Consider the following 72,089-nt stretch of genomic DNA (forward strand, 5'->3'; position numbering starts at 1 on the left):
AATCTTACTCGGAGGCAACATGCCGTGCCACACATCTGACTGCACTCTGTCGGCAGCCTAAAGAGGCGGTATTTTTCAAGATGAACCTTTACCCCGTTAATGCACCAACCTCCAGCACAGACGCACAGGACACGCAGAAAGCCAGGGTCAGGATGAGTGAAACAACAGCGGGATGAAGTCTGTAAGAAAATGCAAGCCTTTGGACCTATGTCACATGCCAAAGCATATGACAGCCTAGCAGCAAGAAGTAGCTCATTTTCAAATCCTACTACTTGACTTGAACCTCCAAAGACTTCTTTTGTCTCATTCCATTGTTTTGTTTTAGCTACACGCATCGCACCGTGCTTACCAGGTCAGTCCGGTGTAACTCTCTAGGTTAACAGCACATTAATCAATAATTTATACTTTGTCCTGTGAAAGCCACTGCCTAATACTCTCTTTAAAGGGTTGGGGAAAGTGAAGAAGGGGCAGGATTTGTAACTAGACACAGAAGAATCTGAAAAGAAACAGCTTCCTTCCAGCAGCTGTGGCAGATCCCATTCAGGACTACAGCCGGGTTATTTTTGGTTAACGATAATTAGTTTCTCTCTTGACAATGCCTTCAAATAAATGAAAACAAGATTCAGAGTGCGGGAAGAAATGGAGAATTATTACTTACTCCCTAACTCTGCTCCTTCCCCATTTTCTATTTCTTGTCACATGGATCTTAACAACATTTTCACTCCCTAACCTTTGGGATTAATCTACGGAAAGCTCTTTTCTGCCAACTGTATTTTTCAGGTTACGAACACCATAATCACACTCAGGAGGTGAATTGCATTTTAAAGACATATTGCTAAGCATTAAGTGAATAATTCTCAATTTACTTTCACATTGAAAAATCTCTACAAGTTTACAAGGCGGGCAGCTATTCTTGACCTTTCACGACAAGCAGATACACAGGAATTCAGCATCCACTTTTCAGAAGCAGTCTTTAGCTTTCTGTACCCAACCCTCAGCACCAACAACTCCTTTAAAATCAAATCAGCATTTGGCCGTAACACTTCTGGCAATCTGACTACAGGTAATCGTGGTCCCAGGCACATGACTGAGATGAATCAGTTTGCTAAAATGCCACGCGCTGCCACATGTGTTAGGAGTACAGTTTCATCTAACTCCAAAGTGGACCCAACTATCCACTGCCATCAAAATCGTTGGTCTCCTCTCTCTTTATACCCCCAGCGACAAAACTCTACTGATGGCCTCGCATCGAATCGCAGGAGTCAGTTGGATTAGATCTCATTGATCCAATGGAGAAATACACTTGCGATTAGATTTTCTTGGAATCAAAAAAATCTGACTCAGATTGCAATATTGCTATAACCAACATTATGGAAGGGGAAAACATACAAAATATACAACTAGAATATTAAATAAGCACAGGGGGTTGAAAGCAGGACTGCTTCTACAGCAGCTGCCTAGTCTTGTATCAAAATAAAGCATAATACAGAATGATACCATTCACCTGTAGCCCACATAGAGAAAAACATATATGTGCTTCCGTGATCATGGTTCAGATGGACAGACTGTGATTCAGCTACAGCACAGTAACCCATGAACTTGACTCAGACTCTTAGGGCTCTTCAAAGACAGGCAGCCAAAACTCAGCCCACATAAAAGGCTGCTTCTGAAAACACTTTGCTCAATGCAAGAAGTAGGGCATCTGCACAGACGGAATAAAACCGGGGACTTGCTTCCTCATTCTGTCTGCAAGAATCTATCATTTTATTTCTCCATGAGCATTGTAACTTGCATCTTCATCTTTTCCTAGAATTATCATAGAATAGTTTGGGTTGGAAGGGACCTCCAAAGGTCATCTATTCCAACCCCCCTGCCGTGGGCAGGGACATCTTCAACTACATCAGGTTGCTCAGAGCCCCGTCCAACCTGACCTGGAATGTTTCCAGGGATGGGGCATCCACCACCTCTCTGGGCAACCTGGGCCAGTGCCTCACCACCCTCAGCGTAAAAAATTTCTTCCTTATATCTAGTCTCAATCTGCCCCCCTTTAGTTTAAAGCCATTCCCCCTTGTCCTGTCACAACAGGCTCTGCTAAAGAGTTTGCCGCCATCTTTCTTATAAGCCCCCTTTAAGTACTGAGAGGCTGCAATAAGGTCTCCCTGAAGCCTTCTCTTCTCCAGGCTGAACAACCCCAACTCTCTCAGCCTTTCTTCATGGGAGAGGTGTCCACCCCCTGATCATTTTTGTGGCCCTCTTCTGGACCCGCTCCAACAGGTCCGTGTCTGTCTTATGCTGAGGGCTCCAGAGCTGGACGCAGTACTCCAGGTGGGGTCTCCCCAGAGCAGAGTAGAGGGGCAGAATCCCCTCCCTTGACCTGCTGGCCACGCTGCTTTGGATGCAGCCCAGGATACAGTTGGCCTTCTGGGCTGTGAGCGCACATTGCTGGCTCATGTCCAGCTTCTCATCCACCAGTTCCCCCGAGTCCTTCTCGGCAGGGCTGCTCTCCATCCCTTCATCCCCCAGCCTGTATTGATACTGGGGGTTGCCCTGACCCAGGTGCAGGACCTTGCACTTGGCCTTGTTAAACCTCATGGGGTTCACACAGGCCCACTTCTCCAGCTTGTCCAGGTCCCTCTGGATGGCATCACGTCCCTCTGGCATGTGGACCGCACCACTCAGCTTGGTGTCATCTGCAAACTGGCTGAGAGTGCACTCGATCCCACTGTCGATGTCACTGATGAAGATATTAAACAGTACCGGTCCCAATACGGACCCCTGCGGGACGCCACTTGTCACCAATCTCCATCTGGACATTGAGCCGTTGACCACTACCCTCTGGATGCAACCATCTAACCAATTCCTCACCCACCGGACAGTCTACCCATCAAATCCATACCTCTCCAGGTTAGAGAGAAGGACGTTGTGGGGCACTGTGTCAAAGGCCTTACAGAGGTCCAGAGAGGCGACATCTGTAGCCCTTCCCCTGTCCACTGATGTAGTCACTCCACCATAGAAGGCCACTAGGTTGGTCTGGCAGGACTTGCCCTTGGTGAAGCCATGCTGGCTGTCTTGAATCATCTCCCTGTCCTCCATGTGCCTCAGCATAGCTTCCAGGAGGGTCTGTTCCATGATCTTCCCAGGCACAGAGGTGAGACTGACTGGCCTGTAGTTCCCCAGGTCTTCCTTTTTTCCCTTTTTAAAAATGGGGGTTATGTTTCCCCTTTTCCAGTCAGTGGGAACTTCACCGGCCTGCCACCACTTCTCAAATATGATGGATAGTGGCTTAGCAACTTCATCCGCCAGTTCCCTCAGGACCCATGGATGGATCTCATCAGGTCCCACAGACTTGTGCACCTTCAGGCGCCTTAGATGGTCTCGAAAGACCATTTTGACAGGCCAGTAGCTCTACATAAAAGGACATTAAAGAAAAAAAAATAATATAAATACTTCATGATCAAGCTTACTTGTATACATCATCTAGACATCTGGGCTCCCGAATTTCCCCTATTGCTTCCCAGGAGTCCCCCAATTACTTCTTAAGAATTAACCCCCAACCCCATTACTTTCTAAGAGCTTCCTGTGCTGCTTCCTGGCAATCCCCAATCCCCAAACTGCTGCCTAGGACCGCACCTCCCCGCAATTCCTGGCTTTCCAGGAAAACCCCAACGCTACTTTCTAGGATTTCCCTCAGTTCTGTAGGAATCCCCATGCCCCTCCAAATCCCTCTGGGTTTCCAGGAACTCCTTGTGCTGCTTTCTAGGACCACTATGGATCATTCCCCCCCAGTTTCAGGGAGTATCATTTTCTCTCCAGGATTTCTCCCTTTTCTATTTTGTAATTAGTATGATTTGCTTGTATAGCACCAGGAAAAGTACAATAATCCTCTTTGCTATTTTTTCCCCTTATGCTACTTAAGACCTCTTGCAAGACATGGGTCTGTGCTTCAGAAACAGTGTAATGAATGTTCACAAAATCATATAATACCGCAAGGTCATTGTTAATGTGCATTTAAGTCTTTCCAAAATTGACTCTAGTAACTTTTATTGTTGTGAAATAATCAATTTCATAATTTACTTTAAACACATTGTGCTACTGCACTAGAGATAGGCAAGTGTTATATTGGTTCCTTAAGGAAAGATGCTGGAGTCCATTGGCTTATTGATCTTGACATGAAAGACAGTAGAAATCTCAAACACACAAAATTATTTCTTCAAGATTCATGAAGATGTCAACCAGAATGAAAAAACAAACCAAACAAACAAACCAACCCAGAAATGCAACCACCAGGGACAAAGCCCTTAATTCCCTGGTGAAAACAAAAAAGGACTGGAGCTAGTGGTGTGTGTAGAAGTTCACGAGAACAGTTGAGTCAATGATTAGACAATCTCATGAGATTTATCAGCTACAAAACTTTGAGATCCAATTTAAGTCCTGATCTTCTAATGAATGAGAAGTCCCTACCACACACAAAAAGTTACGTCCACTTCTTCCTAGAATGTTTCCTGAAAATCCAGAACTGCTGGAGGCAGACTCCTAAAGCTACTGTTAAAAAGTAGGTAATTAAACATCACTGTTTTTCAAGATTATTTCCACAGTAACTTCATCACTAATACACACATCTGCAAGTCTAGGTGAGAAGTGCAGAACTATGTATTCAACCTAAACTGTTACTCCAAAATACAATAGTTAAAACAGAAAGGAACAGGGTGTTTAACAAACTGTAAAATGTTTTGACTCAAAGTGTTGTACAGCAGATGGAGCTACAAGTATGGTCTATGAATAACCACCTACACATGAGAACACACAGAGATAATAAATATACATCATGCATCCCATCAAGTGATTATGTTAAAACGACTTTTCTTTCTACTGCAAAATGACACACAGAAGTTCACTTTTGTGAACAAAAGTTCACAACAAAGCAGCTCTCCAAGTTTCACATCAACAAAGACTGAAAAGAAATAATGTAATCAGCTTCCAGTGCTCATTCAAATGTCACATAAAAATTCAAGCTCTTCTTTTGACCAATATCTACAATTATGTCATCTGTGTTCCTCTTAAGAGGAGATAAAAGCAGGACAGGGATGCCTGCCATCTTCATCTGAAGTGTGGGGACTGAGAAAGGACATGTGTTATATCACCATACACCAGTGACAAAAGTAAAAATTAGTTTGTTTCAAACAAAATTCCTCCTGGAAGATCACATGTCCACACATTACCACACTTCCCAACAAAACTGTTACACTCCTCTCCTTTATCAGAAATAAGTGCACTGCAAGAGTTTCACAGGTTCCCCTCCACCTCCTCTCCATTCCTCTCTTCCCCAAAACGATCCATCTGGCTGACCAGCTGGACTATGCCAACCAGATTTGGGAGTGTTCCCAACTGCGGAATGGTTTTATTTAGCAGAGGAGAAAGTCGGTTTTCCAAATGAAATCTTTGCAACCTCAGCTCCACAGCAGAGTAGAAACATTAATAAATTTTAGATTAAGCACCTACCTTCTCTTCCTTCCCCTTCACAGAAATAAAGGACTTGCAGGAATGGGTGATACTGACTAGAAACATTTACCAATTCCCCTTTTTTCCCTACTAGCTATGAGGTGATCAAAAAGTAGTATACGAATAGGCCAGCAGAGTTCCTAAGAGTTTTACAATGAAACATGCAAACTCTTTCCCAGTAGCTCACAAGTCCAAGACCATCAAACCTGATGTTCAATCACTTGACTTTTCCATAAGTTGTATGAATTGAAAGCCTCATGCAATTTACACTGGACTGTTGTATACATACTATCTTCTCCCCCTCACAATCATATTTTCTCTCCTTTCCATCTGGCTAAAAATCATGCCAAATTGTGCCTAACACACAAAAAAACCCAGGTATAAGACAGGACTGCCAAAAAAAAAAAAAATCTAAGTATGTTACCTGTTACAATTTTTCAAAATTTAGATACATCACCACAGGAGCATACTATTTTTTAAATCATGCTTTATTAGGAAAAAATCCTTCTTGATTACATAAGTACAGATACTGTGCTCAAAGCATCACCATTTCAGGCACTAACTTGATTTCCAATCATAATCTGTATGCTCAATGCTAAACAATTCCCCACTTTTAATCATCTTAATAAACAACGAACTGCTAAAGGTGTAAATTTGCATGATGAGTTCTGAGAACAACTACCATGTATGACATATTTGAAGTATGATTAAAGTCAAAATTGAGAAGGTGGCATCCATACTTAACATCCTCAAGTAGCAGCGGACAATTCTCTGGCAATACAGGCTATATTATCTCTCATTAACACTGCAAAGCTAAGGCATCGTGAGACCCTTGAGATTCTCATGTTCTTAGAACTGTTGCCTATTTTTGACTAGTCCTTATTGTCAGTGGTAAGGGTCATACCCAAATTTGCAATTTGGCCTTTAGATCTCAGTCGCTGAACCCCCAAAGCTGTTGTTTCCCTTCAATAGAAAGATGTACTTTGTTTCTTAAGGAGGAAATCCTACTTCAGCTTTGCTTCCCAAGCAGCCATGATGGCTTTTATTTACTCAACCAAAGATAAAAGTATAAAAATGTTTTTCAGATGTTAATTTAAGACAGCTGCGGAAAAATGGCTGAATTCTACATTTAAAAGATCTACAGTATCCCTCTACCTGGATGAGTTTCTGCCTCTACCCAAATGAGTTTCTGTTGATAATTCCAAAGACTTTCAGAAGTCCTGTGCAAGTAAAAACCTTCTCTAACTGCACACGCTATTTCACATCAGTTCAAATTAATTTCTTGCTACAGCCTTCAAAAAATAACTACTTAAATAAGCAGCTACATTCAAAAGTTTTCAGTTACTCTACCAAAGTTAATAACATTACAAAACAAACAAACAAAAAGAACACTAGTTTGGGAATCTTTGGATTAAAATAGTTTTGTATCTTTGAAGTTCAAATGAGGGTTCTGAAAGAGAAGTTCTGTATTAATCTAGGCAGATATATGCTAACATAATGTAATTTTTACTTTGACTATACTCACAGGAGAAGGCCATCATCATCTAATAACCTTTCATCTCATTAAAGAACATGAAAAAAATGTCTTCATACACATACGCCGGTTATGAAATAACTGACCTAAAAAACAACTGAACTAAACCAAATGTAAACCAGACTTTCAAGAAGTCAGCCAGATGCTTCTCATGTAATGTATGCACACTCCCACAAGTCACAGGCCGGAACAGCTTCATCACCGATAGTCTCATAATGCTCAAGAATCCATCAGGCACAAGAATTTCCGTGGCAGTGTACATATGGTGAGTGATATAAACATAATAGTACACATAAAATTTATAAAACGTACAAACAGGTTTTTGGTTTCATTAATAACACAGGAGAGATTTGATCAATATGTTGTACTTTAATCCAAAAGCAAAGATACTGAAGGCCCCATTTGTATGGGCAAGACATTCTTGGTCACCTCCTGCTCCCCAGCCTCACATGTATACGTTGAGGGTAGAATTCCAAACATTTAAAGAGCGGTAGCATATCACTTCACATGGTACCTTCCCACCCTCAACCTGGCAAGACAGAATAGCTTAAAATTCCAGCAGGACAATATAGCTCCAAGACCTCTGTGGAGTATTTTTAGAGGCTCAAACAAAATGCATCTTGTCACAATTCAGTTCAGACAGTAGCCCTAAACTAGAATGATTTAGATAGGACAAACTGAAAATGAAGGACTAAGTTTCATAAACAGATTGCTTAAAGAAAAGTCCATGAAAGAGAAACAGGTCTTGCCCAGAACACTGTTTCACAAATGTCCATAAATACAAATAATGTGGAACTGGGATGAGACCAAGAACAGTGTCCGTGTTCAGAAAACGAAAAAGGAAAATGCACGACACCTGCAAATCAGCCACATGGAAAAGGTTAAATACCTCTTTGTCAGACTCTAAAACCTAAGTCATCAATCCCAAAGAGCAAGCTGTTGTGTCACTGCCATTGTTTGGCATCCAGCACTTCTCTGAAGATCAACATTAAACAGTTTTGTAAAAGAAACCATGTCCTAAGTGCCAAACCCAAAACTTACTGAAGTAAAGCAAATCTGCATAGCAAGACTTTCTGAGAACACAGTTCCACCAGGAAAATGCTTTTCTTGGCATGAAAATCCTTTTTAAATAGAACATCAAAAAAGCCTTTATCCTTAGATAAAGATCTTCTATTTTCTCATGTCCCTGTCACGTTAGCTGTTCAGCAACAATCTTCCACAATTCCTGTAGGAGTGGAAAAAATACATACAGGTATTTTCTCAGATCAGTAGGTTGCAATTATGAAAAAGTTCAACATGCCCACTTGAAGACAAGTTTTAAGATGTCCATCTATAGATAGTATCCACCTGTGGACAGATACTATATCCATCTATGTAATCTGCTAGAACAACCACCAAATTATCTCTGAGACAAAGGAATAGGATTGATTTCTTCATTCTTGTAGCATGATTTTTTAAAATAAAAAGTTAGTATCGTTCAAATAATGTTTTAAAATAATTTCATTGGTCTGCATGACCTTCTGCAGTATTCTGACTGATAATCTTGCTCTTTTTCTTAGCCTGTGTTGACAAACACTTTCAATAATGCTAGTAAAAATACAACTGAAAAAATACTCAATGCACTGAGGAATCAAGGTCTCACAAATGCATGTCTTAAACACCCCCCCCTTCTCAATCTGTTGGACAATGAAGATGAAAAACAGACCACTTTATTTCTGTAGAATAAATTAGCATACGCTTTGTCTGCTATACAAAAGATTATTAAGCAGACTATCACATACTCTTCACCATGGCATCTTGAATTGTGGCAATATACTCCATGATAAATAAAAAACTTAGGTGTTTTAAAAATGCATATATTTCAAAGACCAGCAGCCTTCCGCAAAAAGGCTAGGGAATGACTTTACACGTTTAGGTATAATCCAGGTTACATTTATATACTTGTAAAACTTTTTTTTACAAGTTTTTACTTGTTTTTAAGTTTTGCATGCACGTTTTATGCCTGAAGGTATCAGCATTAAGTAAAATAAATCAGTCTCGTGAAGTAACGGTGGCCCCCGTAATCTTACTACGCATAGATACTGCAGAAGACACAGCAATAGTATGTTCACTACAGGAACATCATTTCTTGGTAACAGATTTGCAATCCAGTACAAGATTTGCAAGTTCTCTAAAAAGATCTGTTAGATTGTATTGTTCTAGAAGCTAGCAAGCTATTAGCTACCCTGCATAATATTCGTAAGAGCAGACAATTGGAAAAAAAAAATAGAGAACCATAAGTGCTTGGGAGGTAATTAGATAACTACAAATATTAGATCTGACATGTTTCTGAATAACAGAAGTTTGCAGCTAATTGACTTCTTCATAGATACTAGAACACTATTTCCTGAACCCTGAACTGGGAAAGGAATTACTAAAACTATGAAATGAAAGCTACTCTATAAGCAAATAAATGAGAAGAGATATTGGTCCCATTTTCTAGTCAATCGCAAAAATTGTATTGTATAAAGTAGTGGAGACTGTTTCTTAACCTTTGAGGAAATGAGTGCAATCTAAGCCACTCTACTGCTGGTGATAGAAAAGGGTATGTTATGTCAATCTGGTATAGATTACGTAAGCACAAACAATCATTTTAAACCAACAAAAAGCTAAATGGAAATAAATGAAAAGGTAATGTTTATTCTCTTGTTCTTACCTCATGTTAAGTAAGCAGCTGAAAACTAATTTGAGATGATTAGCCCAACACATTACATTTATTTTAATGAATGCCACTTACCAACTGCTCAATTCGTTCATAAATGAGAAACTGGCAGAAATCAAGCTTAACGGGCTCCACAGTATATTTCATTTTTCTATCTTGGAGGTTCTCCAAATCATGTAGAGTATTTCTAAAATGACTGTAGGCTTCACATGTAACATCCATATGCCTTAAAGTGAAGTTCAGCCTGGCAAGAGAATATTTAATTTAAAATGTCTCTTCTATACTGGCATCTTAAATAGCTATGTAACTTTTCCCTAGGTAATGGAAAATGTGGGTCTTCTCAGTGTAATTAACTAACTTCGATAGCCAAAAAAAAGTAACCCCCCCTGCTATTCCTGAAAAGCGGACAAGGCTTATGTTAGCATCAATACACAATAACTCTTGGATGAATCTTTCCATTGATTTTAAGGCACTTGCCGCAACAGAATCATTGGCTTGGCTTCCTGGACAAACACTTGGCAACAAATCATATGAATAGCTATTGCTTACATATCTCCAGAGATTTAAGCAAAGCCGATTTATATATTAGTTTATGAATGGACTGCAACACATCACTACTTAAAAACATTCAACGATTCTTTGAAAGAAAACACAAGAGAAATTGTTACAGAGGTACTCAAGCTGGGAAACATATATCCTAATTCTAAGCACCTTCACTCCACTCTATGACCTCAAAAATATATAGCAAATGTTGTCAGGCATTATAGAATACATCGGACTAGCCACCTATTTATCCTTATTTGCACAGAGGTTATCTGATGTGAGACAAAGGCAGGACAACAAAAGCCGAACTCTTGTGGAAGTCAAATTCTGAACTGATAAAAATTAAGCACGTATAAAAACAAATGCTTGTCCTGAGCATATACTGCAGCCTGTGATCAACTAATACAATGAAAATCAGAAACCGACCTTCAATCAAATCAGATGTTTCTTCCAAAAAAAGAAAGCACGTAAAGTTTTTAGTGCTTTTTATTTTAAGTTCTTGGTAATACTTACCTCTTTTCTAATGCTAGGTAAACTGTGCAAGAATTTCTCAAGTTGTGTGTGATTCTATACAGCGTTCTGAACAAGGCATCTGTCAGGTCATCATCATAGAACACTACAAAAAAAAAGATTAAGAGCACAAAATATGTATGTTTAAGCATATTATTTACTTAAGTCTCAGGTATGAAACAACAATGGGCCTTAGTTTGATTATTCTAACCAAACAAGTCACTATTTTAACTAAATCCCAAAGTATATTTTTAATGGCAACAACTGACCCTGTAATAGTATCCACTGCTGCTATTTATGTCAGGCTTTGTTTAAGACTTCTCTCGTATCAATGGGAAACACTTCTGTCAGACAACTTACAAAACTTTAACAAGATTTCTCTCAGTCTGGAAATATCTTACTGCAAAGCTAAAACAGACAGGATATCACAATGTATAGGGCCTCATTTCTTACAAAAATACAAAAGAGGCAGTAAACTAATATACCATTTTAATCTCCTTGGAAAGCAGTCTTGCAACACCTTTCAATATCAGAACTAAAACCAATCCTCCTTTATTTATGTATGAAAACAATGGTTTTCCTATATAGATAAGCTAGCCTGCCATTTTTCAGTCTTTCACTTAAGCAAGAAAGAGAGCAGGGAAAAAAAAAAAAGAGATATATCTCCAAAGGCATAGACTCTATGGGCAAGTGCAGCATCTGAAACTGTTTTTCACATTATAGAATATATTAGTCTAACCACCTATTTATCATTATTTGCATAGAGCTTATCTGATGCAAGACAAAGGTAGGACAACAAAACTCTTCTGAAAGTCAAATTCATCACTTACTTGTGCTTATGTTCTTTGAGTAATTTATTTAGTCACAAATAATTACCACATCAAAGGAAAGAAAAAGCTAGTAGTTTTCAACATCTGTTCTCCTGTTGCTAATTCAGAATGTAAATACAATTGTTTAAAAAAAAAAAATACAGGCAGGAACACTTAAGGCAGAGCTCTGACAAATTAGGTAAGGATCTGACCTATTAGATTTTAAAAGCCAACTAGGTATGTTTAAATTATTACTCATAATGGTCAAGTGTTTGATTTAAAAGCTTACTGTTTATATTTTCCTACCATCAGCCGCCATTATCACAGTACAGTGGTCATGCAAATCAGCAATCTCTTCATCAGACCAGCTATAAGGAGCTTCAGGATCTGTAACAAAGAATATGGCTTTGGTGTACATGATTAAGTGTCTTAAATGATTGACAGCTGAAAAAAAGAAACTTCTTAACTCTTGTGGTCATCTGCTACTTCATAAATGGAACACCAGTGGAGCACTCCACTGAAGGTAAATCAAAACCTCCCTCTTCATTCTCTGAAGTTTCCTGCACTCCTTTGCTTTCTCTGTGTTATGTCCAAGTCTCCCAAGGCTGACTGGCAAGAGTAAGTTTTCTTTGACTTCAGAATTTACAATTACTACAATTACTACACTGTAGCGAGATCACAGATTTAACTAGATTAAAATAAATACTCCTTTAAATAAAAAAACCCAAATGCATCTTTGTGTAAGTTTTGATTAAGCTTCCTACTTTATCATGCTTTTTAAAATTTAGACTTTGTTAAAATATAGAAACTTTCTCTGAAAGTCTAAAAAACATAAAGCCTTTTCAACTGGCAGTATCAAATGTTTTCATTAACCAGAATTTTCTGAGGTCCAAGAGAGGCTTTTCAATGTGTAAAGGATGTTTCCACTTGCTTAAATAGTTGTTCTATTTTTAGAAGCATTACATCAAATCCAACTGGTGATATAAAAATCTATATAAAAGTAGGCTTTATATAACCTAGTGCTACAATTTTGTGTTGACCTTGCAATCACTAGAAAGAAAGTTTTAGTGATCTGCTTTACTATCATTAATTGCACGTTAAATGCTACTCAAGTTAGTTGCCTTTATTTTGCTAAAAGCAGCAGAGCACATTCCCTTGGCAAATATTTAAAATATAACACATTCACCACTACCTTTGGAACAAGTATTTATACATCTTCAAATCATCACATACCCTCCCCACCACCTTTTATAGTTTTGTATTCATGCAGTCATAAACCACACAATACCATCACATCAAAATCTGGATTATAGTAACCCAAATCCACGTCATTGTGCCTGGATTCCATTATCACCACATAACAGACATCTTGTTTGCACCTCTGGATTTTGACCTAAGTAAAGGACAGCCACCGCTTGTCTATTCTCAACCTATCAGTAAACCCTTCCTTACTCATTCACGTGGCAATGATGCACTCAAAGACAATCGTGTACTTTCAACTATTTTTCCAGAGGTGTATGTGCTGGAGGACTTACTTCATAAACAACGGAATAAGCTTTTCTTGATGGCTCTGAAGGGAAAACAAAACAACACACCAAACTGTCTCTGAAAGGACTCTTATAACCACCTACCAGTGCAGAATTCATCTTTCAGCCAGTCGAGTTCTTTTACTTTAACTTCCCCTCCTGTGGGTGAAGAAAGATCACATCAGTCACAAATGGCCCTTCAGACAGTACCTAAGCAAAAGTAAGGAGTCAAAATCTGTACTGGAACAAGCGATGAAGATCTATTATGAGGACATATGAAACAAGTAAAGTTGAACATCAAATCATTTACTGTACAAAACCAGTTACCCACTCACAAGAGAACAGGATGAACTTAAGGGTCAGAAAGACAACCTATGTTCTCTTTTACATGTCTCACTTGCAAAATACTCCTCCTTTCCAGAGTTCTACCTCTGTCATTTACACTCTGTTTATGTGACCCTTGGCACCTGGATATCTGAGATCCTCCCAAGTACCTCAGTGAAATTCACACAATGCCTGTGTAGGAACTGCAGCTGGTGTTAAATGATAACCAGAAAAAGAGTTAGTATTTTGCTCTTCTCAAAAGGAAGCCGTCCCATTATGGACCACATATAGGTATCTTGCATCTTTCTTTTTAAATGAGTCACTTTTAACCAAGACAAAAATTTAATTTTACTTGTGAATATGCTAGGTAGTCAATGACCGTGCTGTTTAATCCCAAAGTAGTTCATATATAGGCAATTGCACAAACACTGACTGTATAGCACTTACTTCCCGGCTCCATCAGGTGTTTGTTTAATGCAACATTTTGCTCACACATGGCCAGAAGATCTTCACCAACATCTGGAAAAAAGTGACAAAGATATTCAAAATAAGAATATTTTGCATGGGCCGTGCACGCCCCTGACCTCTCAGACTAATACTCTAAGTTTCTCTCAAGCTGACGAGATTAAGGAAAATTCAGAGCAACTCTATCCACTGATGATTGCTTCCCTAGTATCCTTCTTGCTTTTGTCTTTCAGTACTAAGCTCTGAGCCACCCTTGAAGAAAGAAGTCAGATCCCTATACTAGGATCTAGGCACACTATCTCGAGTTCACAGCAATGTACCTTTAATGTGCTTTTAAACTCTTGTGCTTAAAAGTAGTACTGCTTTTTCAATCTGTTGAGAAAGTTCTTGTTATTTTTCAATAAACAACACAACTTTATAAAAAATTATTAACTAAAACTGAACAGATGAGGATGAAAATGCCAGGATGAAAGCATTGCTTCATGAAGTTTCATGAAAATTCTTAACTGAAAATAACTGCCTTACCTGTGCAATAAACTCTCTTGGCAACTGTTCCCATGATAATGCTTGTAATTCCAGTGCCACCTCCAAGCTCTAGCACTGAGCAACACCTGAATGTGTCCCGTATAAACAGAATGTAATCAGCAAGAAGAAAGGCTGCACGCCAGACCTGTGGATAAGAGAAGCAGTTAAAACTGAGTAAATTCTGAAGCACAATCCATGAACAGCAAGATACTACAAGGCAGAATACATACTTGTTTACCGACATCTTCTAAGGGGGTTGCCATAGTATGTTCTGTGAAAATGAAAGTAGAGCAGAAATAATTATCTCAAAATTTTGTTCAAATCAAGTTCCATAGTGGCAAATTTGAAATTCAAGTCATGCTTCCCTTTCAAATATAGAACTAAACACTATTCATTCTATATAATAATGCTAGATAATGCCGAAAACCCCACTCTAACTAGGGAGCACTGAGTTTCCCATGGTATACTATTGCCCAAATCACTTCTGGAGAAAAATAGTAAATTTTTAAAATATTTACAATATCACAGTATTATGTTTGTTTTATTATCTCCTTTCACTTAACAACTGCTGTTCCATTTCTAAAGAAAACCTATTTTTCTTTTGTTTTACACAAACATATTGATTCCATTTCTCCTTGACTGTAAGCCTACTGTTTACCTATTTTAACAACATCACTGCAAGTGCATTCTTTTTCTTCATCTTCAAAAGCATCTTCTTTTGCTTTCATCAGAATTACAGGATATACTCTATCTCTCAAAAGATCCTCCGCTTCTAAATCAGAGGCACTTCGAGGTCTTCTGACCACTTCCAAGTCTCCGTCATCGTCTAGCAGAGCTTCTACTCCTTCACTATTTAATTCTCTTTCTTTTTTTAGGTTATTCCTGTCCTTGTCACACAGTTCATCTCCACTTCTGTACTGGTGTTCTCTTTCTGTTGTAGCTTCATGTTTCTCAGATGCCAAATCCTCTGTGTTCCAAATAAGTTTGAAATATGACAGGAATACTGTAAGAACACAGAGGGGGGAAAAAAGTTAAACACCAGGTAAGAACAGAATCTATGCGCAACTTCCACATGCATGAAATTTTGGTGTGCGTTTCACATATTAAAAATCTAGAGGATAAAAAAAATCATACAGATAACTTGACATACAGTTCAACTTGCTACGAAGAAATATTTCTGTTATTAAGTTCTGTCAGTAGAAATAAATGAAGCACTTTCACAGACTGCTGGCTGACTCAGCATCTACTCAAGTCACAATGCACACTTTCATCTGATTTAGTAACACTTATTTTAACAACTGGCAGAAGGGATGGTTTCTTACACCCTCCAAAAGATCTTCTGTTGAGACAAGCTCAAACCAAGTTGAAAGAAGAATTAATACAAGTTACACTTTGTTTCTTTTGGTTAAGATTTAATTCCTATCTTGTAAGAAACAAACATGTTCTAGTAAAAAGCAAGTAGATTTTTTTTTTTATTGTTTTAAAAGTCTTTAGGAATTCAAGCAACTTCAAGCCTTGAAATCAGCTTAGTATGAATACGAGAGAGCAGAAATAAGTTCACAGGAGATAGCTTGCTGAAGCTGGACATGCTGACAATTTTTTTTTTTTTTTTTTAATGTCTTCAAACTGAATCTTTGAAGAGATTAAATGAATAAGGCCATAGTTCTCAATAAACCAATTAATTAAAAACCTTTTGCAACCATCATCTGGTGACGTCAGCACCTATTAAAAATTTCAAGTTATCCAAACACGGACCTTGCGATTTTAATTATAGGAATCTGTATTGTCTGAATACAATACATGAGGAAGAACAAACATTTGTCCTTCCATCTACAGTCAATCTCAGCTCTTCAGCAGTGCTTACACACTGTGCTTGACTAAACAGGCCAGTCACAGAACACAGAATCATGGAATTCGATTCACCTACTCTGGTACAAAATCAGTGTTTATAGACATCTTAGGCTGGATACTATTGTTCCAAAATCACACACAATGTGTTGAGACTTGAGAAAAAGATAGCCAAGAATACGACTAGTGAAAAAGGTCAATACCAGCAAGATTCTAAGAAGAATGTCTTAGAATTCTATTCATTTCACACCAAAGGGGAAGAGATAAAGTGTTTGCCACCATTGCTTTCAACAGTTTCACAATTTATGGAGTTCTCTTCCAGTTTCTTTAGAAAGCAAGATATTCAAAGTTGGTCTACTGTAACTTGAGAGAAGTCCTTCTCTAGAGAGACATTTTCAGCTAGATCTAATAAAATCTTCATTGCTTATCCTGGCGTGAGATTTTTTTTAAGTCATCTACTGTTTGCCTGACAACCAGATTAAGCTGATTTGAATATTTAACAAATTAGAGGATGCCATCAATGAATGAAATGCTTTTGTTCTCCAAGCCCATTCTGATCCTCTGCATGTTCTATGGCGTTTCAAAAGGTGTAAGGTAAAACTGACCCCAAAGTAGCAGAGACTAAATCCCCGTGAGGTTCCCCAAAAAACAGCAAAGTGACAGTGGTAGATTGTCGTCATATTTGTTAGAGTAAAAGCTGTCATACTATAATCCAATTCTTGTCTCAACAAATAAAGGAATTTCCCAGACCAAGGACATTCAGAGTAGGTAGCACGTGCTGTCATTTCATTCTGTTGAAAGGTTCTCTGCATCAAGCGAATCACAGCAAACAAATGTTGAACAGCATGAAGACATACTGCAGCATTAATTACCCGTTTTTGACCTGACCAGGGTCAAAATTATTATCCACTTCTTTGTCAAGCCTACTTTTATCATTTTTTACATTGTCATATGCTAGAACAGCTGCAAAAGTTATTCTTTTTATGTCACAACTGGGTTTGAAAAAAAACAATTAACACTTCTGTCACAGCAGGAGCAGTACTTTTCTACAGAACATTTTACCAACAGCTTCAAGGTCAGTTTCCTGGACAACTTTATAGAAACCTACAAGCCAGCAATCAGTCACAGGCATTTGCCAATTCATTTCCACTACAGCCTTGACTCTTCAAATTATCTAAGTCAGTCAAAACCATTGCTATTCTGAGCTTTGTTGTTACCCATTTTTTTAAAACAAAAAAACCAATCAAAGCTGTTAGGCTCCTCTGGAATAGATGGTAAATCATCACAAAAAGATTTCATAAAAATTCATGAATTAATTACTGATAATTTTTATTTTAAACTTAAGTTACATTATTTAAAACCCCTGGCTTCTCAACTTTTGTTTTTATGCAAGAAACATCCCAACTTTTTAACATGATTCTCAAAGTGCTATATTGAGATTATAGATAAATGAACAAATATATAAATAAAATTAAACCCGCAAGCAAGTTAATTTGGTTACTTCTCAGAAAGTAATTTAAGATTTCTTTTTTAAGGTAGGCTGTCTACAAATTCTACATTAATAGTTTTCATTTCTGTAGTTAATTTTATGAGGAGAATCTAGCTAGCCCTCTTCCTAAAGACTGAGTAAGAAGTGATTCTGCTTCTAACTGGAATAAAATATGTAATGACTAATATCAACCATTCAAAGGAGGATTCAGACATTACAAAGATATGAATACACTTAAAATATAGCTCTGTCAGTCTAAACATACATTACCTGGTTGTCCAACTGCATTCAATCGTACCATGAGATGTCTTTTGTTTGGACAGTGTAAGTGAACGTCAGAAAGTACAGTGTCTCTTTTAAACGTGGGGTTATCCATCTCCTCCTCTGTTACATCTACCATGATGTGCTGGTGAGAGGAACATCTACAGTACCCAATAGCCCCCTATGAAGTGCTGTCACAAAGTGATATGGTACTCTTCTACTGACAGGCATCAAGTAACTGTTTTGCTCAGCAAGATAACCTCATGACATAGTTTCTGAGAAGACCTCAGGCAAGATGTGACCATGCAAGCTCCACCACGGTCCAGTAAGACAGCAAGCTGTGCATCAGGATATTCAGCCTAAAATCAAACACAGACAGCTTTGAGTGACATCCTGACACCGGTTGAACATTGCTCCAGCAATATTTTAGAAGATAAAAATCAGATTACACTGTCCAATAAAATTGCAGTGCTACAATGCTCTCTCTTACAATGCTCTAAAGAACCATCAAATACATAATTGCTAGCAGCTCACTGGCAGACACTGCATATTTTAGGAAGAGCTACCGATTAGCTTGATTTAAAAACACCCCCCCTGAAAAAAAGAGATGTTATCATGAACGCACAGACTTACAATGCTAAGTCAAGGTTTTCAAAGGAACATAAGGCCTTGTGTGCACAACTTCACCATTTTATGGGGCCTTGTTTTTCATAGGAATCTCTGAATTTTCTCAGAAATGGACAGAATTACAGAATGTATTATCATAGGTTAGTCCCCCAAATTTTGTAAAAGGAGTATCTGCCCTTCCTAGAGAAAATTCAGTTCCTTTTATATGCCTCCACTAATTGGGCAGTTAATGTCTCCTGTCTTTGGCGCTCTTTATTCTTCCCCAGAAAAAAATATAAACACCTGAAATCATCCTCATTACCTAATGTCCAAGGCTGGGTTGTCTGTCTGTCCTAAGGCACAAGCAAATGAATTACCCCTTATGAACAGAAAAATAAAGAGGACATTTATTTCCCTATGCTCTACAAAACTCGACATTTTGGCGCCCAACGTGGGGCTCGAAGGGTTTGAGATAATAACAGGTTAACCGGAGTGTATTAAAGAACTTATATCTGTTAGTAGTTGTGGGTCACAATGTTGGTTTCTCTGTTCTCGATATTGATTTGTATAATCTGCATCGCGCTCTTTTTCCTGCTGTACATGTTAAAGATTGGTGTTGGGTTTTGCAGTTTGCTGTGGTCTGCAGTGAATAGTAATGTCTCGCTTGTGAGGTTTGTTTTTAGAACATTGACCTTGACGTTAGTGTGGTATGTAAACTTCGCAATGAAGCCGTTACTGTACCACGGAGATCATTTCGTGGAGACAACTAGCAATTGCAGTAACTTTTCTGAGAGTTTTTTTACGGAGGAAATACAGAATGGCAGGGTCACTACCTTCTTCTATAATGTTTCCTCCTTCATTACAGTAATTTTTCAGTATTTTGAACATCCTTGGGCAGTTAAGATACTTCTATTAATACTTCTTGGGAATACTGTTTCGGTTTTGTCTAAAGTTGGTAAGCAATTTAAGAATATCATCCAGAGATCTGCCCCAAGGCTGAATAATTATGAGTGGCAGGGTGTGTGGGACAAGATGGGCAAGTACCTAGGCCAATGGGCACCCCCAGTGTTTTGGAACTTCACCCCTGAGCAAGTGCAGAATCCTGAAAAGTTAGTAGAATACTTGGAAAAAGTATGCTGTCACCCTGGCAACTCCAGAGAGATGCAGCTCATTGCAACGTGCTGGGGCCTGGCCCATGCCTACCGAGCCCTGTTCAACACCATTCAGTGCCCTCAAAGGGAAGGGAAGGTCTCTGGCTCTGACAGTAAAACGACACGCACTGCGGCCACTCAGACCCGGGCAACGCGCCCTGCGGCCACTCTAACCCCAGCGACAGGCCGTGCAGCCACTCAGACCCCGGCAACAGGCCCTGCGGCCACTCAAACCCGGGCAACACGCACTACGGCCACTCCAACCCCGGCGACAGGCCCTGCGGCCACTCAGACTCCGGTGACATGCACTTGCACTGTGGCCACTCAGACCCCGGCAACAGGCCCTGCGGCTACTCGGACTCCGGTGACATGCACTTGCACTGCGGCCACTCCAACCCCGGCGACATGCACTGCGACCACTCCAACCCCGGCAACAGGCCCTGTGGCTGAACCAAAGAACCAGCCTGTGCCAGTATCAGTCGCCCCTGTACACAAGAAGCTGGGAGGGGGCACAGCCAAACTGGCCAAAGGGACATTCCATACCATGTGACGTCATGCTCAGTACATAAACTGGGGAAAGCTGGCCGGGGGGGCCGCTGCTCGGGGACTGGCTGGGCATCGGTCGGCGGGTGGTGAGCAATTGTACTGTGCATCACTTGCTTTGTGTATTATTATTATTATTATCATATTATTATTATTATCATTTTATTTCAATTATTAAACTGTTTTTATCTCAACCCACGAGTTTTTCTAACTTGTGCTCTTCCAATTCTCTCCCCCATCCCACCGGGTGGGGGGGAGTGAGCGAGCGGCTGCGTGGTGCTTAGTTGCCGACTGAAGTTAAACCACGACAGTCCCTTTGTAAAGTCCCTTTACATGAAACATTGATGAACCGTAGATCTGAAACGAAATTTATGTCTTTAAAAACTGAGATGACAAGCTTAGATCGCGCACGCAAATCACCACGCATTATATGAATGATTTAGCTAACAAAGACACCCAGGTCTCACCAGCTATGAGTGCCCCTAATACCCCTTATGTAAAAACTGTTGATGCCATTTCCGATGTTGCCATTAACATCTTGGAAGATTAAGCTAAATTTTCTATTATCTGCTTGTGCTAGAACAAGATCATAAATATATAGGCTTAAAATGCTTCAAGTTATACAGACAGCCTTCATAACTTTAATTATCAAGTTCTATTAACTTTTGCAAAACCTCATCCAGCCTCCAAACCTGCCCTTTGCCAGCAGAAATCCGTGCACAAGCTACATCCACGCTCGATGCAAAGCAACAAACCGCAGTTTCTCCACCATCTGCGGAGGAGACAAGCCAACGCAGCGCTGTCAGGGAAACGCCGGGCGCCGTTTCGCGGTCAGGGCAGAGCCCGAAGCCCCGAGTTTCGGCCTGCCCGGCGCAGCGCCCGCAGCCAAAGCCTGTTCTTCCCGAGAAGCCACCGCCTCCTGCTCGGGTAGCGCCAGCGCAGCCCGCAGGCAGGTTTCCAAACACCGGCACGTTTCCAAAGGAAGCCGCCGCCGCCTCCCCCCCCCCCGGGGCGGGCGGGCCGGCCGGCCGCAGCCCCTCAGCCCCCCCAGGCCGGGAGGGCTGAGCCGCGGGGCGGGAGGAGCGGCTCCGCAGGGGAGGGACGGCTGCGGGGAGCGGAGCACGCGGGCACGAAGGCGCCAAGGCGAGCGCGTCCCCCCGGCGAGCCCGGCGGAGCGACCCCGCCTCTCCCACCGCTCCCACCTGCCGCCCCGGGGCGCCTCCCGCCGCCATTTCGGAGGCGACGGCCCCTTCCGGCGCGCAGCTGACGCCGCGACCGCGCCCCGCGCCCCGGCAGCCCCCGCGGTGCCCGGGCTGAGGGACAGATGGACGGATGGACGGCGCTGCGCGCAGGCACGGCAGCCTGGGCTGGCGCGGGGCAGCGTTCCGTGCCGCCGGCACCGCGCTGCTCGTCCCGGCAGCCGCTGCAGGCCGCTGGGCTGGGGAGCTCCTCCTGCTGAAGCCATCACAAGGCCCGGGCCGCGCGTGCTTGCGCCTGGTCCCTGCCCCGCTCGCGGCTGTGAGCCGCTGCTCGCTTGCTCGTTTCCCGGGGCAGAGCGTGAACAACGACCGTCCCCGTATGCTGCAAATGGCGCCGTAGGGTTCACGCCTGTGCTCATCGGGGTTCTTCTTTATTTACCCAGCACTAAACCCTAGGTAGAAGTCTATCTGGGGAGTCAGTAGAAGGAAACACCAGCAGCTAAGTTTAGTCTTGCCACTAAAGCATCCGCAGCAGTTGCCCAGAGTTTGAACCCACGTTTCTTACCCCCATTCTTATATTACTTGGTTTCAGCGTTACGTACTCTGACTCGGTTCACGCGTAATTCCATGCAAAACCTCCAAACGGCTTCAAAACAAAAAAAGAGAAAAAAAAACCCCTACGGAGGCAAGCGGGCATTTCTTCCTCAGCCCAAATAATGTCAGAACTCTACTACCACCGTGAGATCAGGTGAAGCAATAGCAGTATCTGCTCGCTTATTCTGGGGATAGGGGGGTTAGCTGCTTAATTCCGCAGAGTTTTTAGCTAGGTATCATGAACCAGGTAAAATAAACAGAAGACTGAGTTGGGTGTTGAGCAGGAACACCAAACCAGAGTGCTTTGGGAAACTTTAATAATAGAAGTTTATCTAACTTGCAGAGTTAGGCAACAGCTGACTAGCAGATTTTAGTATCCACGTTTTGGATCTCAGTGCCTTAGGTAGTCGTTGCACAGCTGAGCTCATCTACAGCCCGGAGCTGGCTGCTTATCTGGCACCGAATGCGGGGCCGTGTAGCCCAGCCCTGCTGTCTGGAGGCTGCAGGTGGTGTGCGGGCACAGTACACCACAGCAGCTGGACTTGCTGCGGCTGACCACAGCTCTGCAATCTGGTCTCTGTGCAAAATCATAGACATAGATACTCTCCAAACTCCCATCTGTATGCTAGTTAAGTTCCTCTGCAAGTCTGCAAGGGCTATTGAAGTTGTTCGTATCTTTCAGCGAGAGGATCCAGTTCAAAAGTGGGCATTTACATATTGATTATGTTATATGAAACTAATGTCAGTTGCTACAGATGATCCTTGTATTTTTCTTGAGTGGGTGCTTGTGGGGAAGGAAGAATTAAAGAATTAATGCTGGTAAAAAACCTTGGAATGTGATGTATAGTCTGTATTTATTTCTAGATGGCTGTTTCTCATCATCTGCATCCTTCTGTAAAGGCTAAGAATTATTAGGAGAATTAAGTAATCTTTCCTTATTTTTACAGTCTAGAGTGTTGAGTGGTAATGAAATGGAAAACACAGCGAGCCATTCAGATCTCTCATTGGAGTTTCTGTGGGGAATTCTACTGGATGAACATCTGACAAAAATGCTTTGGAGATTTGTTTTCCTTTTATCTGGCTCCTGTGAAAGAGCAAAATACTATTTTACTTCCTGTGGTGATACGCTGCCACATAAATTATTACTGCAGTCTCTCTCTGCTGGCATATTCCCCACTGCTATAAAGTGCTAACAACATGCAGACAAAGCAGATTATATTTGTCACAAAATCCTACCAGTCTGCAACAAGAGACACTTACTGGTATGCAGACTAAGTATTACTAGAGGAGTAGCTAAAAAGCTAGGTGATTCACTACACTACACAGGATCTTTTAAACATGAGGGTACATTCTATGAGAAATGGAGCTGCTATCTTTTCTCTTCTAAAAAATGCAGTTACTTTGTTCCACATTTATATAATCATTAGGCAAAGCAGGAATATCTTGTGGCTGCAGAATGTCTTACAAGGAGCCAGTGTGGCTGCAGACATTATAATGTGGGTGATAACTTAATGAGTTGTTTAGGGACAATCTAGCTCTGGAGATGCATTTTCTGTACTACACACAAGAGGGCTTTGGCAGCAAATTCCTGAGATCTACCTATTTTTTAAAGACTTTAGGATGCACCTCAGTTACATTTCCTATCTTCCTCACAGCCATGTGAGCTAGGAATTTGCTTAAAGAAAGCAACCCAAGAGTATCCCTTAGTCACATCACAGCAGGAATTAGGGGACTTAAAAGAAATGACTGCTTCCCACATGATTTTTGCCCAATTCTTTCATGGCCCAAAGAATATTGCTAGGACAATTCCCTACAGAGTGCCTTCTAACATGCCAGCACTGCTGCAGGAGGCTCAGAGAAGAAGGAAACTATACAGACAACCCTGAAAAATATGTATCACAGGGAAAATCTAATTCCTTAGGAACAGATAAGAGAACAGAGCTGTTTCTAAGAAGACAGGAATAACCAGATGAATTAATACACCACCATATATTTGATCTTGTACTGTGCAGTCGTATATCCCTGATAGCTCACGATACCTTTCCAGTACGCACTGTACTGTCTCTTTGCTTGTCTTCTTTTCTTTCATTATATGTCTACCAGACAGAAGCACATTCTGTGCTTTCATTAGGTCATTAAAAACAAAAAATAAAACAAAAACAAACTGAAGGCTGTCAGGAAGAAAAAATGTATCAGCCCTCATCATTTCAATCCTACTGTACTGGGGCTGTTGAAGGGAGATATGCTGAACTAGTTTTCACTTCATCTTGTTTACTGGTATGCTGGTATGCAAAGTACCTGAGACAAGTTCCTTAAGCCATCAAGCAGCACAGAGAAATGTCAGGCAACACAGCGAATAAAAGGACTGTTGGTCTAGACGATAAATCAGTGAAGAATTTTTCTCTGCTCTCCAAGCATGTATGGCACCTCAGTGTTGGTCACCAGGTTGAAAATTCCTAAATAACTGCTTGAAGTTGAAAAGTGCATGAGAGGAATAACTGAAAAATAATTAAAAAGGGCAACTGCAGCTGTCAGCTTTTTTTATCTCCACATTTCCATTGGTCCGTCCCAGGGGAAGCTAAGAATCATACTGCCTCACCAGCAAGAAAACTGAATTACAAAGCACTAACATTAGCAGCACAGAGCTAAAATCCACAGTGATTTCGTTTTCCTTAACTATTTTGTGGTTGTTTATCAGATACGTTCACACTCTTTGACTATAGCATTTTTCTCCGTGGGCTTATTCAGAACAATAATTTGCATGCCTTTGACATCACCCCATCATGACTTCTCACGTCCAACACAAACTGATTTGCACAGAAATTTTTCTAAGAGAGGCATGTATGTAATGTCTCAGGTGATTCTTAGAACAATGTCAACCCAGTGACTATGATTGCAAACACCAAAGAAATCTTTCTTTAGTCAGCAGAAAAGGAGCAAAATTAAGGTAAATGAAAAGCCCTCCTTCATTCCCAAGCACATCAAATCCATAAAATACAAAAGCCACTCTGATTCTTCAGCAGCAATCAGGGATCATCAATTGTCTTTTAAATCAGTATCTCTACACTAGATTACAGTGAAGAACTGCAGGAAAGTATTTTATATTTATGTGCTCTATACCAAATGCTCTCTTAAAATTTTAGCAAAGACTTTAACATTGATCAATGCTCCAGAAAGTAAGAGAAAGTTCCATCCATCCATTCTGCTCAGCACTACTTTTCATTACTTTTTCAAGCATGTCAGCCTAACAAGGCAGTGAATCAGCCTCAGGCATTTCTCAGCCTTAGACCTGTAGTGTATGAAAAAGAGGCAGGTAAAGACTTTAATTTACCTGACATACCAGACAGCTTTACAGAGGTTTAAATGCTTGTTTTAAATGATGAATTGGGCCAATTTCATCCATTGACTGAGTCCCAAGAAGTCTATGCTAGAGATAAACTGGGCCTATTCAAGACAGAGTAATAATTAGATAATACAGCAGTTTATTACAGGCTGTTCACATCATCATCAGGGGTCATTTAATCTCAATTTAGATTCTCGTTAGACCTGCTCCTCTCTGCCATCCTGTACTTCTCATCTCCCTCTCATTGCATCTCCTCTGTATTTGCTTGCGCATACTAGGCAGACATCCTCTTTTGAGCTAGCTGGGCTAGCCAAAAAATGCTACTGTTCCTGTTGCTTAATGCAATCCACTATCTCATCTACTGGTATTAAGACTGTAAGAGTGTCCCGTAATCCCTTTGAAGCAAAGTCATACAGATGAGGTCACCTTTATCATCTGCTTCAAGTGGGCAGTATTTCACTTACTCTGTAACAAATCATAACTGTGCAATGGAAATGAGACACTTTTATTAAACTAAACACTTTAGCATCACCATTGACCTTGACACTATGAAAAGTTTTTGTATCACATCCACCTCATTAATTTCTTTCCTGATCTGTTTTAGAGGCAGGCTGTTAATCTAACCTTTGTTCACAGTTTGAGGATTCAGATCAGGCTATTCTCCGAAAGTCCTATAATTCTCATCCATATACTAGGCACTTGGGGCCTTATTGTCTTAAAAAAATGCCTGGATAATTAATGTCTGGATAACACCCAAGAAGGAAGGTTTCAGTGTTGCTACATGTCTGTTTTTCCTCGCTACATATGCACCACTAGATCCTGTGGAAGAAGCAAGAGACTGCAGCCTTTCAGAGACCAAATGGATGTGCTCAGCTGGGAATCACATAGGTTGGACAAACAGCAACTGAAAGACACACGTAGGGAACTTCCCGCCTGGGTATGGATGGAGAACAGAGCCTGACTGGGTGTCAGAGCTGATGGGGAGACACACTTGGGGACCTAGAAAAGGCTGTGCAAAGTGTCGCGACGCAGGAGACCACTTCAAGACTGCATGGCAAGGCAAAAGGAGAAGGCCCACCCTGTGAAAGTCTCAGTGGGCAAGATGGAAAATAAAAGTCCCATATCTTAACATGATTTCTTCATTTTAAAAGCTGCTTTACTCCCTTTTTTTTTTCTTGATAGGTCTTAGAGACCAAAGTTAATGCATGCTGCAGGTCAGGGTGCTGAGACACTAAGGGGGAATTTCTCTCAAGGTCTTTTTTTCCACATACTTCTTCAGCAGTCAAAAGTCTTTCTGTTCTGGGTGGATTGGTTACTCCCTGTTTTTCCTGCACTGCCTTTGTGTTGTGCCCTCTTTTCCCTAGTCTTCCTGCACAGTATTTGTCCCTGTCAGGCCTGTCACTTTCAGTGTTTGAGCTTATCAGCATCTGTTCTACCTGCTCAATACGCTCTTATTAGCTATATATATATTCTTCTGCTTGACACGTTACATAAATACTTGCTTGACTAAGATTAAGTAACACAAACTTCCTTTTTTACTTTGTGTTTCCTACAGCAATTTCCAGTAAATCAAATTATGCTTCTCAGAGTTTTATGCAGTTCTTTGGACGTAGCCATGTTAGAATTCAAACCAGTGCCCTCTAAATCAACTTCCAGAGTGCACAACTTTCAAGAGAAGAGAAATGAGACCAGTTGTTGCTTTTTACTTTCAATACTCATTTCTTTTTTGTCTGGCATCTTTCTTGTGTACCTGAGGGATGTGAGGCTGAGGCTACTTTTTTTGGTTACGTTTAAATACAATATTTGAGCTGGGATGCCCCACAGTGAAACACAATGCCATTATCACTGGGGATTGTCAAGTGAATGACTTGGAGGCCTTATTACTAACTGAGAAAAGTGACACATAAGAACAGCATTGATCTTTGGGTGTTTTACAGTGATGGAGATCAAGCCCGGAAGAAAATGTTAGGAAATCTTATATTCAATACAACAGCAATGAGATCATTTTCAAATGTCATTGGGTAGGACTAGAAGTAGAGTGCCTAAACCAGGAGCTTTTCTTTCACATACTTGAGCTAACACTTTGTATATTCAGAGCACTGGATTAACAGTCTTGCATACTTTACAGCTACCGGTTCCCTATTCAAATAAAAGCTAGATTAAAAAATAGAACTTTTTTTTTGGCTCTAGACAATAACTTTCAAAAGGATGAGATGTGACTAATCTCTTTATTGAGTGTTTTGTACTGCCTTTCAAGCAGAAAAGTATTTGGAAAATCTTAACTACAAAGCTTATCTGAACCAGCCTCTTGAGATCCTTCTTCAGTCCAGTTTTTGTTCACGGTATCACCAAGCATAAGCATGGATAATCAAAGTTTTCCCACACTCTATTTTCTCACATAGTGAAAATAGGAAAACTTGGGACTTACAGTTTACCCCAGCCCAGGTTATCATGTAACGAAATACAGACACACACAAATACATTAAGAAAGAATGCCAAGGGAGCTTATTCAGCATGTTTTGAACCTTCCTTTGCTTATAGCTTGTATGAAAGCTAAACCCTCTAAAGACAACAAAATACTAAGTTTTGGTACAGATAGTCAAAGCAGCTGCCTGAGACCCTATGGGGCACACCATAAGTTGGTAATGTTCTTAGCTGATCCAGTATGGAGTTTACAGGACTTCCTGGCCTATTTTTCCTCTTTTGCACCAAAACACAATCCTATATTGTATGCAGCAGCAGTAATTTATTACACACCATAGTTTTGCCAGATAATCCTAAAGCCCAGAATGGCTCTGCCACAACTTTGCCTATATCCAATGTACATGCCATAGTAACATCAATAGGATTTTTTCTTTGGGAAACCACTGTGATGTAAACTAACATGGCATAATATTAAAGAAGAAGGTTTTGAGCTGCATTCTGGGGCAGCATTTGATCAATGGCTGCAGATGGCCTACAGTAGTCTTTTTTATTGTTTTTGTGACTCCAGTAGGAAGGTTTGATAAAACTGAGTAAGAAAGTTAGTTTCTGACAGTATATTAGATTTTGCCTAAAGATTAGTATTTTTGAGTAGAACTGCAACTTCTTTTAGTGGCATGACCTTGAGTAGAGGATTACAGGAGCTATAGCTCCAGCAGATACATACAAGACAAACTTAAACTCTAGTTTGTTAAATATTTCAGTTGAACAGTTGCCCCAAGAATTTGCCAGTGCTCCTATACATATCGAATGGTAGCACCTGCTGATGGTTACACGGCTTGCTGAAAATCCTCATGTAGTGGGGTCTGTTTCTAATGGGACAAGCAGCCACTGCACAAAGCATGTAACTTTCCAGCAGTTTCTCTCTCTGTACATGGTTAAACATTAGAACCTGAACTTTGTAAAGAAAAGCACATACTTGATTTGTGCCATTAAAAAATACTGCTTTTCATACTCCACAAATAGCCATCTCCTTTTCTGTATCAGAAAGTCAGATAATTATATTTCTTCATTTTTCCACAGCATGTTCTAGCAATCTTTATCTAAAAGCAATGACTTTATTAAAACGAGCCTTCCTAGATGCCCTCGGCAGTGTACTTCCTGAGTGACCTTGGAGAAAAGCCACGCCCGTATCACAGTGGAACTAAACCTGAGCCTAAAACATTTATACTTAACATCATGAAAAAGATTATTGACCATCCAAATGAAAACACTAACCATGGATTCTTTACTATCCATGCAAGCATTACTGTAGAGACATTATTATTCTACCTACATTTAGAAATGGATGATGCTGCGTATGTGTAGACAGAAGATTCTTCCCTGGTAAATGGTCAGCGAAATGATAGGTGCTACTACAGATTTTTTGTTGCTGTAATGTGCTAGAATAAAATCGCTAGAATTTGTTGCAGTAAGGTCACAGAATATGATCTAGCCAGCTGGCTCAAAAGGAGATATCCCTCCTACTATAACCTGGACAACTAGTTCTCCATCAAAACAAGTTACAACAAGACTTGAAAAAAAAACAGTTGGCTGTGATAATCGGTGCTGGGTACTTCAGGCATGTCCCTCCTGTAATTCCCCTTTTAATTCAATATGACATATCTACACTCCATGGGTTTCTTTGGCAGATCAGGTAATACTGAGTAAGAGTCAGGACATTGTGATATATGCCTTGCATTCTCTCATCAGAGATAAATTGTGACTGGTCAGCCTTCCTTTAAATTGACTGCAGGTTGTGGCTGTTCAAAAAATGGATGTGTACAACTTCATCATGAAAAGGTTAAATCTGAGAAGTAATGGTCAAACCTCAGATCAACCAGCCAAAAGCTAGTCATTTCAAAGGGCAGTGAATCTGAAAATTGTAATATTGTACATTGCCTTTCTGCTTTTCTCTTTTGAACCACAGAGGAAGTAATTGTGGTAATTTTTTAAATAGCTTAAATTAACAATAAATTTCAGAATCCAATTAGCTTTACTGGAATGCTGAATGGTAAACTGGTTTTCTATTTAATTCTTCAGTCAATGAAAAAAAAGAACAGGAGAAAAAATGTGATATTTCCCCAGAAAAGATTGTGAATGACATCAGGTGTGTTGATAGTAGTTGTTTCTGTGGCAGTGATTAATTACAGTCATTGGTGCACATTTATGGTGACTGGCATTTACTTTCCTGCAGTCGTATGAGTAAACATTGTGGGAAACCCTAACTTCCTCAGTTTACATATAATTTACTTTTAGTAACTCAATCACCTCTTTCACAAATACAAACAGAGCAGGGGAAATGAAATAAAATAAACATCTTGTAAGAGTCTCTTTTAAAAAGAAAGGTTTTGATGAACATCTTAAAAAGTATACGTGCTTACCGATCTTACATGGATAGTTTACGTAGTTTGAAAAGACAAATGCTGGACCTATGAGAGGAATTACTCTTTTAAATCCAGACAGAAGTTAAGTCTAGACAGAAGGTGGACGTTTTGCTGGTAGCAGGCGTGTTTGTAATAGGATTAATGACATGCTGTTTCCTACTTTGAGTGCTGATATTCAGTAAACCATTTAGAATGATTGACCACAAAGTGCCAAATCACTTTCTTTGGCTTTCGCTCACTTTCCAGTATTAACACAATTAGTATAGTACTTCCACAGCAAGTTTACCTCAAGGATTTGATTTGGACTTAGCTCTCAATCATTAAATGTAACTGGGCTGAGGCCTCTGCTGCACCAGTACAGTACAGGTTCAGAGCAACTCAGAAGGAACTGTACTATAGATGCATTTTACCCAGTAAGAGTCCTGGGAAGCCACACTGGTGATTTCCAGAGCACAATGCCCTCTGAATCCTTCAGCAGCCATGTAATCTTGCAAGCAGAAAGGACAGGGTAAAAGTTACGTACACAAGCTCTGCTCTGCTCAAGCTGGAAGACTGCTAATTTTGCTGCGTTACACCCTGTGGACTAATAATTGACTGCAACTTTGGGAGCATTTTCTGAATTATCTCTGATATTCTGAGCAGCAGATTGATTGGCAGTGCTAGGTTAACGGTTGGACTCGATGATCTTAAAGGTCTTTTCCAACATAAATGATTCTATGATTTCTATGATGTTAGCAGATCTAACCGACACCTAGACTATCTGTGCAAAGTGAGTTACTCCTTCTCCACAAAGATAAGATAGATTAAAATTTTGAATCTTTTATGCTGCAAATTCTAGTTTATCTTTCAAAGTATTGTCTTCTTTTTCGAGACCTCAGTAAATTGGAAATTAAATCTCTGGAAAAGCTAATCTGTACTACTGGCTTTTTCCTTTCATTATGAACCCTTCCTAATGAATACATGAAGGTGTTTTGATGAACTCTACTTTTTTAGTTTTCTGACTTTGTAGGAATTAATTTTTCCTCAGCATGAGAATGAATGCCTAAGTAGATTATGCTGATGTGGGAATTAAACCTCCATGTAGAGTTGATTTATTCTTGACATAAACTTTTCTATCATCACGGTCTGGTCGCAAAAGGATCAGGGGTTAGCAGGCTCTAACTTTTGTTTACTGTGAAGTTAATCTAGACAGATTCTACAAGGACCTCCACATATCTTGATGGCTAAAACAAATTATTTAATAATATTTCTAAAAACAAGCATGTGTCCAGAACTTTGTGGGCCTCAAGACAATTTACGAGAACAGAGCTGATAAAACATCTGCTCAATACATGGTGTTCATGGGGCTAAGTAAAACTTTGAAGTAAGCAAATACAGTTGGAAAAAACAGACAAGCTTGGGGTCCCAGTTAAGACTCACGTGCCCCAAAGCTCGTTAATTTTTTCTTACTGCATCAGTTAGTCTAACAAAACATTTCACCTTGCTTCATAAACCTCGTACGGCTTCTATCACCCAACCATCACAATTACAACGAGGTAACAGCTGCTTAGTTTGTAGAACTACACAAGCACTTTCATATATTACAAATACAACTTGGAGATGTTAAGAAAGAGATAGCAAAAACTCAAAATAATGCTATAGCTGCTTAAGTGTATTCCTGAATGGAAAGACTGTTATAATCCCAGCAATATACACCTTTCAGTACTTTTGCAGAGCAAAACGTGGTCTGTAGTGCTGGTGATTACTGTGTTTAAACAAACACTCTCTCTCAAGGAATATTTTCCTTTTGACTGATCCTACTGCTGAAACCCTACTGGTTCACGATAGCTTGTTGCTATGGATGGGTAATGATGTCACACATTCTGCCCTGTGTCCATTAAATGAGAATGATTTTTTTAATGACTAGGAGTTACTTGGCAATTCCCTGGAAGGCCTGAAGTGAATTACGAGTAAGAAAACAAGATGCCCTATTGACCCTACCTGCACTGTATCTTTATGCCAGTGAAGTGATGCAGTAAAACTCCATAGTAAATTCTCTGCAGATTTAAAAACAAGGTTGTGTTACTGCAATTTACCTTGTTATCCAACAGATTTCAGTGGGCTGAAGATCAGCAGGAGGCTAGGCGAAGTGTGGCTTAGGTGCTCGCACATGAACACATATGACCTTGGAAACTACGTAACTGTTTGTCCTTCCGAAGTTTTTGGAAGAGGGTGTACTGCTTGTGTCCTTCCCTCCACCAGTGATACTTTGGCAGGAAAGCAATCCCAAGCAGGGTAGACATCACTGCATCAGGCAGCAATTGCCCACGCTACTGCCTTCTCTCACACCACCTTTCAAATTAGGTTAGATCTATCCTTTTGAGGTCGGCATCTGGAAGGCAAAGAACAAGAGGAAACCTCTTGTAAACACAGCCAACAACAGAAAGGCTGTAAGAACCTTGGTACCTATCCCCAGAGCTTGGCTTCTGCTCCCTCCTCTCCTCAAGGACAGTGGTGTTTAGAATAAGGAAGCTTTTGTCCTGAGGTGAGACCATCTGAGAGTTTCAAAGCCGCCTAAGCTATCAGGATACCCCCCTCCCCGTAGTTTCTAACAGGTGTCCCTTTCTAGGAAGGCAGCCTTATCTTCAAGGGCTGCCCTATGCGTGACTAAGCGCGCAGGGCTCAGCGGCCCCCTCCCCACACACTCTCATCCACAGACCTTGGCGGAGAGAGCCAGGCCAGCGGTCGGGACTGACAGGCAGGGCGGGAGAGCAAACCGAGCGGGGCCGGGCCGGGAGAGGAGCAGGGCCCGGTCGCGCCCCGGGTGAGCACTCCGGGGCCGGGGCCGGGGCCGGGGCCGGGGCCGGGGCCGGGGCTGAGGTGTTGCGGCGGGACGCGGGGCTCCCCGCTCCGCCCGGCGGCAGGCGAGGAGCGGAGGGAGACGGACCTTCCCGCCGCGCGGCCGGGGCGGGGCTCGAGGCGGGCTACCTGCGGCGGGCCCCGCTCGCCCGGCGAGGCGCGGCGCGAGCGTCGCGCGGCCACTGTGGAGGCGCGACCGCAGGGTCTCGCTGAGGCGGGGCGGCGGCGGGCGGCAGCATGAAGGTTAACTTGGGCGTCCTCTCCCTCTTCGTGGCCCTGGTGGGAGTTTCGAGCTTCATCTTCCTCGTGGTGGCGATCGCGACGGACTTCTGGTACATCATCGATGCCTCCAAGCTGGAGACGTCCCGTAACGGCACGGACGCCCTCAGCTCGCACTCGGGTCTGTGGCGGACCTGCCGCGGTGAGTGGCGCGGGGCGGGCGGGGCGGGCGGGCCCTGCGCGGGGAGCCGCCCGCCCCCGCCGGGGAGCGCTCCTCCTGCCGCGGGGCGCCGCGTCCCGGGGCGCGTCGGCCGGCGGCGGGGCGGGAGCGGGCTTTGAGCCTTCCCGCTGGCGGGGGGACAGCGCCGGCGTGCTGCCCTGACTGCCGGGCGGAGGGGCCGTAGCAGGCGGTTGCGGTAGCTTCGTTTTGCGGCTTGTTCAGAAAAGCAGTCGGCTCCCCGTTCGGTGCTCTTTACCCATCGGCGGTTCTTTGTCGAGTATCTCTTGTATTACTTGCCAAAGGAGACATGGGGACAGCGAATTTTCTGCTACTGTAACCTAATTTTACATTAACTTTTAATTCAAACTAATTTAATAAACGTCAGCCATTTAGAAGGAAAGAGATGTCTTTTCATCTGACTCAGGGGGAATTAAGGGGCGAAAGTTCTGGGTTAAAGCCATTCAATATAATAATAATAATCATAACAATAATCAATAAAATAATAATCATAAATAATAATATAAAGAATAACAATATAAATACTATACAAGGTATAGTTTATATACATAAATAATATAGGTAATAGTGATATAAATGATATCAATATAAATATTATTCGTTTTGACATAAAATTAACTTAATCCCATACTAACTAAAGGTAAGTGGCTAAAGGCTCACCAAGTTCACCAAGTAATTGTGCAGCGTTTGATCTTGCTTGGTATTTCACAGTTCTGGGTTTTAATGAAAGATCCATAAACCCTATGTGGATATTATAGGATTTTCCCCATTTAGTTTAACTTGTATGCCAGGCATATTACTTTTGGTTTTGATTCCACCCTTAAAAACAAGGAGCAAATAATGTTCATCATAGGCAAGAAAGGTTGTTACTTCCAGTGGAGCAGGGGAGAAGGAGCAGGTTAAGGGAATTCTCCCCTTTGCTGTACCCTGAGCCCCACTGAAATGGGCAGATGTTTCCCTCTTGGCTTCAGTGGTCAGGCCCCACGGGAGCGGAAGCTGGCCCTCCTTTCCTTCCCTACCTAGGAACGACTGTTTTTAAAGCAGATAATATTATATGAATTATATGTACATGCAAAAAAAAAAGAGGACATATTGCAATAAGATATTATAGTGTGCTTTTTTCTCACTGTTTTTTCCTTTCTCTATCAGTGAGGAGCGAATGTTACCCTTTGATAAACCCCTTCTGGCATGAGAATGCAAACATCACTGATTCACACAGACAGCTTTTGTGTGAGTAACTTTTCTATTATTTCTCTACTTCCATCCACCCTTCTCTCCCTCCTTGGCCACTTACAAGGTCCCATTTCTGATTCAGAGGGGGAGCTCTTTGAGATAGTGTTTTGACTCTGCTTCTGTACAATATCTGTCACTGCATGTGGTCTTTAAGTGGGATTGCTGTTGAAATAACCATCTATTTGATGTCAAGTTCAGCTAATTTATTCCACAGAAGCAAGATATTTCTGCCTGGAATGGCTCAGGAAGGTACACAATTGTTAAAAGGCAAAAATGTTCAAAATCCCCTCAAAAGAGTTTAATCACTGAAAATGCTTAAGCACACATTTAACATATGGGCTTGCTTTTTTTTTATTTTGTATTTACTTACCTCTCCTCTGACTCTGGCTGTTTTCCCCTTGTGAGCAGAATATATGCATTTGTCCTGTGTCTCAAAATGGTACTCTTTCCCTCAAACCCAGCCATTTCCCTCAGCAATCCTTCAGAGAGGCTTAGAGTGTCTTTAGCCTCTCAGACCAGCATCTCATGATACAGCTAGAAGTGCAGCAAGCGGGGCAAAGTAAGCCTAGGAGGTACTGACGCTAATGTAGCTGTGTTGCAACAGTAACTGCAAAGTTAAAGTAGGAATAAGATCCCAGGGGGCTACTGAAACAGCCATGCAAACATATTGACAGGTTGCAGACTAACAGCACAGATTGTCTCTCTGTGCTTTCAAATTGAAAGATGCCATTTCTTTAATCTTCCTTGCTTAAGACAGAGGGCCTTAGCTGCTTGATGTTGCTGAAGACTGTGAAGATCAGTGAAAATAATTGTCTGCTGGATCACTTAAGCCTTTGAAGGTTCGAAGTTAATTGAACCTGACCAGACTGATCACATTTTAAGTGTGGGCACCTGAACTATTATGTTGGGATAGTCTAAAATTTCAGGATAAAATTATTAACATTTCAAAAGTTGTGTTCCTATTTGCAAAAGATATATCTGTAATTTTTCTCAGGCGAAGAGATTTTAGATTACAGCTTTTCAATGAAAGCAAACAGTTGCAAAATTAGAAAGCAGATCATTTCTCTTGAATCTTAGCTTTGCACCCCAAACTGGTGCGGGGTCCCGTCTACACTGCAGAGCTGTGGCTAGTGTATGATTAAGCCTCTGACAATCCTGATTTTTTGTTAGTGACATGAACATCACAGACAGTGATTGATTTCCTGTTACAAGTCACTTTTTAGTGCTCTCCTTTATTCCTGAGCCACCCAGAGATGATCAGTTAATGGATGTGGTTTCTACTTATATATGGCTGGAAGAAAATGTTTTTCTTGTTATAAAACCACGACTGGAGTGTGCAGCTGCCCATGCACAACTGCTTAAATTATTCTCCCCAGAGTATTTTTATTTTTTCTTTTTTAGACATCACTGTAGCTGGAACCACGAGGCTGCAAACATGTTAGTGCTTCCTGCAGGGAAGTTGGTGCTTCCTGTAGGGAAACAGCCTTTGCAGTAGGGGCAGTTACTGTTACCTCAGTTGTTATAATGTAACAGCTGCCTTGGTTTCTTCCTCAACAAAATTAGTTGTATAGTACAGTTAAACTAGACTAGATTTCCTTACAGCATGTGGACCCTGTAACAGTGTGCTGGTTTTGGCTGGGATTGAGTTAATTTTCTTCATAGTAGCTGGTATGGGGCTGTGTTTTGGATTTGTGCTGGAAACAGTGTTGATACCACAGGGATGTTTTCGTTCCTGCTGAGCAGTGCTGACACAGAGTCGAGGCCTTTTCTGCTCCTCACCCCACCCCACCAGCGAGCAGGGTGGGGGGGCACAAGCAGTTGGGAGGGGACACAGCCGGGACAGCTGACCCCAACTGACCCAAGGGATATTCCACACCATATGGCGTCATGCTCAGCATATAAAGCTGGGGGAAGAAGAAGGAAGGGGGGGACGTTTGGAGTGATGGCGTTTGTCTTCCCAAGTCACCGTTACGTGTGATGGAGCCCTGCTTTCCTGGGGATGGCTGAGCACCTGCCTGCCGATGGGAAGGAGTGAATGAATGCCTTGGTTTGCTTTGTTTTGCTTTGCTTGTGTGCGTGGCTTTTGCTTTACCTATTAAACTGTCTTTATCTCAACCCACGAGTTTTCTCACTTTTACTCTTTCGATTCTCTCCCCCATCCCATTGTGGCGGGAGCGAGCGAGCGAGTGGCTGTGTGGGGCTTAGTTGCCGGCTGGGGTTAAACCACGACAAACAGTCACTAGCCAGCTGCTTTCACACTTCTCCCCACTCTTTATGGGCCTGCTTCATTTTTACTGAGTTACATGTTTATACTCCTGCTCCTAATCCCAGAATGCCTTATTCTTTGGCTGCCATTACATTTTTCCTGGTGGATTTACAGTTCTTCACAATTTTTCTTTTTGATTTTAAGTTATCAGAAGGAAACAGCTAGGGCTGGAATACCTGGCAAGAGCCAGTTCAGAGGCCAAGTGAAATAGGACCCAGATGATGTACATAGAAATTCTAACTTAATTGATATGGTAGGTGTATACCTAAATGGATCTGCTTTGTTTCTGAGCAACAGCGCAGTGGTCCTTCAAAGAGGTTTTGTGACCAGTTGCTTTGGTACTTACAGTAGATATTACCATAAATATATTCAGAAATCTGAGATAACTTTAGCATCACTGCAGCTGAGACCTAATGAGTGACAACTTCTGATGAATGTTCTCATTTTCAAATTCATTGGTGCCATAGGAATAGAATGTGAACCACAGTGCATCACTTAACGTTTATCATTCTACCCATTCCTAGTATTGAAGGTTTTTGTCAGTGCCCACCTGTACCAAGTCTAGCATAATTTTATTTCTACTGTCTGCAATTTGTCTACCAGTTTAGCTCAGAGACTTGTTGCATGAGGAGCACAAAGCCAAAACCTGTAACACAAAGTCCAGAGCTTAGCTAATTACCCTGGAGTACCCTAACCCTGTGAGTTCTCATCCACCATCATCTTTTCTCTACTGAACAGGAGGGAACCCAGGCCTTCGTGTCCCTGGGGTTCAAGCCCAGAAGTCTCACATTTAGCCACAGACAGCAGTTCTTTTCTGTTGCTCGTTGTTTCTCTAAGTTGGTTCCTTCATTCCTTCCTTGCAAGCAGGTCAGGCTTTCTCAGTGCACTGTTTCTTCCTGGCTTTGCCAAGTCTTTCCAGAGCAACCCCACTGGTTTTAGCTACTGCCAGCATTCTGTTTCAGCTAGAGGCTTTTGTTGTTCTAACTGGCTATTTAGTTACTGCTGGGGAAGATAAACAGGTCCTTAATTAAGCTCTTCTGAGCTGCTGCCATTTGGAGTATTTCTGATGAGGTGACTATTACAGATTTCTAGAGACTATTTGCTATTATAAGCTGTGCAAACAAATCCAAAGTTAGTTTGAAACAATTAAGCTCCAGCATGTTAACAGGAGGTGATTAACAAAACTGCTAGATCTGCAGTTGGTTACTTTTGACACCATTCAATTTTTCTAGTTCATTCCACAAATTTCTGTTACAAACAACTCATCAACAACTGTGTTGGGTGGCAATTTAGAAATGTCTGCCAAATTCACAGATCTGGACACACACTGCAGATGTCATTCTTACAGATGTTTGGTCAGACCTCTAGTAAAACAGCTTTGGCTACCTGATGTAAAACTTCATTAACTCAGATCAAGCAATTAAAGTATTTTTTGCTAGAAAAAACTGGAGTGTTTTTTAAATGTTCATCGGTTTGTTTCAGTATTGATTAAACTATTGGATCTTTCATGTTGGACTGACAGGGAACTCAGGCGTTGAGAAATAGATGTGGGAAACTGAATTCTGTTTTACAGGAAAGTGCACATACTTCTTGTGCAAAATGCTTTAGGTTGGGGTTTTTTTTCAATACTAGATTAATTTCATCAAAATGAAGACAGTTATATGTATAATACGTAGTGCATAAATATGTATTTCAACACAAGCTAAAAAACACTAAAATGACTGCAAATCAGTGTTTTAACTACGTTCGCAGACGATTATTGAAGACAGAAACACAGTAAAGATATTTTAAGTCATGTCCTTCTATAAACTAATTCTGTCCCTCTAATCAAGGAATATAATGGTATAATATCGTATGCCAGACGGCATGAATTCAGATTCGTGAGTGGTTTCCATGGCAGCATTTTAGAATAAGTTTCCCAGACAGTTGCAGATTTCATAGAAGAAGGACAAATGGGTATTAGGTATTGAACTAGAACACTGGAGGTGATAAAAGTGCTGTTTAACCAAATACAGTCCATTAAATATTTGATTTTAAAAAAGCTGCAGATGATTTATGAGAAATGTGATCCCAGCTGTGTGTAGGAAAAGTAAGGCTCTGTCACAGTGGGATTTGTGGGTTTCAGCTGAGATATCCCTAAAACCTGTATTTTCATTGAAGAGAGCATAAAAATCAGAATTATTCTGATGTTACATGCAACTGTCACAGATAGAAATGTAATCTATGACACTCCCCTGGAGAATACCCCTGCATGGATTTGTTTCCCTTTGCTTCAAAAGAAAAGGTTACATTCAGAGCCTTATCTTCTTCACCCGCACTTGTCCTGGCTAAGGTTACAGTCCCAGCTGCAGTAGCTGAAATCACACCATGAAAAGGAAAATCAAAGAAACAGCAACTGTTGGTGCTACTGTCCTGAGGTATAGTTTGTTAGCAGCAACTTTGACACCTGGAAAATCACAAAGCACAGGCCCGGTGATGACCTTGTTTATGTTTCTTCCCTCCCAGCAAAGCCAGGTCTGAGGACAGAGTTGCACCATTCTTACATTCTTAGTTTTAAAGTGTTAATTGCATCAGATTTTGTTCCCCCCAAGGCTTCTTCACCTCTTACATGCAAGACCAAATCTAAGAGGACACATGGATGTCAAAATGGTGGGGAATCAAAATCAGGCCTAATACCTGCAGGAAGCACAAACAGGGCAGAAGACTGGCCTGCTCCTGCTGCCTCTTTAGAATATTAGAACTAAATTGTGTGCCAATTCTCTGTTCTGTCACATCATGTCACATCACATCCCTGACAACCACATCTAACTGTATAAAACTCCTGAACTAAGTTCCATGCCTATTTCTCCTCTTGGTATTCAAGTAAGATTTACTAGCAGTTTTGACATACTGGTTTATACACAGTAAGCTGAAGATTAATTTGACTGTTAGCATCTGAGAATTGCTATAGGTTTGGGTTTCTTAGCCAGAAACAGCAGCCATGGCCAGTTTTGCTGAAGGAAAGCCCACAGAGTATCCTCTGATTTAGTAGCAAAGAGAGGAAGTGTTCCCTTCAATGCGGAATGCTGAATTCGTGCTTTCTGAGCATCACCTTATCCTGATGTGGGCATATGTGGGACTAAATATGAGAATATAACACCAGCATAAATAAAAGGAAATCGAAGAACAATAGGGTCACCTCCTAAAGCTTTGTCACTTGCTGCATTTTTCCTTGTGAGCATGTTCTGTACTGCACAAAACAAATAATTATGTCTTGAAACCACGTTCCACTCATGCCTTGATCCCATGCAGGCTGTTCCTAACCTTCCAAGGTTCTAGAACTGAACAGAGATATCTACACAATTGTGTCTTATCTTTATAATGATATCGAAGAAGATAAGCTGGATCCTTAGCCAGTGGCACGTGGAGTACTTCCACTTCAGTGGGCAGTTACAGTGACTTAAAAAAATTGATCATCTGATCATACACAAACTGTGATCTCTTAACTGACTCCTTTTCCTACCAGGTAATGGTGTATTGTTGTTCCTCTGTGAAATTAAATGAGACACTGAAGCCCAGAGCCCTTCAGAAAATGGATTTTAAGTTTTCTTTTCTCAGTAACTCAGCACTTCACTCTGGTATGAAATAAATGGATACTGGAAGCTGGAATTACTTTTTTTTGGTTATTATTCTAGAAAAGGTTGGGTTGAATGTTGTGGATAGATTGCATGAGAGGGAACAATGACACAAAGACGGTTTATGATGGAAAAAACAGTGTGATATGAAAAAATACATAGCAACCTTCTGTTTACACAGCTATTAAAATGTTATAGGGATCAATAAAGACTAATGTAAAACATTTAGCATGGGAGGAAGCAACCAGGATAGGTTAATATCCTTAGTGAAGCTGCTGTAGAAAACAATGACAGACACAGAATCAGAGCTGGATGAGAAAATTTACTTCTAGTTGATGGTCAGCTGCAACAAAGGAAAAGGACAACAATTTGCTAGATCAGTTCAGCAGAGGACACGTGACAGAAAAGAAAGCATTTAACCAAAGCATCTGCTGGATCTCACCACCCAAACGGAACAATGCCACGCACTGTGATCTGTATGATCCAGATAACCAGGGCTACTTTTTATTAAGGTCATCAGTGACTACCTGATATGCAATGCATCACCTGTTATCCAGCTAGGCTTAATATCTGAGAACAGTTTAATTGCTTAAATATATCCGTGTAGACATACCCTTTATATTTGTGGTCTCTGTTTGAAACAAGCCCCTGTGAAGGGCTTGCTCTGTATGTTACCTTTTTCTCCATACCATATATTTGTCCTGCCAACTTAAACTGAAAAACCAAGAGGTTGTCCGACTCCTTGTTTGTGCAGCACAGAATAAGGCTTTGATCCTGATCAGGGGCTCTGCACTCAATAATTACTAGTACATCCAATGACACCATAATAAAATATTGAAATATTAACTTTCTTAATTTTTCTTCAGACATGCACGGAACATTTGTCATCCTGATGCCCCTCAGCCTGATATTGATGATTTTTGGAGGAATGACTGGATTCATCAGCATTCTTGCCAGGGCCTACCTGCTGCTTCTAATGACGGGATTACTTTTTCTTTTTGGAGGTACTATATCAAACTCCTGGCTTAACCATTTTAAATAATAAGAGATTATATCTGGGAAACACCACTTTGTCTTCCAGGGGAAAATCTAAGCAAGAGTTTGCTTTCAGAATAATGCTGGTGTTCATTCACTTGGTGTCTGCTCAGCTCCTGACAGGATTCTGGAATAGAAAGCTGCCACTTAGAGTCAGGAAAGGCAAATAATCACACACAACCATACGTCCTGTGGAGTGAGTCACACTTTGAACACAATGTGTTTGCTGTGCCCATTAACACAAAAGATTTAATACCTTCTCAGCACAGTGCTCAAATTCTTTACAGACAGGGTAATGGAGTAATGGAGAAGTGACTTTGGAATTAGTAAAAGCATAGGGTTTGATAGCCTTGCACAGATCTTACAACTATTAAGAAAACTGACATTTTTTCAAAGGCATTTGCATGTTCCTGAAAAGGGTCTTGCTAGGCATTCCTGGGTTAGCTTCACTGCTAGTTTTGAACTAGAGTGATGTCCCCAAACTGTGGGTCACAAAAAGAAACCCCAAAGAGTTATTTTAGTTGGAGTGTAACATTTCAATTTGAAGCTAGTAACATTCTTTTACATTTTGTTTTTTATTATTTTTGCTGTAACCAAACCCTCTGTGTTTTAGAAAGTAATTTATGAATTAAAACTAAAAACATTCTGTCAAAGTAGGAAAACTGGGTTTAAATCCATCTCCATTTTCTTCTCCAAATAGATTTTCAGTACTGTTTCACAATGTAACTTGAAACAGAAATTTTCCCCAACAGAAAAGGGGATCCTCAGTGTTGGCCCTCATCACCTGATCATACAGTCCTGTTTCTAAGAAGAGAATGGTAAGAGATTGCTGGAAGCAAATGCTGCTGTCTCAAAGTCTCGACTGACCTTTTTAGTCTGAAATGCTCTTACAAAGACTAACCATCCCCCTTCATGCTTTTCTTCTGAAAAAAAAAAAAAAAGTAACTTCGATTTCCTTAGAACATCAGAAAGCTGTATTCACTAAAAAGGCTTAGGCTATTTGAAAACTACTCCAAATAGTAAGTGAAAGATGAAAAGCTGTGAAGTGCAAAGCATGATTATCCTGCTGAGGGGTGGAGTACTGTGCCTTTCTGAGACACTTAGGGTTGCAAAGAGGGAAAGGAAACACAAAGACAGTGTTAGGAGAGGGGTGCTTGGATATGTTCTGAAGATGCAACTAGTGCTGTTTCCCAGGACAGCACGAACAGACTGCAGGGTGGCCTTTGGTGTGAGACCAGACCCTCCTCCCGCTCAGGTGGTATTGTTCAGCTGTTTCAGCTGCACTGAGGCTTGATGCATGTAACGGGCATGCACAGTTTTATAGGCTATTCCAGTTCACAAAGTTTGGTATTGATATTTCTGTCTCAGCTGAAAGACATGTTTTATGATGCAATTCCAGAAACCTGAGTTTTTTTGAAAATACCGGAACTGATATGTTCCAGATCCCAGGATATGCTACATGCTTCCCCGTTTTTTTTTAAATGCGGCCACATTTAAGGGGGATCACAGAACTCAGCGTACCTTGTTGAAAATGTCAACAAAACAGTCATTTCCATTTCTGCTGACAAAAGGTATAGAGATGTGATTTTTCCCCCCTTGCAGAGGACTAGAATAAGGTACAGGCATCACAGCATGGTTAAAATCAGGAATATGAGTATGAATTTTGACTGTTGGATAACCCGATACACTTCTGTCTTGGTTTGTCTTTACTCAAACTTGTCTTTCTGGCAAAAATGCAGATTCATCTAGACTTACACTGTGATTTAACAGAAAGCCAGACCAAAAATTTTTCTCCCTCAGAATCAGATAAGACACTATCTTGTCCTACAAGTGTTCCAGTACCTACTTTCCCTGGGCTACAGTCCTTTAATCCAGGGCCTTTCTGTTGCATCTTTCCTGCCACTGATCCAGTAAAGTCATAAGTTAGTGTATGTCCTTTGACTGACATACATGCCAGGCCCAGGATGTAGCATGCACTTGTGCTAGATGTGCCATTCCTTAAGTTTGCTAGCTTCTGTACAGTCCTTTCTTTCTGAAAACATCTGGCTTCTTGTTTGAGTGCCTTTATTAATTTATTTTTAGTCTGCTCCAAGGGTGTCTTTGGCTCAATTATTTGGAAGTGATGAATAGTCATGACTCCACAACACTTGTTGGGAGGTGACAGTAAAGACCAACACATTTACACTGAACACTCAAAACTTATGATACTCAAAATTAGAAACCAGCCTAAATTCAGGTCACTGACCTGAAATTCAAGAATCTCTGTCTCCATGGGCTTTCTTGCATAGAGGTAGACAACTGTACGTGGTGCACAGCAGTGAGAAATCAGGATGCATTATAATACAGTATTGAAAACAGAGATGTACATGCATTAGACATCTGTAAAAGACCTGACTAGATTTTTATTGTGGGAGGCTTGCTGTTATACATTTTGATTCAGTATTTAACAGTGAGAACACACTAAACTCAACGGACAGAAATAACCCTCCCTTTACTTCTCTCTCACTCTTCCCCAAAAAACAGCCTCAACTAGATTTCAAAGGTAAACAGAGGCTAACTGGCAATCTGGCCTGGGTAGATAGGAAGGAGTGGCAAAGAAGCCCTGAGAGATAGCAAATTAATTATTTTTAATTTCTGCAGTGGATGCTAACTAGCTGAATATGTTTTTCTTTCCCAGCTCTTGTTACACTTACTGGGATCAGTGTCTATATTGCATATTCAGCTGCTGCCTTCGAAGAAGCTGTCTGCCTCCTGAGGAGTAAGGATCTCCTGGTAGAAATTGACATCAGGTTTGGCTGGTCACTGGCACTAGTCTGGATCTCCTTTGTCGCAGAAGTGCTCACCGGGGCTGTGTTTCTCCTGGCAGCAAGAGTTGTGGGTCTGAAACAGCGACGTGAACAGGCGTTATGAACAACAGGTATCAGTGCAACAACAGAACCCTGCAGAGCCTAGAAGTGTGGATTGCTTGGTCCATCTGGTCACTAGGGGTAATAAAAGTGGCAAGGCTGTGACTGAGTATCTTGCCAGCTGCCATAAACCCTTCTCACAGTTAGCTATAAAACACAAAGATAAATCAGTAAAACATTTCAAGTGTTGTCAATAAGGAAACCCTTGTGACTTTAGAAGAAAGTACATTGCAGCGTTAGTGTTTCCAAAATAATTTCATCTGGCAGCTCATAAGACATCTCCATTCATTGCTTAGAACAAGACAGATTTCTTGCTTTCTTTTCTTTTTTCTGCTGTTCCAGCAAAGTGCCTCAGAGTACCTTGCAGGCCAGTCTGCACGGTCTACTTAGCTTTTGGTGTGCCCTCTGAGACTCCTAATAAGTATGCTTAGGATTCCAGTCATGTTGGCAGCCTATACCAGCAGAGCTGCTCTGAGATGGCTGCTTTGTGGCAGGTAGTGTGGTCTTCGGAGGACCATAGAGATATATAATGTCTATACACCTGAACCCAGGGCGAGAGTGTGAGGTGTAAATATCCTCAATTAATATTGCATACTTAACGTGGTTTTGTTGCACAAAGTAAAATTGGAAGTAAAGATCCAGAATAGGAAGAACTTCAGAATATTTGGAGAACTCCAGCGATAATCCCCAGCACTAGGGCATGGCTAGGACATCTAGTGAGGTAATACTAATCTTTACTCTCGTGTGCACCGTCCGTATTTATAGGATCTTTCTTTTCCCTCATGCATCCCCAAAGAGGCCCTCCTCTCTCCTGTACCACAATCACACTATTTCTTTGTGACAATACACAAAAATGGGATGATTTGAGAAACCAGAGAACCGCAGAAGCCTAATCCATGTCAGCTATGTGTAATGTCTAAGGAGAGACACAGCATCATGTTCTCTTTCCAAAAATCATTACTTGTAGGGTGAAAACAAAGAAATGAGTCATTTTCTGAAAATGAGCTTTGGTGCTGTGATAAAATGAAAGGATATAAGGCCTAGATACTGTGAATAACTTGATATTAGTTATCCGGCAGACGGTAGTGACTATGATGGTGAAGTCCTCAAGTGCAGTGCAATGGTGAGTGTTCTCACATTTTTGTATCAACAGTGTAACAAGAGAAAGCTACAGCTGCTTTTCCAGATGTTTTAACTAACTACTGTAGCCAGCCCCAATCTATCAGATGCTGAGGCTACATACTTATCTTTTCCAGCTTATTACTAGCTGCTTTTTCAATTCTGTAATGCAGAAGATGTATCTGATGCATTTCCCAGTTTTTACTTAGCAATTTTGATGATGTTTCCTTTTCATGAAGTCAGTAACACGCTTTGTGCTAGAATATGTTTAACTTGTGCTGAAAACTGCTGAGTAAAACTGAACAGACAGGGTACCCGAGTTTCATCTTAGGTACCAAGCAATCTAGTTTTTCTTTATTAATTTTTCATCTAGGTAATAGCGTTTAAGAGAAAATTTACTCCAGTGCCCGCTGAAGTTAATGAAGAAATTTTCCCCAACTGCTGTGGCTTGGGATAAAGACTTGAATTTGTTAACAGCTCCACTAAATTTCTGTTAGATCATGTGTTTCTGGAGGACTGCAGCATATTACAGTTCAAGACTGTGACTCAGGAGCTGTGTCAGCAAGGCACACTGTGTCATTGGGCAAGTCCCTTGTACTTCCTCCAGTAGTGCAAAGGGCATCATTTACCTACCTCTGTTAAATATCAGAACAATTTTATCATTGTGTCTTGTGTTAAAGACTGCACATTTACTCTTACTGAGCTCAGCTCTGATCTTAGTCCCACAGTACCAATTACTTTACAAAAAATAGCGTCAGGGAGCTTCCAAGAGGTTACAGTCTTTGGAGATATAAGGAAACATTATTACTACCATGCTGTGAATGGAGAACTGAGGCAGAAAAACTGCCCAAGGTCATATGAAACCAGAGTTTCTGAATCCCAGTCTAAGACCTTAGTTGGCAGACCTTGCTTGTTATTGGAATGAAATAAGGCTAGAAATCCTGAATAGACTGAGCAGTAGAAATTCTGTGAATAGCCAGTACAATTTTGTAATTCTCACTTGCTCCCACATTGGTTTTCACATATTTTCCATGTTGCCTTATGTTGGGACTGTGTAATTGAGTCATTTTACAAGTTAAAGCATACCAAATCAGCTCTATAAGAAAGGCAGGAAAAAAATTCTTTGTAGCCAAAATTCCATATGCTTAAGTGAATTATGTAAAATGTAATATTTCTATGTTTTGGTGCTGGTGAAACTATTTATAATACAATTTGTATGATGTTACTCAGACATTACTGTAAGGTGTAATAGTAAAATACCATCTGAGTTATTTTTTGCGTATTTATTACAGATGTTATTTTACAGTGGGTTTGAATGTTGTAAAATTAAATAAAATGACATCTCAGAGCTGGGAATTATTTACAAAGACATGGAAGAACTAAGATATATATTTTTCTTTAACTTTCTCTGCAGATCTATTCTACAGTTTATATGATGCTTTTGAAGTGCCTGTGTCACATGTGGTAGGTATTTATAAAATACTTATGCAGCTACGATAGAAAATACTCAAGCGATCAACCCTAATTAGAAAGCCAATGAATCTGTTATTGAATTAGAGCAGTTCTCATTTCCATGGCTTTCCTAAATTTCTCATTCTGGCTTCCTGCAATATCTGGCACAATGGTAATAAGGAGCATCTTCTGCTCCTGTAAATTTGTATAACCCCTGAATTTCTCTGAAATTCCTTCTGAATACAAAGAAAAAAAGATGGTTTGGAATAGTCAAATAAGCCTTGAACATTTTGAGGAATTATGCTAGAAAGGACTGGAAAGGACTTTATGTAATTTGATACAAGTGACCTTACCAGCTTCTTCCTCTTACTGAAACTAATGTTTATTTAATACCCAGTTCTTTGCTGTATTTTCCCCAAAATGCATTACTGAGATGAGGACACTGACTGTTCCTGTTGCTTTCTGGTGAATTGCAAACTCATAGGTAATTGGCCACAATTAAAGTGAAGAAAAACAGATGTACTGAGCAGAGCAGTACTGTTTTAGCGGGTAGAGTGCACAGAGCTACTGGCCAATACTAGTCACTAATTTAAAGGCTTCCTTGAGGGATGGCAGAGAAGGATAGGGGAGGTCAAAGGAATCCTCGAGGGTGAGAAAACTGCAGATATACAAGATATTTAGAGAAGATGCTGGTGAATATAACGTAGACATGAAACCACGAGGATTCAGTCTGGGTCTGTGCTGTTCCTGAGCTGGCTCCTGCAGGGCAGCTTGGATGTCTCTGTGTACCCACCTCTGATGACCAAGGGGACATTATTGGTTCAGACACAGCTTCAGTTAAAGTAGCTCCATGCATTTGTTGATCACTGGTCCAAAGCCAATAGACCTGACTGACTCTATGCAGACATGTGTGATTCATAATTTCCTCCTTCCAAATTTAAAAGGATGGCAGGTTGGAGACCAAACAGGACATGCTTTGTCCATGCCTAGTTGGTCAGCAGAGGGATAGAGCCAGAATCTGCCCAGAACCTCTCCGCTAAGGTGACCACAGCAAGGCCTGCCCACTGAAGCTGTTAAGGGAAACTGGAACTGGCCCATGAGATAGATCCAAAAGACTTAGATTTTCCCAAGCTTGATTGACACCAAGTAATCTTGGTCTCCAATTTTATCACTTGTTTTGCATTGTTTTGCAAATGAAATCCAATGGCCTCGAACTATTTAAAACTGAAAAACAAAATCTGAAGAAATCTGAGCCTACTTCATAAGTATGGATATCCTTTTCTCTGGTTCATTTTGTAAATCCCTTGCAGCAAAGCCGTTCATAGTTAGCCAAGATATATCAGTAAAAAACACATGTCCCTTGGCCTCCTGACTGTCATTTTCAAATTAACAGACTAAATTGCCCCAGCTCAGGACCGAAAAGGTTGGAACAAATGCTCTGGCTTTGTACTAGAGAATCAAACTGTCCCCAGAATTGGTATAACCATGCTCAAAAGAGACTCCCCTGTGCCTCTGTACTCCTGGTTTGTTTGCTAAGTGGGCACAATTGTTAGCCCAGCAACTGCAAGCTCACAGGAATTTGGTCAGATGTTCTTGGAGGCCAGACGAAAGTACCTTGAAGGCAGGTTCAATCCACAGAGTTTTAGCCATCCCTGGTTTAGGTTACAGGTGTTTAACTATTGGATTGCATTCTAGTTAGGTCACAAAACATTAGATCTTTCTACTTTTACTAAAACTTTATAGTGCTGTTTTACTGTAATAGCTTCTACGTTTTACACATCAGCTTTAGCCCTAACTAGGCCCTCAATCTTTTCCCTCCCTTTTTGCCAGTCCTTTCAGCGGCCATATCACTGTCACATTCAATCTTTGGATGCATATTCGCAGTGACAGTATATACTGCTGGGTCACATCCCACTTCGGTGTTTGTATTGCTAGTAATCATAATTCGAATGCTCTGACTTAAAAGACCTTTTCCGTTTTATAATGGTTTGCACAGAAACAGCGGTCTCTGCTGACATCTCATGGCTACACTAAGCAGTTGACTGTATTTGGAGAGAAACCATTCAGTTCCATACATACTATTTTTTGTATGGTTTGAAGAGCAGAGGAGACTGTCATGCTCACTAGGCCCTAGCTCCTGTATTTTATAGCCCAGAGAATCTCATCTAGAAATTGCTGAATCCAAGTCAGTAACATCTCCCAGCCACTGCCCATCTTAACTTAAAGTGTCAGGTGATGGGAAATGTACTGTTAACCTTCCCTGTTCTTTAAAAAAATTAATTACAAAACATTCTTAAAGGTTTTTACTGTCTCTATTCTTAGGAGATAGATGCTATAGCCATTCCATTGATGGTTATATTTTGATTAGATCAACGAGTATTGTTTTTTGTTTACATTTGTGGCATAAATGTCAAAACTATTAAGCTGAAACTAATCAAATTGAATATCTGAGGGTGCAAATAATAAGAGAAAAATAAATAGCTTTATATCATGGCTTATTTCCTGAATATGACAGACCATCTAAGAATTGAACAATTGAAAGGGACAGACTTCAGGATTGGTCCAGAAATGTAAGAGGGGTTCTGCAGGAAACAGCATGCTACATTTTTCTGTGGCTCTTAATTTCTTTACCCTCTCTCAATAAAAACATTTTTTCCCACAAAGTCAGGAAGTTCTGCTTTCAGTATGAGCTCAGCAACTTCAGTGAGGTTCACCAAGACATTGTTGAATTTTGAAACTATGCAACAACTGTCAAAGTAGAAGAGACCAACACTAACCTCTCACATTTATTAGATTCAATCTTCCTTTCCTGGGAACTGTGGCAGCATTGTCTACTCCTGATCTACAAATATACCTCTACATAGACTACTCAGACAGATCTGTAAATTTTCCAAGCCAAAGTACTAGGATAGAGCATCTCCTGTAAAAAAAAAGTTCTTAGCTGTAGTGCAGGATCAGGTTGCTAGACTTATATGTTGGAAGAACACTATTTGGGGATAGTTCCTTCATCCCTGAACTATAGTCCCCAAACAGACGAACAGCAGTTGCTTAACAATCTGCAGGTATGTGGAGTCAGGTATTAGAGGGAAAGGAAGAGGGATGCAATGCCATACCCCACCGTAACTAAAGTGGCATTGACAGATTGAAATCTCTTTACGCGTGATCTAGTTTCTCGGCCTATCACCTAAGAAAACCCATTTTTGTGATCTTACAGGGGCCTTTCAGGTTCCATCACCATTGAGGAGAAGGCACTAGAGTTAATACTTGTAAAACTGTCAGAAAGGAAGGGATGTGGGACTGTAAGTACGCAAGTTATCATCAGTTAATGACTTACTGCTTATCAGCCAAGCTGTCACAACTGAATGTATTTATACTCTCAAGTCATCTCACATCACTCTTGAGAATTAAAATGCATTTATTCAGAACACCAACTCTACAGCCTGGTCCCGTTCGCATGATGGTTTAAGCTAATGGGTTTAATATTTCATTTGGAGCAGACCGGAGCTGATGAGCAGTGAAGTATTAAAAAGTAGCATCTTAGTCCTTGTCATAGTCTGCTTATACCACTCATTTCAAAGCTAGCTGAAAGACTCCTCGGTTGGGGTTGGAGGGACAGCAGGCAGTTCCCTGAAGAGCTTTTGGTTCATTATTTTACTGTTTTCATTTTTGCCAAGGACAAGGCAAACACTTGTCATGGAAGGCTGGGACTCTCTCAGTGCAATGCTCCCTAGGTGTTAAAAGGAATTTGCCAATAGCTGAAGAGCATTTGCTAATGGCTTTCGCTTTTGGACAACACATCTGGCTGCTGAAGGAGCTAACATATTTCTCCATCCAACCTGGCCTTCTCAAATATTTATAAGCTAATGTTGCCTGTAATGCCTGCAGCATACAGAGAGGCTGAACTGAATTGCACGGTGGAGGAGTCTCTATTTCCACAGCCTTTTGGAGTTGGCTGCATCAGCACTGTGAAAACCCTTTGGCATCATAAACCTTTTATTGCCACAGCTCCCACTTGACTAGTATTATACAGTGAAGCATTTAATTATGCAAAAAAACTACATAAAAATAATTTTATAACTGTCAGGCAAAATCCACAGCAGGAACAAACTTTGTAGGACTTGCAGTAACAAGTCTTTTGAGTTATCTGCTTTTCTGTTTATAAATAGTACATTGCAGGTGTGGCAACAGCTGTAGCCAGCAGACTTGGAAGCTGTATCTCCTTTCTGTCTGTGGCAAACTGCACCTTGATTTGGTCCAGGGCACTTCTGATAAAACGGAAAAGTTCTACCTAAGTAACTGAGAAGACCAGGCCTGTTTCATTCAGTGAAGAGACAGATGAGAGACCTGTTTAATACAGTGTGCAGCATAGAAGTGTAAATATTTCTTTCTCAAAACTCAGGAATAATGCAATATTTAATGAAAACAAAAGAATAAAGAAATGGTTACATGGTGCTTTCTCAGCCAACAGAAATCAAGGCATTCACAAGCCTATCTTTTAGATTCAGACCTACAGGATTGCCTCATACTCAGATATTCATTGTTTAAGCTGCTACTACAATTTATGCAAACACCCAAGTGACAGTACTTACTACTGTGAGTTTCATTTTGCTGAACAGGTGACAACTAAAAAACCCCATCTTTACTTGAATCATTCAGTCCCCCTGATCATATGCATCAACAAGACAAACTGGTGTCAGTCTTGAGGTACTCAGCACATAGTAGCAATGAGGCTTTGAATCAGCTGTAACTGACTGTCCTGCAGGCATCACTGAAATAACACATGCAAACAGGTAGAAGAAACATCACAGGTGACCATGTCTTAAAGAGAACTGTTCTGCCTGACTTTTGTGGCTTGCCACAGATGAACCTGTAAGTGGAAGCTGGTGTTAATAATCCAGCTGAATAGCAACATCTCTGCTGAATGGGCTGATTAACAAAAAGGCACAGTACAGTGTCTTTATTGTCCCTTTAGTGAACACTTGCTTGTCACATTAGCATGCAGAGACACATGACTGTAACTCTATGCAGGGACCTCTGCTGGGTTGGTTTCCTCTTGAAAATAAGATTTGTTATTCCCCCTCAGGGGTCTCTGGCTTGCTGTGTGGGTAGCCAGGAGGCTGTTACATCAGCAACATAAATGAGAAAAAAGTCCACTTCCTGTACAGATATCCAATAGAAAAACCACACTCCTGCTGCCAAGCCTCTCCTGGGCACAGACCTGCCCTTCAGAGTCTGTCTTGGGCTCACTTCCCCGCTCTCCTGTTCACCAGAAAGTCCTTTCACTCCTCCTTGGCAGTAATAGCAGTGCATCGGGACCCTCTGTCACCATAACAACTGGGATATCTGTCTTATAATTCAGACTGCCCTCTCTAACTTCAAGGGCTTCTTCCTACACACCGTCTAGAGCTCATCAATCCTTCCCTGAGCAATTCTACATTCTTTATTGGAGCAGTAACTCCAACACCCACTCTTTCTAAAGCTGCTTCTCTGCCATTTTATTTCCAAATGCCTGATGAATCGTATACTCACCCATTTGGGAAGAGGATTGAATTTGATACAGGTAAGCCTTAGTCTTTTCAAAGACCAGCTAACCCTGTGATTAACCCCATTGTCTTGAGTTGCCTGTGGGAACAGTTGCCCCAAGGAGTTCAGAAAATAATCCCACAGAGAGCAAACTCCTCATATAGCAAATCCCCTTCTAACTCCTAATTTCTTTGGAATTTAGACAACATGACAAGCATTAAAACACTAAAGGCTTTTAGAAAGCAGCATGTCCCTCCAAAATGACAAATGCATCCCCAAAATCTTACTTACCCACTAACTTTGTGACATTGGACTAACTGGTACCAGTTTCTGTATTTCACCATCTTTAATGGAGTGTTCCTACTCAATTGCCTCAAGTTGAATAGATGACTTTACTAAACCTCTCCAATAGCTCATTTAGAGATTGAATAATTTTCATCAGATTTTCTTTCATTATATGTAGAGATTTCAGCCTGCACTGTCAGTTGCAACCCATACAAGCACTGCAAGTCAATACAAGTATTTTCTACTAATTTGGAAATTAGGTTAAAATGTGATTATCCTCTAAATAGCACTGTTACATGAGAAATAAGGACACAGTATAAATTAGTGCTTGAAATGGGTTTTGCAACACACATAATCATAACTTGGCATTTCACCAAACTCATTTATAAACTGTTATCGTGACGTGGGCACCCAACTTACTGGTAGCTGTTATGTATGAATGTAATTTTACTGTACAGAGGCAGTCTCTGGCAACAGCATTCCCAGGTCTATATTGCTGTGCTTTGCCTGAGCAGCCACTGCGTGTCACTGTTGTTCCACACAGAAGAATAAAAGCGGCTCATTTATGTGAGCGGGTAGCAGGACTTGGAGAGTCTGTTTGCCTTTTCAATCAAGGGAAGAAAATGTGCTACAAACCAAGGGATGTAGCTTACTGACGTCAAGGGGAATTTTTTCCCCAGAACTGAAGGGACGCCATACCTGTTGCTCTTTCGCTTTTTCATTTGCCTGTGCAAAAAGGCTTTATCCATCTTTTCTCCTTAAAGGTGTAAAAAGAGAATGGTCATTAGCCAGGGACACAAAGATCCCGAGGGAATTGCCCGCTCTTCACAGGCCCCATGTGAACTGTGACAAATCACTAAACCTTTTGATGCTCAAGTTCTGCAGCAATGACACCATGCCCTGCCTCACAGCGTTACTGTGAGATCTGAAATTAAAAATGCTCAGATATAACTGTAAGAGCAACATCATGTATACCCTCTTAGATTTGGAGCGTTTCTTCCTTTCAAGTGAAGGGGAAATTTTGGAGTGTTATGTTGTGATTTTAGAAATAAAGAGCTTGCGAATTTGCCATGATTGTTAAGCCTAAAAGGCAGCTACAACCAGGGGTCTGAATGATGTTTTTCTAGAGGCATGACACTCCGAAGAAAGCTTTGTGAACTACTATGTCAAGTCACGTAAGCTGACTAGCACTAAGCTCCTCCTTCCAGTACTTGCCACTAAAAATACAGAAATATTCCCAGTTCCTCACATTACTTTTTTTCCAGGTTTTCAGCAATTGCCACATTGTCTGAGTGCAATGGGGAGGCTTAATTCCTTTTTCGATAAAGTTTCATACAAAACAATTCAAGAGGAATGAAGCTGCCAGCAAAGACAATTCCAGTAGAGGATAGGAAGGAACATGCTGAAGGATAAAATAAAAAGTGAAACAAAAACGTGGGAATATGTTGAGGGGAATTAACAACAGAAGAGATATATAAGCTTAACAGAAAATGATTGAGCAAGTAGGGACCTTGTGGAATCTTCTGTAGCACTCAACGCACTAAAAGCAATAGTTCCTCATCCATGGGTTTTTATACTGTGCTTGCAACCCATCAGTGATAGCTGTACTTACCAGATCCTACTGTTGCAGCCCAACTTGACTGCCATTGGCATATTAATTCATCACGTGGCTGACCACCCATGGATCTGGGATCATAAGGAGGAAGCGACACTTCAGCTGCAGGTGACACTGAAGTGCCATGTAGACGTACTCAAGCCGGGTTTACTCAGCTAGCTCCAGTTTGAGCAACAAAGCTGAGGGACAAATTTCAGTATGGAGTAGCTGTGTTCCTGACAGGCTTGTGTGGCGCAGGATGACTCCCATGCCACTGTGTTTTACCTGATAATACTGCCCTGATTTGTGATGATTACAGTTATTCCACAGATGCTTTCCCACATATCCAGTCTGCAGAACAGATACAACCTGAGAAAAGCATTCTTCTTTTCTTCCCTTGTACCCCGCTAAAGGTAGCAGGAACCAGATGCCAACTTTGTAAGGCTGAGTCCTGGCATTTCCCACACTGGCAATGCTTGCACAGACACAGAAATACCTGCATATCTCTGGCTGTATGAAGAAGCTAAGTCTCTGCATGCTGGACCTGAGCACTGCTGTAGAACCTGTGTCACGGAAAGGAAGAAAATTCCAAAAAGAAATTATCCTGCAACCTCCAGCCATGATCTTAATCCTTTGAAAGTCCTAAAATCATGCCAGAATTCTTCATGCAGCACAAGAACAAGGAGTTTTGTTTCTGAGGTTATGAAAGCCATGTTTATTTCATAAGCCCAGATTCACAAACATGAGAGGAGAAGAGATCATACTGCCAGAGGGAAGGAAACCCTTTCCTGCAGCAAATGACTGGGCTGTAATGCTGCATCCTACTGGGACAGGGATGATTTATAAAAGAGAAAACATACACGGGTTGGTGATCAAAACAGTTGCCTCAAGATTGCTGAGCTGAATGAAGAAGTGAAGGGACACAGAAGTGAATCAAAGTCTAGAATCGAAGGCAGAGGACTGAAAATGTCCGTCCTTCTTCAAACTTTGTGAGAAAATAGCATTACCTTTGCCTGCAACTTTCGTTCTCCATTTTGTGCATTACTCCTGTGCTGCTAAGGGATGTGTAATTTCAGATGTCTTGGTCTCTGACTCATGGTAGCATACATTGGTCAAGATGATCCCTGCTGCTGTACTGCCCTAAGTATACTTGACTTGCAGCTGTTTTCTCTCCTACAAATTACAGATGAAAGAAACCTGACAAAAATGATGGGCCAGATTCTCCTCTCAAGCAGAAGCCTTGGCAGAGAAAGTGGGGCCTTGGGGAGTCACAGCTGCCGTGTAATAATGTCCTGGTGCCTGCTGGCTCTTGAGCCTAATTGACTGCAAGTCCATTCCCCAGGCAGGGCTAAGGAGGAGCTGTGCTTTGCCTTGCCCATTGAGTGAGCTGAGAATTATCGTTTAAACCAGTAATACCTGATTTTTACCGGACAAAAATTTTAGCAGACACTTTGCTGGTGCAGTTTTTAGCAAGGCAGCTCTGAACAGATTCAAGTTCTTTGTGTGACTAACATCCTGCTGAATGGTTGGAGCCAGAGAAGCCAAGTCTGGCTCTGACCTGACACCATAAATTGTTATTGTCTGTATAATTGCAAGATTTGCTTTTGTTTTGTTTGCTACATGAGCCCAAATGGAAGCTTGAGGATCTATTTGCAGACCCAGTTATCTAAAGCTTTTCAACATACATGCTTGTAGGTCCAACTTTGTATTATTTAGAGCTTTTGCTTGTTGTTTTAGGTTTAATGTGTTTGCTCTCTTGATGGCTCCGTCAATATACATTCTGCGCTGAAAAAGTTAAGTGTCAATATATAAAAAAAAGATAGGGCCAAAAATACCCATCCAGAATTTGGAGATGGAAGGCAAATTGCAGGTTTGTCAATAGTGTGTTTGGGAGCATTTTAAATAGTGAATCACTTGATGCTAGCTATTGTAAATATTGGTTTAAAGGTGCTGTAAAATTGATGGTGCACAGTTAAACCTTCCTCCAAAACCTGATCTATTTATGCTGCCTCACTTAGTGTCGGATCCAAAGACCACTGAAGGTAATAGGAGTCTTTACCTAGTCGTTAACAAGCACAGTGTAGTTTCAGCAAATGCACATAATCTTGCAGTAGGAGCACAGTACATTTTCTTACAGTTTTTGTTAAATTAGGCATACTATACTCCAGAGCATGCCTTTCATTTTTTTTTTAATGTGACAGCAGAGAAAAATGGCATAGAGTGACATTCAAAGAAGAATATCACTCTCTACCTTAGCTGCACAGCTTTTTGTGATGTAAGGTCAGACAATGAAAACAGTACTCAACTCCCACCACAAATCATAGAGTGGGACATGGTGACTGAGGTCTGAATCCTGAGCAGACCTGGACTGAATATTATTTTGAGTAGCAACTGGGTGAGGTTTGCTGTTTCTGCAGAGTCCCTCATTGAATGCTGGATCTGATCAGAGTAAAACATTTGAGCCGTGATGCCAAAACAGTGAACCTGAAAAATGATTAAAGTAACTTCTACCCAGTTCAACCCCCACTCTGTGAAATTTGAAGGAATTCTTTATCACAGTGGCCCTAGTCTCTAAAAAATCTTATTTCATCTTCTCAGAGGCATGTAACCGTCCCAATATCCGTACATTAGATTAAGTCCTAATTTAGAAGCAATGAATTATTATTGACGGCTAGATTTCACAAAAGCCTTAATTTCATCAGTACAGCCATATTTTCCAAGGATTTAATGTATTGGATGTATATGGAAGAGTCTGGCCAGCACTGTCCTAACACTGGCTTCTGTTTTTTATTTTTGTTTTCATGTAGATACCTAAATGGAAGAAAAAGTTCTATGTATGGTGAGCACCTTAAAATCTGGCTGAAAAAGTTCTGAAGAGTAAATGGGAATTCAGGCTCCACAAAGGTAAATCAGAGTTTTGCTGTTGTTGACCTGAGTGGAACTGGCATACGTAGGTTTGGAGAGCTTTGAATGAAAATCCATTTCTCAGTCTTGCAAAGACAAGTACTTAATTCAGCCCAAACCTTATGACACCATGATCCTTGCCTGGAGTATTAGTATACCTGAACTCCACATGGAGAAAGGAATTAATGAGGAAGAAAATCCAACAGGAGAGTTAGTCATGCTCATTTGCTTTTGGTGTAGCTGTCTATTGTAGTACATCTGCATTTTTGCCCTTGTCTCCCCATTTTTTCCCCATCCTTTTCCCAGGGAATAAAGTGAAAACAATTCTGCTGTGGGCAAGTCTGGAACCTGTCTGGTTCTTCACCTGTGGTTTCCATCACAAGGAAAACTGTGATTAAGGGTGACAGGGCCCTTAGGAGACTGGAAGGTGAGATGGCAGCTGGAGAAGAAAATGACAGGCCTCCAGAATTATCTGTTCCCATAGAACAGGTGTCAGCAATCGCAGATAAGGCAATGCCTGAAAGTTTCAGTGCTCCAGGCGGCACTGAGAGGGGAAGATGTGTTTGCAAAAGGGCATGTTCACTCAGTTATACAGTGCATGTGTTGTGCTAAATGTCCTTAAATCCCTCTGGTAATGCAGCCGTCTGTAACAATAAATAGCAAATAACTATTGTCTCCTCTGGGACTACAGCTATCATGCTTCCAAACAGGAGTCATCCTGCTCTGTGTTGAGGTGTAAGAGACCATACATTTACTCTGAGTTCTGGGGAAAAACACTGAAACACACATAATTTAACCTGAAATCTTAGATTGCTTCTGTTTACGCAGTTTTGCGTAAAAGCAATAATAACGCTTTAAAAATCCCAAGCAGCCCACTCCTCCCAATTATTCTAGGTTCAAAAACACCTGATAGTTAAGAAATGTTTGTGTGTTAGAACTGAAAAGTGTTATTATTTGTCTGTCTTTCCATTCCACTTCCTGCCCCCTTTTTTCCAGGGATATTCTCATTTAAAGTTTCGCCCTGAGTAGAGATACAATTGAAAATCCCTCATTGTGCAATTTTTGTGATTGGCAGGAGTATAAGAAAGTTGATAGATCAGCTGAGATGTAAGGAATCTAGCATTATGTACATACATAATCTTTTCAAAAGTGAGTAGCAGCTCGCCCTCTTTGTTTTAAAATGTTCATGGATATTTCTGGGAAAGAGGATAACAGAACATCTAATAATAGCAAAGCTTTTTATAAGCCAAGCCAAGCCAGTCAGTGTCTTGAAAGTATTTTACAAACATGAACATAACTATACTTCATGACTCATCTGTAAGGTAGCTATCAAAAAAATGACTAGTAAATGATATTGTTACTTCAGCTCACTGCCTGAAATTATTGGAATACTAACACCCAAAAAAAATCCAGTATCATATTTCACACCAAAATACACAGAACCAGAACACCCTAAAGAAAGATACAAGTTGTTCAGAGGCTGTAAAGAACACTGAGGTTTTCTGAGCTGATCACAAATCTCAAACCAGGCTCAATTGTAATAAAACATTTAGAAACCCTCCAAAAGCTAACATTCTTCCGCACTGCAATACCCATGCCCAGTTATTTGACAGTTCTTTCACATGTAAACCAATATTTCTCTCCTAGATCTGGGAACAGAATTCAGCAATGTAGATACCTGCTACCTGCTTGCTGTTTTCCAAATAGGTGCTTAAGCCTTCAAAACGTTGCAGTGATTTAAAATTTGAATGGGAACATGCTGATTTCCATGGTTTTGAAGCAGTCTTTTAGAAAGGCAAACCCTGTTAGATTAATTCCTAGTAAAGAATGTATTACTGATCACTGAGCTATAGTATACTGTGAAAGGTCCATGAGAAACTTGTCACACAGTTAAAAGCTGAATTTTGCAATGAGTTTGGTGAAGGACAAAACTGGTCTTCCTAGAAGCTGGTAAAACCTTCTAAGGCCTGAAGAGACCCCATATTAAGCTAATAATCTGCATCTTTCTTCTCAAAAAAAAAATGGTTTTGCTCCTAGAGTCTTGAGCTCTAGAATCACATCCTAGATATCAGTCCTAGATAACAGTCACAAACTGTGGGGAGTGGGACTTAGAACTGCTGTGCACTTCATCGATGTAATACATGCAATGCTTAAAAATCTAAAATCAGGATTTGGCAATTCATCAATAGAAAGATCAAGGCCTACCCAGTGTCTTTTCCCTTTCCTCTATAAAAGAAGTGAAAAATGGCTTCCTTCTGGCTAGAAGTCTAGCATGTCCACTATCAAGTTCATCTCAGACAGCCACATAACCCAGAACTTCTTCCTCTCCGTGGAATCTTAAAAAAGATACCCTTTCCACTAACTGCCTCCAGGGCTGGATTTCCCGAGTGATGCCTTCACCTTTTATGAAAGTGCTTTTGTCTGTAGTTGTACGGAAGCACTGAGCATTTGTTTCTCCATCATACCTTCTAACAGCTTGTGATCAGCCAGCATATCCCCCTTGTGCCAAAAGCCAGTCACAGAATAGTTCCATTCCAGATAGTGCTGCCAAAACCTCCTTTTCTATCTGTCCCCTTTCTGTATTTGTCAAGGCATTTGCAGCCAATGCTTTTGGCTCCTGATCTGCACCACTGTGACTCCTAGTCTTCCTTCCACTATATCACACTGCAGCTCTAACTGTTCTGCACTTAACCAGCAGTAAGCTGCAGCATTGCCTCTTCATTGCAGACTCAGTTCTCCATAACCTGATGAGAATGACTTACTGCATTCTCATGATTTCACGTGGGGTCTGTTTCTAATTTCAGCTTGTCCTTTAGCTCTTCATGTTCTTCCAAGAAATCTTACTCTATGATTAGAAAGCGCCTAGTCTGTATGATGCTTGGTGCTCAGCTTGACTTTCTCCTTCACCCTGAAGAAATGTTGGTGCTGCACTAGCATCAGCCAAGCTTACCTGTCCATGCTATTTAGCGGTGAATGATGCTTCTGTAAGTCAAGTACTTCAAAGTGCCAACAATAACGTCTCTTCTTTTTCATAGCTACTGACTAGTAGCCTCTGTTTATTCACTGGGCTCAGCACTGTTCTGTACCTTTCCAACATCTGGTTACATTTCTCCAGCCCAACACTGCTGTTTATCCCTGCTGCTTGGATTTTATCGAGCTGGAATTGAACTGGTCATAGCCTTATTAATACAGCTGAAAACATGGCAGTGGAATGACTGACAGCCTTCTTTGATAGTGCATGTATGCTGAAAATCTTCAGATTTCTTCACAGGTCCCTATATCTAGGTCCACTGAAAAGGCTTTTGAGGAGGACTGTGCTTTCTTGTAAGATTCAGGGAGCAGCAGGAGGCAGAGAGGGGCCACAGACTACACACAGAGGTTTTTTTTCTGACCACATAGGCTGCCAACTCTGTCTGATTCTTCTCGGGCTTCTGAAAACATCTCATTTACAAGGGGCGTGCTGAGAGGCTTCGCAGGGGTATTAGCACAGTCAGTTTCATTACATGAACATGACATCTGTCTTTCCTTCCCATGTCCTCCTTGTTTTTCTGCTGATCACTCTTAAACTGTGCAGAATCACTTTCTATTTTCAGCTTTTTCCATTATTTTTGCACATACCTTCCACCTCCTGTCCTGTTCCCATCCTAGTTGCTTTCCTTCGCAGTTTCTGTGGCATCTTCCTCCACTCCCTTTCCCTGGTACCTCTCAGTGTTTATCTAATTGTTCTTATTTTTTTCCTTATAAAATTTTAATTCCCTCAGTGCTTTGCATTTGCTCTTCTTCTTCACTTCTATTATAACTTATCAGGTTTTGAACTACATAGGTCTTAAAAATCTTACAAAAGGGATTAAATTATATCCATATTATGATTAAACTCACATGAAAACTGAATATTGTAATGTTTGAATGTAAATGGCTTGACAATGGTATTAAAGAGATCAGTTATATCTCAAAGTACTTTAATCAGTGCTACAGTTCGGAAAGAGAGTAATCCTACAAAAAGATTCAGAGGTGCATGTGTGTATATGTACATATATATGTATGCACATACACACTCAGAAATAAAACATGTGCAGTAGACATAACTGAGTCAACTGTTAAACTGATGAGTGTAAGACACTTTCCCAAAGGTTTACAGTACATTGAAGTATCCACGCGGATGACTGTTCACATCTGTGTGCTGGCTGGAAGCTGCACTTCTACTGTGTGGGCCTTTGTAAGCACGAGGTCTGTTATGTGCAAGAGAGGAGACGAAGCCTTGGTGAATTTTTTCTAGTTCTGCTTTGCTTTTCAGAGTTACTTCATTTAAAAATAGGCTAATTTACAATGTTTCAGAATATCACAGCACATTTTAGAATCGAAACAGGCTTGATTTTCCAGTCAGCTGCAATTACTGGTAAAGGCAAGGCAGGCTGTCTCAGAAAACCATCCTCCATCAGAGGTATAGAATTCTTCACAGGTGCCAAAACAAGTGCTCAAACGCTGAAACCAGTGAAATAATAGACACAAACACAAGTATTATTTAATGTCTTATTTTAAAGGGCAAGAACTGTTTCTGTCCTTTTAAACACAGGGACAACCACTCATTTTCCTTCCATTGTTCACTGAGCAGTTGGTTTATTATAGTCTGCAGGGAGGATATGTTACATACACAGGGGCTGGTCAGATGTTTGCAGTATTGATGTATTTAAGAGGTCAAGCAAGGTGTTTAGTTTAATAACAATTGAGCTTCTTATTCACTTTTATTTATCTGTCTTTCACATAGCTCTCAAAATCCCCATTTTCTTCTGACCCACGATATTTAAGATCAAAACCAAAGAGAAGCATCCAATCTAGTTTCACAAGGCTTCCAAAACATGGACTCCAACAAAACTGGGATGAGATGTGGCCAGAAAGCGGTTCATTAGTCATGTACATAACAAAAAGTAAACCCCACTGCTCCTTGTTTACTTTGGCCAGATGCTGGTTTCCAGAGCCAGTGGCAGGTCTAGATCCTCTCATATTTTGCCTCAAAGAGCTTTTCCAAATATTTCATGTTGATTTCCCCTTATGCATAAGCAGTTATACAGTTGACTTGCCTAATGTCTATATTAATTTTGGTACATTTTTAATTAGCAGATAGATAATTAACGTAGTATAAGGTTATCTTGTTAAATGTTAATTGGATATGTAAACATTCTTTACAAGTTAATATTCAGAGGAAAAATATGTAATGTGCATTTGTTGCCTGTGTCATTCTGAATTAATTACATGACAGCCAGATTTATCCCTTCCCAACTTGAGAACCCTCAATAAGTACTCTTTTAAGAATCAATTGATACTTAATTAATATGTACTGGCTGTCCTATTTAATTTGAATTAGTTCTTTCAGCAAGCTACAGCATTGCTGAAAGACACTGCATTCCCCCTGTGACACAAAGCATTTTCTGCTGAGAGCACACGAGGGTGCTGTGAGAAAAGGCTCGGTGCTGCTGGCCCATATTTCACGACTGGGCACACAGCCTCCTCCTTTCTTCTTATCAAAAACAAAAACTACCCACACGGAAATCTTTATGAAAGTTGCATGTACTGTGCTGTATCTCATTCCATGGGGCTTCATATTGCTCAGGGCTCTGTGATAGCTCCCTACCTGGATGGTGTTTATTACATTAGATGATGAGGTCGGTAACCTTCTCCCCTGATCAGGTAGGGAGCGAGGTCCATATTCCTTCACTCCCCTTTTACGTTATCTTCATAACATCTACTGATGAGATACGCGTAGATTTAGCTCATTGTTTCAGTGCATTGATATTCCTAGCTACAGGAGAACAGCATGATTGAGTCCCCGAGGGGCTGAATTCTGGGATGGATGCATGGCAACAACGTTCACGTATAATTTATTATGTGTATGAAATCCTTAACATCAGCAAAATGGTCGCAGAGTTTGCCTTTCCTTTCATCACACAATAAGGCTGTTAATGAATAAGAAACGTCTCTGCATGCTGCAGTTTAACACATTCTGTGCCCAAGCAGCGGCAACAGGGATGTGAACAGCTTTTCTGTCTGCCCAGACACAGATGATTCCCTCTTCTGTACATTTGCTGCAAATGATTGTGGTTTTAATTTTTGGAGGATTATATCTCCAGCGATCCCTAAGCACTTTATAAATAACAATTAAGTATCACCATGCTCGGGTGATATAAGTATTACAGGTGGGTTAACTAAAAGACAGAGGTGAAGCCTCTTGCCCAAAGCCACAATGTGATATAATAGCAGCTCCCAAGAGCTCTGACTCTCAGTTTCTTCCTCTAAACACAAGATCACACTTCCTTTCTCAGGTAACTGCACTAACTGACTTCTTCCTGGACAGGTGATCTGTCATCATAAGAAAAATAAAACCCCTTGAATTCAGACTGGACCCCGTAAGTGAGGGCCTGGTCTGACTCTCTGAGGTCAATACAAAAGATCCCTTTTACCCTTGTGTGGTATCAGAATGACAAATGGTGAAGATTAAGGGTCTGCTTAGACCCTGGGCCTGCTAGTAACTTCAGGAGGAGTTCTGAATGCTCAACCTTTCTAAAACCACATCTGAAGGCTTGCCCAAGGTCACACAGGCAGCCTTTTGCAGTGCTATGGCAGCAGTAAATTTGTCCAATTGTCTTGTCTCCGAGTTCGCTGGTGTTACAAAATTTTCCTCTAAGGAGGTTTACCCCATTTGTTGCAGCTGAAAAAGCTGTTCTTTCAGCTTGAAGCAGCTGAAAGAATCTGAATACATTGTATTGTAATCATTAAATACCAGTTTTTCTACTGGATATAAGCAGAACACCTATTTTTAGTTAAAAAGCTGCTGTTAGGTTACACAATATCTTTTATGGCTGAAGTAACGCGGCAAGCTGGCACAAACCAAATGGCACTTGACTGTTTGCAAATTGAGCATCAACACAAACAGCAGGTGGTCACTCAGCTCTAGACTTTCATGCCGGTTGTCATAATAATAGCTATAGTAATAATATTAAATAAATAACATTCAGCAATCTATGTGATTTTTTCATGGGGGGTTTGAATACTGAAGATCCACTTTTACAATTCATGCTCAGACAATTATTAAATGCAGCTTTATTTTTATCATCACTTTCTCCATTTTCCTACTGTTGAAAGTTAGGATTAGTATCCCTGTATCCCTGTAGTCAAGACCTTCAGATCAGATAGATACTTTCCTGGAGCTCCAGGGTGCCTTTTTATTGTACATGACTGCTGCACCAAGTTTTGTCTAGAGTGAATTTTTTAGTCTTGTAAACCCTAAAAGTAGGAACACATGATCCACTTTAAAACATCCAGGATTCATGACTAAAAATTTCTAAAATAGGCATGTATGACAGCAGTTTTCTTACTGCATTTCTCCTAGCTTCGCTAAATATTAACTGATCTAGTTAGCTTCCCTATGTCCATGTCTCTTGGTGGGGGGAAGAACTGAATAGTCATTCACTTCAGAGCATTTTATGACACTGTGTCTCTGTAGATATATGTGAAGAATTCAGATTATCATGTAGCAGCCAGGAATTTTAAACTGGAAACCAGAAGTTAGGCTAAGAAAATCTCTTGGTGTCCAGAAATGCTGAAAACTTGCAGATATCCATCACTATTGGCCCACCTTCTTCTTATTGTTATCATTATCATCATTGTTATTATTATGTATAGCCAAACTTCTATTTCCTTGTCCCCACTAAAGAGCACTAGTGACCATGAGGACTACTTGTGGAAGAAGATGCTAATCGGTACAGAGATGGCCCAGCCTGTCCCTGAATCAGGCTGAATGCAGTTTTCATAACTCTCGCTGTTAGGCACTTAAAATGTCTGCTGTTATATTTACTGTAAGGAGAGTTTGCCTCTGCAGTCATTTGTTCTAACAGGACACTGGGAACGTATCAGTTACAGACCAACAGACATTGGTCCCTATGTGACAGTTCCCATGTGCTTGTCAGACTCCCATCCTCGCTGAAGCCGATGTGCACTAGCACAGTCCGGTACAGGAGGATCTGACAATGTAATAGCATTAACTGCTTGGTTAAGTCCACCCATGTGGTGAGGATGACACTGGTGCAGAATGAAAGGTCTGAGATAAACGGCAACTTGGATGTAGAAGGAATAAAAAAAGCTGATAAAGGGAAATTCTAAAAGAATCTTGTGGGTCTGGAGGAAGAAGGTGAAAGCGAACATTATGAGAATGAAACCAACAGAGGCTTTATCTCAACAAAACTTAGTTTTATGTATACAGTAGTATTTATCTTGTGCATAAAAGCCTTCCCAGGGGTGCTACAAGGCATACTCTAGAGTAATGCAACATCTAATTATCACTATTAGAAAACAATGAAAGACAATGTTAATGCCGAACATATACAGCAGATACAAAGTTTAATTTTTAATTATTTTCAGTGCATTCCCATGAAATTTCAGGTCCCCAGAAGCAAGCAATATACAAATGCAACCTTACAAGTACAACACAGCAGTTTACTTCTGCTAGAAACAGGCTAGCCTTCATCTGAATATTCTGGTTGCCCCAAACTGTAATTTGAGGAGACCTATGACTATCTACGAATTCATGTCAAATATTTTTGGCTGAACAAAAGGGAAAAGACTATATCGAAACATTCCAATGTTGTTTGTACTGTTTGAAACTAGATTTCCCTGATCAACTAAAAATTAGAAGTAACACAAAACAGGTTATTATGGGATTTCTAGTCTGAAGCCCTGATGCATGAGCAATCTGAGATGAAGTTCCAGAGACTGTGGACAGGACTCATCCTCATGTGACACAACTGCTGCTTTTGCAGACACCTGGTTGGCATAATGAGCACTTGGCACCAATGAAAACTAGCCACTATAAAGCAGGGACAGCACGAAAAAGATTTAGCAACCACTCTTGCAAGTAGATGTCATGTGATTTCAGATTATCAGCAGGCCAGCCTGAAAAAGAAGCAGGCATTGTACTTTTACAGGTGTAGCATACAGGGAGATTGCTGAAACTGCTCTCAAAGAACTGCAATTCCCAGAACTGACAACCCCAAAGATCATACAAATACTTAAAGTGAAGCATTAAACAGGGTCTTGTCGGCTGAGTGGCATGTCTGTTAAACCTCCTAAAGCAACACAATCAACTACTGTCAGGAAATTCAGATTCATATTTGTGTCAACATTTGTGCTCTCCAGTGTCAGCTGAGATATCCTCTTCTATGCTTGTCTCCTGAAATGATTAGTAGACCTTGGGAGAGTGAAAGCTATTTTTGTGAGCAGCTGGTTCTGATATTGTAAAATGAATCCACTCTGCATTCCTTTGAAATCTGGTGACAGGTGGGATTTTAATCAAAAATGGCTGGCATTTCATGGAGAAGGGGAAAAAGTAGGGAATCGACAATGAAGGCTGCATTTTTCAAAGGCACTTCAACCTCTGTGGCAGAGATGGATCCACAGTGCCCACATAAACCCCTTATTCTAGTCCAGCAGTTTGCTCCAGGAGGTGGGAGTTGTGTTTCTTGCCCAGCCTTGGTGTACACCGTTGCATTTGGTCCCTGCCTCCAGAAGAGGATAACGTGGAGCCGGGTTAGCACAGGGGCCAGGCTGGAGGTGTGCAAAGCTGTGGGAGCAGACTTGGCAAGGCTGACTTTGCAGAGCTACCACCACCTACTCAACGTGGTCTTCACAGCACAATGCCAGCTTGGGGACACTTCCAGGACTAAAGCAGGCAGAGGGCTAGATGGAGTGAGCTGGGCGCAGGCAGGACCTAACACTGGAGCAGAACAGGTGCCACCCCTGTTTGGGAAGGGAGGCTGTGTGGCCATGTGAGTGCGACACAAGCCTGAGCTCCCTAGCTGGTGCTAATGAGGGAAGAGCCATGCTCCTTGTGCCTGCTTTACTGGCTGTGACAACACAGAAGCTCGTTAGGTGGAATTAAAAGCCCTTCCTGCCCTTAATATGTGTGAGAACAAAATGAGTTTCTTCAGCAAGATACTCTCATTTTGTGAAACTTCAAAGAAAGCTCAAACTCTCTGTTTCTTCATGAATAACCCAGTTTGAGTATTATAATATTAATAAATGCATTAGAACTATTTTTAAGTAAGCAAAGACTGGATGGTAGTCATCCAAATTAATGAAGGGTATGAACTTAAAATTGATTATGTAAACCGCATTAAATCCCTGCGCAGATTTAATGATTTAAATTCAAATTTAATTTAGATTTAACTCAAACACTAACTTGAATTAAAGCCACTTTAATTCTGAATGAGAGTGCCCAGAATGGGCTTTAGTATAGGTTAACAAATCTGCTCTGTGCAAAGATTTTCTTAAACTGCGTTATTTTTTCTTAATGCCATTAAGTCAGTAGTCAGTAGATTGAATACACTGGGCTCTGAAAGAAAGCCTACGCTTGGAAGTAGAGGATGACTCACCAAAATGCATAAACAGCCCCAGCTATAAGCATAGGAGAAAACTCACATTTTTTAGGCTAATTAAATCCCTCAATGAAAGCTTAGTCTTTCACCTTTCAAAAGAAAAGGAATTCCCTTCTCTGGTGTGCAGGACAGTGGGCTGAGGCCTTGAATCTCCCCCTTTTACCAGTGTGCTCCCCCTAAGGACAGAACTGAAAAGGAAAGTAAGTTCCCAGGTTACCAATTCCCTTTATTGGAGTGCATAAAAAAACAAAACAAAAACACAAAGGAAAGCTTGACTGTTGCAAAGGAGACAGAAGCTCCAGATTTTCCTCTGTTGCAAGACATTTGTTTCTCTTAAATCTCTGTATTTATCACACATATATTATACACATATTATACCACACATTATCATACACACTTTCAGTTCACTGACCAGGGAGTGTGTTTCTAATGAGTTCCTCACTGGGCGCAAACTGGCACGAGCAGCAGAAGGTGCAGCAGAGCCGTGTGCTTCTGTATGCTCTAGATCTGACTTTCTCCACTGCACTTCTGCTGTTGCAATTATCCAGCTGGATGTAGTTCCAGTTTATTTCATGGCAGAAATGTAGCACTGTACTGGGTGTCCATGTCCAGGTGTTGGTATTGGGGGCTGCAGGGACCTCTGTGCGGAGAGGCCAGGGCTGCCCCATGCCAGACACAGCCGGCTCCAGCCGTTTGCCTAACGGCCCCAGCGCAGGGCACAGCTGAGCCCCTCAGCTCAGCTGGGGGACTGGGAAAACAGATTTAAGAAAGGTCAAAACCCTGCCCAGGTAGTGAGGAAAACAGTGTGAGGTCCTGCAGCTGAGATCCTCCTGCAGCCCTTGGGGAGACCATGGTGGAGCAGGGGAAAAGTGTGAGAAGGAGGAAGCAGCAGAGAGGAGCTGCCATGGGCTGACCGCAGCCTGTGTTCCCCATTCCCCTGTGCTGCCTGGGGCAAGGGGACAGGAGGTAGAGGAGTCTGGGACGAAGGAGTGAAGTTGAGGTCGGTGAAGAAGGGGGTTATGGGATGGGAGCGTGTTTTAGTTTTTGTCTTTGTTTCTCACAATCCTACTCTATTTTTAACTGGCAATAAATTAGATTAATTTTCCCCAAGTGAAGTCTGTTTTGCCTGTGATGGTAACTGGTAAGTAATCTCCCTTCTTTATCTTGACCTGTGAGCTTTTCCATCTTATTTTCTCCTCCTGGCCTGTTGAGGAGGGGGAGTGTGAGAGTGGGAGTGTGAGAGTGGCTGGGTGGGTGTCTGGCCGAGGTCAGCCTGCTGCTGGGCCTTATCTTGGTTAGATCAGTGCAAGTTTGAAGAAATGCTGTGAAAGCTGGTGGTGTTTAAACACACATACGCTTCTGCCTTGTAACAAAGACATTGGACAGTGCTCTGACAGACATCTAGAACATCTTCCTGAGGTAGCAGGAGGGTTGGTTACCTCTAGCTGTGTGCCCTGTCTTTCTGCTAGGGACCACCCTGCCCAGGTGAGTGCCACCTGCTGTGTTCCAGCACCATGAAACTGGTACCCCTCAGCTAAGTCTAATCAAAACGGGAATGGCAACAAGAGATGGAAAGGTTCCATCTAAGTTAGAAGTTCACTCCTCCTGGGCAACTGTGGATGTGACAGATTCCCCTCTTTCATGGAGAGGATTTTGCTTGAATAAGGGCTTAAGTTTCTGGGGCCAGAATACAGGCTGGCTCGGGTGCCTTTGCAAACTGCCTACCCTGAGCAGGCTGGGTTTCTCTTTAAGAAAGCACATGGTGTGCTCTAGCTTAATGGTACGTGTTAAGCAAGAACATCAGCTTATGAAGAGATAGATATGCTGAAATGTTTACTGATGTTTTGCTTCCTCCTCGTGTCACCTGAAACCTATCATCTCACTATGGTATCCCAGCGCAGTCCTGCTTGCAAATCTAGGGAAGCAGGGCAGTGGTGCACAGCTTTTAGAAAATGATTAGTGATCTGTCAGGCTAACGTCTAAACATGGGCACTGACTCAGATGTGTTACCTATAAATCTGTTCATCAGCAGCTGAGGAACATATGTGCCTCCTCTTCCTTAAACATAAAAACATTAATTACATTATATTGTACCACAGTAATGGGCAATGTAGTGACAGAGGCTTGCCAAAACTTTAATTTTAACTGTAAATCTGGAGGGTCTGAAATGGTGATTCAAGCTGCTTTAAAAGATGAAGATAAAGCTGAAGTTGGGTGTGTAGGAGCAGGAGTTGATGGACATGGGGAGGAAGGCATGGAGAATTAGTATAGACTGGCTGAAACACTTGAGACTAAGATAATAAAACTACAGTCTTCCCTGGACAAGGGACAGAAGAGAACAGATTGCAATTCAGTTAACAGCTCCTCTTCTGACTTTCCGCACTAGTCGTGGGGTAAAAAGGTTTCTTCTCTCCTACTATTGGGTCTTGGCTTCCTACTATTTGGTTTCGCTGACCCTCCTTTTCTCTTCCCCGGTGTAATCGTCTAATCACAGAGGGAATAGTGAACAAGCAGCCCTTGGTGTCCTTTCTCTGGCTGGATTTTCATTTTGAATAGAGCGAATCGGGAGAAAAGATGAGGCACAGCATATAGCTTGCACTGTCCTTTGTACCTAGATAAAAGCAATGAGAAGGAGCATCCAGATTATTTATCAACAGAAACAGGAGGAATATGGAAATCTGTGTGTACCATTAAATATGAAAGGCACCAGGAATAGGCTCTCCTGTTGCGTTAGGTGCTGTACCATTGACTGTTCAAAGGGTTTATCAGGTAAAGCAGTCCTGCTATATGGGCAGGATGGAGTAGAAGGCAGCAGCTGCCAGTGCCCCATGCCACTGCTTGTCCCATGCGTGCTCCTCCCAGATCTGACCCAATCCTGCCTGGTTGCTACTGTGAACCAGCTGATGGTCCTGAAATCAGTGCAAAGATGTGCCCTTTGGCAGTGAGAGATCTCTGCTGCAATTGCCCCAGTCTGCCTCGTTATGCCACAGGCAAAAGGGTAATAACTTCTCTTTCTGAAATTATGCAGATTCCCTCTGAACTCTCTGCCTGCATTTTAGGATTTGCCTGCAGTGTTTCAGAGCCACCCGGCCATGCTCACATTACAAATCTAAAATGTTGCAGCAACCTACATCAGATAGAGAGTTGGTTTTGGTACTAGTTTTTAAAGGTTTGTCTCCCCTGGTCACTTGTGTCCACTCTCTAAGGAGAAGGCGGAAATTATATTGGAGGTGTGACTCTACTGAAGGGAAACATACACCTTTCTCTTCTCATTTGTTTATTCTCTAATTCTTCTCTCATACCAAATTCATCTCCACAAGAGTGACAAAGATGATGCCACTTGTCTGCATCAGAAAACAAGCACAATTAAAGCAGAACAAACTGAGTAACACTTTTTGTGGGCACAAATCCAGAAGGACATTTTCCCTTTGGAAAGGCAGCTGTTGTTTAGAAGCTATGTAGCCACTATTACTCTACAGTCCTGTTCTGCTTTACTATATCTTTGCTTGTCAATTTTCTTGGGTAAAAAGCCCTGCAATGGTTTACCTTTTCAGCAGTTTGTGAAAGTTTTGCTCTATTTGAAATAGAGCATCACATGTTTTTTTTTTTTTAAAACAACACAAACCTATAGACAGCTTATATTCTACTCACAGGCTGTTTCCCTGCTCTTTGCTCCAGTATGTCTCTTACAGGTACATATGTTCCTCCCATCTTCTGTAAGTAGATGCTTTCCATGCTGCTTCTCCCTTCTGATGTAAAGCTTTCAGAAACTCAGCATTTGAACTACAAATACATTGGCCCTGACTGAGCAGTGCTTTAATCCATCTACGTCTAGCTTCAACTGGCAATGTTTCCACAGGTATTAAAAGGGCAAAAAGCTGCAGTACCATGTACAAATAATCCAGGCCTGGACTGCAGAGGTCCCAGATAAAGATATGTAGCTGTTTAGAAATTCCATAAGGTCCATGATTTTTTTTTTTTGTTTTCCCAAAGCAGGAACCGTGACATGGAAAATGCTTTCTGTTTGCCTCTTGGCTAAAGGAACTTAACTGACTGCCAGATGTATTAGCCTAGAGAAAAGCACGTAGCAGCAGAAGAGAGCAACCCATTTGACACAAAGTA

General features: G+C 41.1%; 2 protein-coding genes across 6 annotated transcripts; one reads left to right on the forward strand and one right to left on the reverse strand.

Annotated features, from left to right (window-relative positions):
* Positions 1–5,976: 5,976 nt before the first annotated feature.
* METTL22 (methyltransferase 22, Kin17 lysine) lies at positions 5,977–21,584 on the reverse strand. 4 transcript variants are annotated; one of them, XM_076350877.1, is made up of 11 exons: positions 21,537–21,584; positions 18,044–18,393; positions 15,095–15,439; positions 14,667–14,707; positions 14,437–14,581; positions 13,894–13,965; positions 13,228–13,281; positions 11,903–11,983; positions 10,791–10,893; positions 9,810–9,978; positions 5,977–8,258 (listed from the first exon to the last, which is right to left on the reverse strand). In XM_076350877.1, exons 2-11 carry the CDS (start codon positions 18,171–18,173, stop codon positions 8,223–8,225), a joined length of 1,176 nt encoding a protein of 391 aa, XP_076206992.1. In that variant the 5' UTR covers positions 18,174–18,393; positions 21,537–21,584; the 3' UTR covers positions 5,977–8,222. The 4 variants fall into 4 exon arrangements, with proteins under 4 accessions (XP_076206992.1, XP_076206993.1, XP_076206995.1 ...); XM_076350878.1 differs by lacking the exon at positions 21,537–21,584 and adding an exon at positions 21,090–21,190; XM_076350880.1 differs by lacking the exon at positions 21,537–21,584 and adding an exon at positions 21,009–21,028.
* Positions 21,585–33,392: 11,808 nt separating this feature from the next.
* Positions 33,393–44,670, forward strand: TMEM114 (transmembrane protein 114). 2 transcript variants are annotated; one of them, XM_076351165.1, is made up of 4 exons: positions 33,393–33,576; positions 34,762–34,842; positions 41,592–41,729; positions 44,438–44,670. In XM_076351165.1, exons 1-4 carry the CDS (start codon positions 33,393–33,395, stop codon positions 44,668–44,670), a joined length of 636 nt encoding a protein of 211 aa, XP_076207280.1. The 2 variants fall into 2 exon arrangements, with proteins under 2 accessions (XP_076207280.1, XP_076207281.1); XM_076351166.1 differs by lacking the exon at positions 41,592–41,729.
* The last annotated feature ends 27,419 nt before the right edge of the window (positions 44,671–72,089 follow it).

This window comes from Aptenodytes patagonicus, chromosome 13, assembly GCF_965638725.1.
Source record: "Aptenodytes patagonicus chromosome 13, bAptPat1.pri.cur, whole genome shotgun sequence".
NCBI classification, from domain to species: domain Eukaryota; kingdom Metazoa; phylum Chordata; class Aves; order Sphenisciformes; family Spheniscidae; genus Aptenodytes; species Aptenodytes patagonicus.

Coding starts and splice junctions, on each gene's coding strand:
- METTL22 (XM_076350877.1), bottom strand. CDS start 18,173: ATGGTAGATGTAACAGAGGAGGAGATGGATAACCCCACGTTTAAAAGA. Junction 13,966..14,436: donor CAAGAGAGTTTATTGCACAG/GTAAGGCAGTTA, acceptor ACTTTTTTCCAG/ATGTTGGTGAAGATCTTCTG. Junction 10,894..11,902: donor TGTGATAATGGCGGCTGATG/GTAGGAAAATAT, acceptor TTTTTTTTGTAG/TGTTCTATGATGATGACCTG.
- TMEM114 (XM_076351165.1), top strand. CDS start 33,393: ATGAAGGTTAACTTGGGCGTCCTCTCCCTCTTCGTGGCCCTGGTGGGA. Junction 33,577..34,761: donor TCTGTGGCGGACCTGCCGCG/GTGAGTGGCGCG, acceptor TTTCTCTATCAG/TGAGGAGCGAATGTTACCCT. Junction 34,843..41,591: donor TTCACACAGACAGCTTTTGT/GTGAGTAACTTT, acceptor ATTTTTCTTCAG/ACATGCACGGAACATTTGTC.